Source organism: Balaenoptera borealis, assembly GCF_965194805.1.
Source record: "Balaenoptera borealis genome assembly, chromosome: 19".
NCBI classification, from domain to species: domain Eukaryota; kingdom Metazoa; phylum Chordata; class Mammalia; order Artiodactyla; family Balaenopteridae; genus Balaenoptera; species Balaenoptera borealis.
The window spans coordinates 38,367,144-38,439,232 of NC_138878.1; positions in this window are offsets into that span (position 1 = coordinate 38,367,144).

Below are 72,089 nucleotides of genomic sequence, written 5' to 3' on the forward strand. Positions count from 1 at the left end.
GGTGGAACCGTGGCCTAGCAAAAGGACTGAGGTTTGATTGTGGAACCCTCTGGCCTTGGAATATGACTGAGGTTTAATTGTGGTACCCTGTGGCCTGAGAACATGACTGCGATTTTATTTTTGAAACCTGTGTCCAGGGAACATGACTGAGGTTTGATTCTGGAACCCTGGGTCCTGGGAACATGACTGAGGTTGGAATCTGGAACCATGTGGCCTGGGAATATGACTGAGGTTTGATTTTGGAAACCATTGGCCTGAGAACATGCCTGATGTGAGATTGTGGAATCCTGTGGCTTGGGAACATGACATCGGTTTGGATTCTGGTACCCTGTTGCCTGGGAACATGAAATCGGATTGATTCTGGAAACCTGTGGCCTGGGAATATGAGTGAGGTTTGATTCTGGAACCATGTGGCCTGGGAACATGACATCTGTTTAGTTTGTGGAATACTGTGCCCCGGTAACCTGACTGAGCCTTGGTTCTGGAACCCTGTGGACTGGCAACATGACTGAGGTTTGATTGTAGAACCCTCTGTCCTGGAAACATGACTGCGACCTGATACTTGAAACCCATGGCCTGGGAACTAGACATTGGTTTGATTCTGGAACCCTGTGGCCAGGGAACATGACAGAGGCGTGATTCTGGAATCCTGTGGCCTTGGAACATGACATCTGTTTAGATTGTGGAATACTGTGCCCTGGGAATCTGACTGAGGCTTGGATCTGGAACCCTGTGCACTGGGAACATGACTGAAGTTTTATTCTGGAATCCTGTGGCCTGGGAACATGACATCAGTGGATTCTGGAACCCTGTGGCCTGGGAACATGAGAACGGTTTGATTCTGGAACCCTGTGGCCTGGGAACATGTCTGAGGCGTGATTCTGGAATCCTGTGGCCTGGGAATATGACATCTGTTTAGATTGTGGAATACTGTGCCCTGGGAACCTAACTGAGGCTTGGTTCTGGAACCCTGTGGACTGGGAACATGACTGAGGATTTATTCTGGAACCCTGTAGACTGGGAATATAACTGAGGATTGATACTGGAACCCTGTTGCCTGGGAACATTACATCAGTGGATTCTGGAACCCTGTGGCCGGGGAACATGAGAACGGTTTGATTCTGGAACCCTGTGGCCTGGGAACATGTCTGAGGTTTGATGGTGGAAACCTGTGGCTTGGCAACATGACTGAGGTTTGTTCCTGGAACCCTGTTCCCTGGGAACATGACTGAGGTTTGATTCCGGAACCCTGTAGCCTGGGAACATAACTGAGGATTAATTCTGGAACCCTGTGGCCTGGGAACATGACATCGGTGGATTCTGGAACCCTGTGGCCTGGGAACATGACATCGGTGGATTCTGGAACCCTCTGGCCAGGGAACATGAGAACGGTTTGATTCTGGAACCCTGTGTCCTGGAAACTTGTCTGAGGTTTGATGGTGGAAACCTGTGACCAGGCAACATGACTGAGGGTTGATGGTGGAACCCTGTGGCCTGGAAAGATGACTTAGGTTTGATTGTGGAACACTCTGGCCTGGGAACATGACTGAGGCTTGCTGGTGGAACCGTGGCCTAGCAAAAGGACTGAGGTTTGATTGTGGAACCCTCTGGCCTGGGAATATGACTGAGGTTTAGTTGTGGTACCCTGTGGCCTGAGAACATGACTGGGATTTTATTTTTGAAACCTGTGTCCAGGGAACATGACTGAGGTTTGATTCTGGAACCCTGGGTCCTGGGAACATGACTGAGGTTTGAATCTGGAACCATGTGGCCTGGGAATATGACTGAGGTTTGATTCTGGAAACCATTGGCCTGGGAACATGCCTGATGTGAGATTGTGGAATCCTGTGGCTTGGGAACATGACATCGGTTTGGATTCTGGTACCCTGTTGCCTGGGAACATGAAATCGGATTGATTCTGGAAACCTGTGGCCTGGGAATATGAGTGAGGTTTGATTCTGGAACCATGTGGCCTGGGAACATGACATCTGTTTAGTTTGTGGAATACTGTGCCCCGGTAACCTGACTGAGCCTTGGTTCTGGAACCCTGTGGACTGGGAACATGACTGAGGTTTGAATCTGGAACCCTGTAGCCTGGGAACATAACTGAGGATTGATTCTGGAACCCTGTGGCCTGGGAACATGACATCGGTGGATTCTGGAACCCTGTGGCCAGGGAACATGAGAACGGTTTGATTCTGGAACCCTGTGTCCTGGAAACTTGTCTGAGGTTTGATGGTGGAAACCTCTGACCTGGCAACATGACTGAGGTTTAATTCTGGAAGACTGTGGCCAGGGAACATGATCTCGGGTTGACTCTGGAAACCTGTGTCCTGGGAACATGACTGAGGTTTGCTTATGGAAACCTGTGGCCTGGGAACATGGCTGAGGTTTGATTGTGGAACCCCCTGGCCTGGGAACATGACTGTGGTTTGAATCTGGAACCCTGTGGCCTGGGAACATGACATCGGTTGGATTCTGGAATCCTGTGGCCTGGGAACAAGACTGAGGTTTGATTGTGCAACCCTCTGGCCTGGGAACATGACTGTGGTTTGATTCTGAAACCCTGTGGCCTGGGAAAATGACTGAGGTTTGTTTCTGGAAGCCTGTTCCCTGGGAACATGACTGAGGTTGGATTCTGGACACCTGTGTTCTGGGAAATTGAATGAGGTTTGATTGTTGAAACCTGTGCCCTGCGAACATGACTGAGGTTTGATAATGGAAACATGTGTCCTGGGAATATGACTGAGGTTTGATTCTGGAAACCTGTGGCCTGGGATAATGACTGAGGTTTCATTGTGGAAACATGTGGCCTGGGATCATGACTGAGGTTTGATGGTGGACCACTCTTGACTGGCAAAATGACTGAGGCTGGATTTTGAAACCCTGTGGCCTGGCAACATGACTGAAGCCTGATTCTGAAACCCTGTGGCCTGGGAACATGAGAAAGGTTTGATTCTGGAACCCTGTGGCTTGGGAATATGTCTGAGGTTTGATGGTGGAAACCTGTGGCCTGGCAACATGACTGAGGTTTGTTACTGGAACCCTGTTCCCTGGGAACATGAGTGAGGTTTGCTTCTGGACACCTTTGTCCTGGGAACATGACCGTGCTTTGATTGTGGAAACCTGTGGCCTGCGTACATGACTGAGGTTTGATTCTGGAACCATGTGTCATGGGAATATGACTGAGGTTTGATTCTGGAAATCTGTGGCCTGGGAACTTGACTGAGGTTTGATGGCAGAAACCTGTGGACTGGCAACATGACTGAGGTTTGATTGTAGAACCCTCTGTCCTGGAAACATGACTGCGACCTGATACTTGAAACCCATGGCCTGGGAACTTGACATTGGTTTGATTCTGGAACCCTGTGGCCAGGGAACATGACAGAGGCGTGATTCTGGAATCCTGTGGCCTGGGAACATGACATGTGTTTAGATTGTGGAATACTGTGCCCTGGGAACCTGACTGAAGGCTTGGTTCTGGAACCCTGTGCACTGGGAACATGACTGAGGATTGATTCTGGGACCATGTGGCCTGGGTATATGACTGTGGTTTGATTCTGGAGGGCATTGTCCTGGGAACATGACTTATGTTAGATTGTGGAATCCTGTGGCCTGGGAACATGACATCGGTTTGGATTCTGGTACCCTGTTGCCTGGGAACATGAAATCGGTTTGATTGTGGAAACCTGTGGTCTGGCAATATGACTGAGGTTTGATGGTGGTACCCTATGGCCTGGCAACATGACTGAGGTTTAATTCTGGATGCTTGTGGCCTGGGAACATGACTGAGGCGTGATTCTGGAATCCTGTGGCCTGGGAATATGACATCTGTTTAGATTGTGGAATACTGTGCCCTGGGAACCTAACTGAGGCTTGGTTCTGGAACCCTGTGGACTGGGAACATGACTGAGGTTTTATTCTGGAACCCTGTAGACTGGGAATATAACTGAGGATTGATACTGGAACCCTGTTGCCTGGGAACATTACATCAGTGGATTCTGGAACCCTGTGGCCGGGGAACATGAGAACGGTTTGATTCTGGAACCCTGTGGCCTGGGAACATGTCTGAGGTTTGATGGTGGAAACCTGTGGCTTGGCAACATGACTGAGGTTTGTTCCTGGAACCCTGTTCCCTGGGAACATGACTGAGGTTTGATTCCGGAACCCTGTAGCCTGGGAACATAACTGAGGATTAATTCTGGAACCCTGTGGCCTGGGAACATGACATCGGTGGATTCTGGAACCCTGTGGCCTGGGAACATGACATCGGTGGATTCTGGAACCCTGTGGCCAGGGGACATGAGAACGGTTTGATTCTGGAACCCTGTGTCCTGGAAACTTGTCTGAGGTTTGATGGTGGAAACCTGTGACCAGGCAACATGACTGAGGGTTGATGGTGGAACCCTGTGGCCTGGAAAGATGACTTAGGTTTGATTGTGGAACACTCTGGCCTGGGAACATGACTGAGGCTTGCTGGTGGAACCGTGGCCTAGCAAAAGGACTGAGGTTTGATTGTGGGACCCTCTGGCCTGGGAATATGACTGAGGTTTAATTGTGGTACCCTGTGGCCTGAGAACATGACTGGGATTTTATTTTTGAAACCTGTGTCCAGGGAACATGACTGAGGTTTGATTCTGGAACCCTGGGTCCTGGGAACATGACTGAGGTTTGAATCTGGAACCATGTGGCCTGGGAATATGACTGAGGTTTGATTCTGGAAACCATTGGCCTGGGAACATGCCTGAAGTGAGATTGTGGAATCCTGTGGCTTGGGAACATGACATCGGTTTGGATTCTGGTACCCTGTTGCCTGGGAACATGAAATCGGATTGATTTTGGAAACCTGTGGCCTGGGAATATGAGTGAGGTTTGATTCTGGAACCATGTGGCCTGGGAACATGACATCTGTTTAGTTTGTGGAATACTGTGCCCTGGTAACCTGACTGAGCCTTGGTTCTGGAACCCTGTGGACTGGCAACATGACTGAGGTTTGATTGTAGAACCCTCTGTCCTGGAAACATGACTGCGACCTGATACTTGAAACCCATGGCCTGGGAAGTAGACATTGGTTTGATTCTGGAACCCTGTGGCCAGGGAACATGACAGAGGTGTGATTCTGAAATCCTGTGGCCTTGGAACATGCCATCTGTTTAGATTGTGTAATACTGTGCCTTGGGAACCTGACTGAGGCTTGGATCTGGAACCCTGTGCACTGGTAACATGACTGAAGTTTTATTCTGGAATCCTGTGGCCTGGGAACATGACATCAGTGGATTCTGGAACCCTGTGGCCTGGGAACATGAGAACGGTTTGATTCTGGAACCCTGTGGCCTGGGAACATGTCTGAGGCGTGATTCTGGAATCCTGTGGCCTGGGAATATGACATCTGTTTAGATTGTGGAATACTGTGCCCTGGGAACCTAACTGAGGCTTGGTTCTGGAACCCTGTGGACTGGGAACATGACTGAGGTTTTATTCTGGAACCCTGTAGACTGGGAATATAACTGAGGATTGATACTGGAACCCTGTTGCCTGGGAACATTACATCAGTGGATTCTGGAACCCTGTGGCCGGGGAACATGAGAACGGTTTGATTCTGGAACCCTGTGGCCTGGGAACATGTCTGAGGTTTGATGGTGGAAACCTGTGGCTTGGCAACATGACTGAGGTTTGTTCCTGGAACCCTGTTCCCTGGGAACATGACTGAGGTTTGATTCCGGAACCCTGTAGCCTGGGAACATAACTGAGGATTAATTCTGGAACCCTGTGGCCTGGGAACATGACATCGGTGGATTCTGGAACCCTGTGGCCTGGGAACATTACATCGGTGGATTCTGGAACCCTCTGGCCAGGGAACATGAGAACGGTTTGATTCTGGAACCCTGTGGCCTGGGAACATGTCTGAGGTTTCATGGTGGAAACCTGTGGCTTGGCAACATGACTGAGGTTTGTTACTGGAACCCTGTTCCCTGGGAACATGACTGAGGTTTGATTCTGGACACCTTTGTGCTGGGAACATGACTGTGGTTTGATTGTGGAACCATGGGTCCTGCAAACATGACTGAGGTTTGATTCTGGAACCATGTGACCTGGGAATATGACTGCGGTTTGATTCTGGAAATCTGTGTCCTGGGAACTTGACTGAGGTTTGATGGCAGAAACCTGTGGACTGGCAACATGACTGAGGTTTGACTGTAGAACCCTGTGCCCTGGAAACATGACTGCGGCCTGGTACTGGAAACCCATGGCCTAGGAACTTGACATTGGTTTGATTCTGGAACCCTGTGGCCTGGGAACATGACTGAGGCGTGATTCTGGAAACCTGTGGCCTGGGAACATGACATCTGTTTAGATTGTGGAATACTGTGCCCTGGGAACCTGACTGAAGGCTTGGTTCTGGAATCCTGTGGACTGGGAACATGACTGAGGATTGATTCTGGGACCATGTGGCCTGGGTATATGACTGTGGTTTGATTCTGGAGGGCATTGTCCTGGGAACATGACTTATGTTAGATTGTGGAATCCTTTGGCCTGGGAACATGACATCGATTTGGATTCTGGTACCCTGTTGCCTGGGAACATGAAATCGGTTTGATTGTGGAAACCTGTGGTCTGGCAATATGACTGAGGTTTGATGGTGGTACCCTATGGCCTGGCAACATGACTGAGGTTTAATTCTGGATGCTTGTGGCCTGGGAACATGACTGAGGCGTGATTCTGGACACCTGGGGCCTGGGAATATGACATCTGTTTAGATTGTGGAATACTGTGCCCTGGGAACCTGACTGAGGCTTGGATCTGGAACCCTGTGCACTGGGAACATGACTGAAGTTTTATTCTGGAATCCTGTGGCCTGGGAACATGACATCAGTGGATTCTGGAACCCTGTGGCCTAGGAACATGAGAACGGTTTGATTCTGGAACCCTATGGCCTGGGAACATGTCTGAGGTTTCATGGTGGAAACCTGTGGCTTGGCAACATGACTGAGGTTTGATTCCGGAACCCTGTAGCCTGGGAACATAACTGAGGATTAATTCTGGAACCCTTTGGCCTGGGAACATGACATCGGTGGATTCTGGAACCCTGTGGCCTGGGAACATTACATCGGTGGATTCTGGAACCCTCTGGCCAGGGAACATGAGAACGGTTTGATTCTGGAACGCTGTGTCCTGGAAATTTGTCTGAGGTTTGATGGTGGAAACCTGTGACCAGGCAACATGACTGAGGGTTGATGGTGGAACCCTGTGGCCTGGAAAGATGACTTAGGTTTGATTGTGGAACACTCTGGCCTGGGAACATGACTGAGGCTTGCTGGTGGAACCGTGGCCTAGCAAAAGGACTGAGGTTTGATTGTGGAACCCTCTGGCCTGGGAATATGACTGAGGTTTAGTTGTGGTACCCTGTGGCCTGAGAACATGACTGGGATTTTATTTTTGAAACCTGTGTCCAGGGAACATGACTGAGGTTTGATTCTGGAACCCTGGGTCCTGGGAACATGACTGAGGTTTGAATCTGGAACCATGTGGCCTGGGAATATGACTGAGGTTTGATTCTGGAAACCATTGGCCTGGGAACATGCCTGATGTGAGATTGTGGAATCCTGTGGCTTGGGAACATGACATCGGTTTGGATTCTGGTACCCTGTTGCCTGGGAACATGAAATCGGATTGATTCTGGAAACCTGTGGCCTGGGAATATGAGTGAGGTTTGATTCTGGAACCATGTGGCCTGGGAACATGACATCTGTTTAGTTTGTGGAATACTGTGCCCCGGTAACCTGACTAAGCCTTGGTTCTGGAACCCTGTGGACTGGCAACATGACTGAGGTTTGATTGTAGAACCCTCTGTCCTGGAAACATGACTGCGACCTGATACTTGAAACCCATGGCCTGGGAACTAGACATTGGTTTGATTCTGGAACCCTGTGGCCAGGGAACATGACAGAGGCGTGATTCTGGAATCCTGTGGCCTTGGAACATGACATCTGTTTAGATTGTGGAATACTGTGCCCTGGGAACCTGACTGAGGCTTGGATCTGGAACCCTGTGCACTGGGAACATGACTGAAGTTTTTTTCTGGAATCCTGTGGCCTGGGAACATGACATCAGTGGATTCTGGAACCCTGTGGCCTGGGAACATGAGAACGGTTTGATTCTGGAACCCTGTGGCCTGGGAACATGTCTGAGGCGTGATTCTGGAATCCTGTGGCCTGGGAATATGACATCTGTTTAGATTGTGGAATACTGTGCCCTGGGAACCTAACTGAGGCTTGGTTCTGGAACCCTGTGGACTGGGAACATGAGAAAGGTTTGATTCTGAAACCCTGTGGCTTGGGAATATGTCTGAGGTTTGATGGTGGAAACCTGTGGCCTGGCAACATGACTGAGGTTTGTTACTGGAACCCTGTTCCCTGGGAACATGAGTGAGGTTTGCTTCTGGACACCTTTGTCCTGGGAACATGACCGTGCTTTGATTGTGGAAACCTGTGGCCTGCGTACATGACTGAGGTTTGATTCTGGAACCATGTGTCATGGGAATATGACTGAGGTTTGATTCTGGAAATCTGTGGCCTGGGAACTTGACTGAGGTTTGATGGCAGAAACCTGTGGACTGGCAACATGACTGAGGTTTGATTGTAGAACCCTCTGTCCTGGAAACATGACTGCGACCTGATACTTGAAACCCATGGCCTGGGAACTAGACATTGGTTTGATTCTGGAACCCTGTGGCCAGGGAACATGTCAGAGGCGTGATTCTGGAATTCTGTGGCCTTGGAACATGACATCTGTTTAGATTGTGGAATACTGTGCCCTGGGAACCTGACTGAAGGCTTGGTTCTGGAACCCTGTGCACTGGGAACATGACTGAGGATTGATTCTGGGACCATGTGGCCTGGGTATATGACTGTGGTTTGATTCTGGAGGGCATTGTCCTGGGAACATGACTTATGTTAGATTGTGGAATCCTGTGGCCTGGGAACATGACATCGGTTTGGATTCTGGTACCCTGTTGCCTGGGAACATGAAATCGGTTTGATTGTGGAAACCTGTGGTCTGGCAATATGACTGAGGTTTGATGGTGGTACCCTATGGCCAGGCAACATGACTGAGGTTTTATTCTGGATGGTTGTGGCCTGGGAACATGACTGAGGCGTGATTCTGGAATCCTGTGGCCTGGGAATATGACATCTGTTTAGATTGTGGAATACTGTGCCCTGGGAACCTAACTGAGGCTTGGTTCTGGAACCCTGTGGACTGGGAACATGACTGAGGTTTTATTCTGGAACCCTGTAGACTGGGAATATAACTGAGGATTGATACTGGAACCCTGTTGCCTGGGAACATTACATCAGTGGATTCTGGAACCCTGTGGCCGGGGAACATGAGAACGGTTTGATTCTGGAACCCTGTGGCCTGGTAACATGTCTGAGGTTTGATGGTGGAATCCTGTGGCTTGGCAACATGACTGAGGTTTGTTTCTGGAACCCTGTTCCCTGGGAACATGACTGAGGTTTGATTCCAGAACCCTGTAGCCTGGGAACATAACTGAGGATTAATTCTGGAACCCTGTGGCCTGGGAACATGACATCGGTGGATTCTGGAACCCTGTGGCCTGGGAACATTACATCGGTGGATTCTGGAACCCTGTGGCCAGGGAACATGAGAACGGTTTGATTCTGGAACGCTGTGTCCTGGAAACTTGTCTGAGGTTTGATGGTGGAAACCTGTGACCAGGCAACATGACTGAGGGTTGATGGTGGAACCCTGTGGCCTGGAAAGATGACTTAGGTTTGATTGTGGAACACTCTGGCCTGGGAACATGACTGAGGCTTGCTGGTGGAACCGTGGCCTAGCAAAAGGACTGAGGTTTGATTGTGGAACCCTCTGGCCTGGGAATATGACTGAGGTTTAGTTGTGGTACCCTGTGGCCTGAGAACATGACTGGGATTTTAGTTTTGAAACCTGTGTCCAGGGAACATGACTGAGGTTTGATTCTGGAACCCTGGGTCCTGGGAACATGACTGAGGTTTGAATCTGGAACCATGTGGCCTGGGAATATGACTGAGGTTTGATTCTGGAAACCATTGGCCTGGGAACATGCCTGATGTGAGATTGTGGAATCCTGTGGCTTGGGAACATGACATCGGTTTGGATTCTGGTACCCTGTTGCCTGGGAACATGAAATCGGATTGATTCTGGAAACCTGTGGCCTGGGAATATGAGTGAGGTTTGATTCTGGAACCATGTGGCCTGGGAACATGACATCTGTTTAGTTTGTGGAATACTGTGCCCCGGTAACCTGACTGAGCCTTGGTTCTGGAACCCTGTGGACTGGGAACATGACTGAGGTTTGATTCTGGAACCCTGTAGCCAGGGAACATAACTGAGGATTGATTCTGGAACCCTGTGGCCTGGGAACATGACATCGGTGGATTCTGGAACCCTGTGGCCAGGGAACATGAGAACGGTTTGATTCTGGAACCCTGTGTCCTGGAAACTTGTCTGAGGTTTGATGGTGGAAACCTCTGACCTGGCAACATGACTGAGGTTTAATTCTGGAAGACTGTGGCCAGGGAACATGATCTCGGGTTGACTCTGGAAACCTGTGTCCTGGGAACATGACTGAGGTTTGCTTCTGGAAACCTGTGGCCTGGGAACATGGCTGAGGTTTGATTGTGGAACCCCCTGGCCTGGGAACATGACTGTGGTTTGAATCTGGAACCCTGTGGCCTGGGAACATGACATCGGTTGGATTCTGGAATCCTGTGGCCTGGGAACAAGACTGAGGTTTGATTGTGCAACCCTCTGGCCTGGGAACATGACTGTGGTTTGATTCTGAAACCCTGTGGCCTGGGAAAATGACTGAGGTTTGTTTCTGGAAGCCTGTTCCCTGGGAACATGACTGAGGTTGGATTCTGGACACCTGTGTTCTGGGAAATTGAATGAGGTTTGATTGTTGAAACCTGTGCCCTGCGAACATGACTGAGGTTTGATAATGGAAACATGTGTCCTGGGAATATGACTGAGGTTTGATTCTGGAAACCTGTGGCCTGGGATAATGACTGAGGTTTCATTGTGGAAACATGTGGCCTGGGATCATGACTGAGGTTTGATGGTGGACCACTCTTGACTGGCAAAATGACTGAGACTGGATTTTGAAACCCTGTGGCCTGGCAACATGACTGAAGCCTGATTCTGAAACCCTGTGGCCTGGGAACATGAGAAAGGTTTGATTCTGGAACCCTGTGGCTTGGGAATATGTCTGAGGTTTGATGGTGGAAACCTGTGGCCTGGCAACATGACTGAGGTTTGTTACTGGAACCCTGTTCCCTGGGAACATGAGTGAGGTTTGCTTCTGGACACCTTTGTCCTGGGAACATGACCGTGCTTTGATTGTGGAAACCTGTGGCCTGCGAACATGACTGAGGTTTGATTCTGGAACCATGTGTCATGGGAATATGACTGAGGTTTGATTCTGGAAATCTGTGGCCTGGGAACTTGACTGAGGTTTGATGGCAGAAACCTGTGGACTGGCGACATGACTGAGGTTTGATTGTAGAACCCTCTGTCCTGGAAACATGACTGCGACCTGATACTTGAAACCCATGGCCTGGGAACTTGACATTGGTTTGATTCTGGAACCCTGTGGCCAGGGAACATGACTGAGGCGTGATTCTGGACACCTGGGGCCTGGGAATATGACATCTGTTTAGATTGTGGAATACTGTGCCCTGGGAACCTGACTGAGGCTTGGATCTGGAACCCTGTGCACTGGGAACATGACTGAAGTTTTATTCTGGAATCCTGTGGCCTGGGAACATGACATCAGTGGATTCTGGAACCCTGTGGCCTAGGAACATGAGAACGGTTTGATTCTGGAACCCTATGGCCTGGGAACATGTCTGAGGTTTCATGGTGGAAACCTGTGGCTTGGCAACATGACTGAGGTTTGATTCCGGAACCCTGTAGCCTGGGAACATAACTGAGGATTAATTCTGGAACCCTGTGGCCTGGGAACATGACATCGGTGGATTCTGGAACCCTGTGGCCTGGGAACATTACATCGGTGGATTCTGGAACCCTCTGGCCAGGGAACATGAGAACGGTTTGATTCTGGAACGCTGTGTCCTGGAAACTTGTCTGAGGTTTGATGGTGGAAACCTGTGACCAGGCAACATGACTGAGGGTTGATGGTGGAACCCTGTGGCCTGGAAAGATGACTTAGGTTTGATTGTGGAACACTCTGGCCTGGGAACATGACTGAGGCTTGCTGGTGGAACCGTGGCCTAGCAAAAGGACTGAGGTTTGATTGTGGAACCCTCTGGCCTGGGAATATGACTGAGGTTTAGTTGTGGTACCCTGTGGCCTGAGAACATGACTGGGATTTTATTTTTGAAACCTGTGTCCAGGGAACATGACTGAGGTTTGATTCTGGAACCCTGGGTCCTGGGAACATGACTGAGGTTTGAATCTGGAACCATGTGGCCTGGGAATATGACTGAGGTTTGATTCTGGAAACCATTGGCCTGGGAACATGCCTGATGTGAGATTGTGGAATCCTGTGGCTTGGGAACATGACATCGGTTTGGATTCTGGTACCCTGTTGCCTGGGAACATGAAATCGGATTGATTCTGGAAACCTGTGGCCTGGGAATATGAGTGAGGTTTGATTCTGGAACCATGTGGCCTGGGAACATGACATCTGTTTAGTTTGTGGAATACTGTGCCCCGGTAACCTGACTAAGCCTTGGTTCTGGAACCCTGTGGACTGGCAACATGACTGAGGTTTGATTGTAGAACCCTCTGTCCTGGAAACATGACTGCGACCTGATACTTGAAACCCATGGCCTGGGAACTAGACATTGGTTTGATTCTGGAACCCTGTGGCCAGGGAACATGACAGAGGCGTGATTCTGGAATCCTGTGGCCTTGGAACATGACATCTGTTTAGATTGTGGAATACTGTGCCCTGGGAACCTGACTGAGGCTTGGATCTGGAACCCTGTGCACTGGGAACATGACTGAAGTTTTTTTCTGGAATCCTGTGGCCTGGGAACATGACATCAGTGGATTCTGGAACCCTGTGGCCTGGGAACATGAGAACGGTTTGATTCTGGAACCCTGTGGCCTGGGAACATGTCTGAGGCGTGATTCTGGAATCCTGTGGCCTGGGAATATGACATCTGTTTAGATTGTGGAATACTGTGCCCTGGGAACCTAACTGAGGCTTGGTTCTGGAACCCTGTGGACTGGGAACATGAGAAAGGTTTGATTCTGAAACCCTGTGGCTTGGGAATATGTCTGAGGTTTGATGGTGGAAACCTGTGGCCTGGCAACATGACTGAGGTTTGTTACTGGAACCCTGTTCCCTGGGAACATGAGTGAGGTTTGCTTCTGGACACCTTTGTCCTGGGAACATGACCGTGCTTTGATTGTGGAAACCTGTGGCCTGCGTACATGACTGAGGTTTGATTCTGGAACCATGTGTCATGGGAATATGACTGAGGTTTGATTCTGGAAATCTGTGGCCTGGGAACTTGACTGAGGTTTGATGGCAGAAACCTGTGGACTGGCAACATGACTGAGGTTTGATTGTAGAACCCTCTGTCCTGGAAACATGACTGCGACCTGATACTTGAAACCCATGGCCTGGGAACTAGACATTGGTTTGATTCTGGAACCCTGTGGCCAGGGAACATGACAGAGGCGTGATTCTGGAATTCTGTGGCCTTGGAACATGACATCTGTTTAGATTGTGGAATACTGTGCCCTGGGAACCTGACTGAAGGCTTGGTTCTGGAACCCTGTGCACTGGGAACATGACTGAGGATTGATTCTGGGACCATGTGGCCTGGGTATATGACTGTGGTTTGATTCTGGAGGGCATTGTCCTGGGAACATGACTTATGTTAGATTGTGGAATCCTGTGGCCTGGGAACATGACATCGGTTTGGATTCTGGTACCCTGTTGCCTGGGAACATGAAATCGGTTTGATTGTGGAAACCTGTGGTCTGGCAATATGACTGAGGTTTGATGGTGGTACCCTATGGCCAGGCAACATGACTGAGGTTTTATTCTGGATGGTTGTGGCCTGGGAACATGACTGAGGCGTGATTCTGGAATCCTGTGGCCTGGGAATATGACATCTGTTTAGATTGTGGAATACTGTGCCCTGGGAACCTAACTGAGGCTTGGTTCTGGAACCCTGTGGACTGGGAACATGACTGAGGTTTTATTCTGGAACCCTGTAGACTGGGAATATAACTGAGGATTGATAATGGAACCCTGTTGCCTGGGAACATTACATCAGTGGATTCTGGAACCCTGTGGCCGGGGAACATGAGAACGGTTTGATTCTGGAACCCTGTGGCCTGGTAACATGTCTGAGGTTTGATGGTGGAATCCTGTGGCTTGGCAACATGACTGAGGTTTGTTTCTGGAACCCTGTTCCCTGGGAACATGACTGAGGTTTGATTCCAGAACCCTGTAGCCTGGGAACATAACTGAGGATTAATTCTGGAACCCTGTGGCCTGGGAACATGACATCGGTGGATTCTGGAACCCTGTGGCCTGGGAACATTACATCGGTGGATTCTGGAACCCTGTGGCCAGGGAACATGAGAACGGTTTGATTCTGGAACGCTGTGTCCTGGAAACTTGTCTGAGGTTTGATGGTGGAAACCTGTGACCAGGCAACATGACTGAGGGTTGATGGTGGAACCCTGTGGCCTGGAAAGATGACTTAGGTTTGATTGTGGAACACTCTGGCCTGGGAACATGACTGAGGCTTGCTGGTGGAACCGTGGCCTAGCAAAAGGACTGAGGTTTGATTGTGGAACCCTCTGGCCTGGGAATATGACTGAGGTTTAGTTGTGGTACCCTGTGGCCTGAGAACATGACTGGGATTTTAGTTTTGAAACCTGTGTCCAGGGAACATGACTGAGGTTTGATTCTGGAACCCTGGGTCCTGGGAACATGACTGAGGTTTGAATCTGGAACCATGTGGCCTGGGAATATGACTGAGGTTTGATTCTGGAAACCATTGGCCTGGGAACATGCCTGATGTGAGATTGTGGAATCCTGTGGCTTGGGAACATGACATCGGTTTGGATTCTGGTACCCTGTTGCCTGGGAACATGAAATCGGATTGATTCTGGAAACCTGTGGCCTGGGAATATGAGTGAGGTTTGATTCTGGAACCATGTGGCCTGGGAACATGACATCTGTTTAGTTTGTGGAATACTGTGCCCCGGTAACCTGACTGAGCCTTGGTTCTGGAACCCTGTGGACTGGGAACATGACTGAGGTTTGATTCTGGCACCCTGTAGCCAGGGAACATAACTGAGGATTGATTCTGGAACCCTGTGGCCTGGGAACATGACATCGGTGGATTCTGGAAACCTGTGGCCAGGGAACATGAGAACGGTTTGATTCTGGGACCCTGTGTCCTGGAAACTTGTCTGAGGTTTGATGGTGGAAACCTCTGACCTGGCAACATGACTGAGGTTTAATTCTGGAAGACTGTGGCCAGGGAACATGATATCGGGTTGACTCTGGAAACCTGTGTCCTGGGAACATGACTGAGGTTTGCTTCTGGAAACCTGTGGCCTGGGAACATGGCTGAGGTTTGATTGTGGAACCCCCTGGCCTGGGAACATGACTGTGGTTTGAATCTGGAACCCTGTGGCCTGGGAACATGACATCGGTTGGATTCTGGAATCCTGTGGCCTGGGAACAAGACTGAGGTTTGATTGTGCAACCCTCTGGCCTGGGAACATGACTGTGGTTTGATTCTGAAACCCTGTGGCCTGGGAAAATGACTGAGGTTTGTTTCTGGAAGCCTGTTCCCTGGGAACATGACTGAGGTTGGATTCTGGACACCTGTGTTCTGGGAAATTGAATGAGGTTTGATTGTTGAAACCTGTGCCCTGCGAACATGACTGAGGTTTGATAATGGAAACATGTGTCCTGGGAATATGACTGAGGTTTGATTCTGGAAACCTGTGGCCTGGGATAATGACTGAGGTTTCATTGTGGAAACATGTGGCCTGGGATCATGACTGAGGTTTGATGGTGGACCACTCTTGACTGGCAAAATGACTGAGACTGGATTTTGAAACCCTGTGGCCTGGCAACATGACTGAAGCCTGATTCTGAAACCCTGTGGCCTGGGAACATGAGAAAGGTTTGATTCTGGAACCCTGTGGCTTGGGAATATGTCTGAGGTTTGATGGTGGAAACCTGTGGCCTGGCAACATGACTGAGGTTTGTTACTGGAACCCTGTTCCCTGGGAACATGAGTGAGGTTTGCTTCTGGACACCTTTGTCCTGGGAACATGACCGTGCTTTGATTGTGGAAACCTGTGGCCTGCGAACATGACTGAGGTTTGATTCTGGAACCATGTGTCATGGGAATATGACTGAGGTTTGATTCTGGAAATCTGTGGCCTGGGAACTTGACTGAGGTTTGATGGCAGAAACCTGTGGACTGGCGACATGACTGAGGTTTGATTGTAGAACCCTCTGTCCTGGAAACATGACTGCGACCTGATACTTGAAACCCATGGCCTGGGAACTTGACATTGGTTTGATTCTGGAACCCTGTGGCCAGGGAACATGACAGAGGCGTGATTCTGGAATCCTGTGGCCTGGGAACATGACATCTGTTTAGATTGTGGAATACTGTGCCCTGGGAACCTGACTGAGGCTTGGTTCTGGAACCCTGTGCACTGGGAACATGACTGAGGTTTTATTCTGGAATCCTGTGGCCTGGGAACATGACATCAGTGGATTCTGGAACCCTGTGGCCTGGGAACATGAGAACGGTTTGATTCTGGAACCCTATGGCCTGGGAACATGTCTGAGGTTTGATGGTGGAAACCTGTGGCTTGGCAACATGACTGAGGTTTGTTTCTGGAACCCTGTTCCCTGGGAACATGACTGAGGTTTGATTTGGACACCTTTGTGCTGGGAACATGACTGTGGTTTGATTGTGGAACCATGGGTCCTGCAAACATGACTGAGGTTTGATTCTGGAACCATGTGACCTGGGAATATGACTGCGGTTTGATTCTGGAAATCTGTGTCCTGGGAACTTGACTGAGGTTTGATGGCAGAAACCTGTGGACTGGCAACATGACTGAGGTTTGACTGTAGAACCCTGTGCCCTGGAAACATGACTGCGGCCTGGTACTGGAAACCCATGGCCTAGGAACTTGACATTGGTTTGATTCTGGAACCCTGTGGCCTGGGAACACGACTGAGGCGTGATTCTGGAAACCTGTGGCCTGGGAACATGACATCTGTTTAGATTGTGGAATACTGTGCCCTGGGAACCTGACTGAAGGCTTGGTTCTGGAATCCTGTGGACTGGGAACATGACTGAGGATTGATTCTGGGACCATGTGGCCTGGGTATATGACTGTGGTTTGATTCTGGAGTGCATTGTCCTGGGAACATGACTTATGTTAGATTGTGGAATCCTGTGGCCTGGGAACATGACATCGGTTTGGATTCTGGTACCCTGTTGCCTGGGAACATGAAATCGGTTTGATTGTGGAAACCTGTGGTCTGGCAATATGACTGAGGTTTGATGGTGGTACCCTATGGCCTGGCAACATGACTGAGGTTTAATTCTGGATGCTTGTGGCCTGGGAACATGACTGAGGCGTGATTCTGGAATCCTGTGGCCTGGGAATATGACATCTGTTTAGATTGTGGAATACTGTGCCCTGGGAACCTAACTGAGGCTTGGTTCTGGAACCCTGTGGACTGGGAACATGACTGAGGTTTTATTCTGGAACCCTGTAGACTGGGAATATAACTGAGGATTGATACTGGAACCCTGTTGCCTGGGAACATTACATCAGTGGATTCTGGAACCCTGTGGCCGGGGAACATGAGAACGGTTTGATTCTGGAACCCTGTGGCCTGGGAACATGTCTGAGGTTTGATGGTGGAAACCTGTGGCTTGGCAACATGACTGAGGTTTGTTCCTGGAACCCTGTTCCCTGGGAACATGACTGAGGTTTGATTCCGGAACCCTGTAGCCTGGGAACATAACTGAGGATTAATTCTGGAACCCTGTGGCCTGGGAACATGACATCGGTGGATTCTGGAACCCTGTGGCCTGGGAACATGACATCGGTGGATTCTGGAACCCTGTGGCCAGGGAACATGAGAACGGTTTGATTCTGGAACCCTGTGTCCTGGAAACTTGTCTGAGGTTTGATGGTGGAAACCTGTGACCAGGCAACATGACTGAGGGTTGATGGTGGAACCCTGTGGCCTGGAAAGATGACTTAGGTTTGATTGTGGAACACTCTGGCCTGGGAACATGACTGAGGCTTGCTGGTGGAACCGTGGCCTAGCAAAAGGACTGAGGTTTGATTGTGGAACCCTCTGGCCTGGGAATATGACTGAGGTTTAGTTGTGGTACCCTGTGGCCTGAGAACATGACTGGGATTTTATTTTTGAAACCTGTGTCCAGGGAACATGACTGAGGTTTGATTCTGGAACCCTGGGTCCTGGGAACATGACTGAGGTTTGAATCTGGAACCATGTGGCCTGGGAATATGACTGAGGTTTGATTCTGGAAACCATTGGCCTGGGAACATGCCTGATGTGAGATTGTGGAATCCTGTGGCTTGGGAACATGACATCGGTTTGGATTCTGGTACCCTGTTGCCTGGGAACATGAAATCGGATTGATTCTGGAAACCTGTGGCCTGGGAATATGAGTGAGGTTTGATTCTGGAACCATGTGGCCTGGGAACATGACATCTGTTTAGTTTGTGGAATACTGTGCCCCGGTAACCTGACTGAGCCTTGGTTCTGGAACCCTGTGGACTGGGAACATGACTGAGGTTTGATTCTGGAACCCTGTAGCCAGGGAACATAACTGAGGATTGATTCTGGAACCCTGTGGCCTGGGAACATGACATCGGTGGATTCTGGAACCCTGTGGCCAGGGAACATGAGAACGGTTTGATTCTGGGACCCTGTGTCCTGGAAACTTGTCTGAGGTTTGATGGTGGAAACCTCTGACCTGGCAACATGACTGAGGTTTAATTCTGGAAGACTGTGGCCAGGGAACATGATATCGGGTTGACTCTGGAAACCTGTGTCCTGGGAACATGACTGAGGTTTGCTTCTGGAAACCTGTGGCCTGGGAACATGGCTGAGGTTTGATTGTGGAACCCTCTGGCCTGGGAACATGACTGTGGTTTGAATCTGGAACCCTGTGGCCTGGGAACATGACATCGGTTGGATTCTGGAATCCTGTGGCCTGGGAACAAGACTGAGGTTTGATTGTGCAACCCTCTGGCCTGGGAACATGACTGTGGTTTGATTCTGAAACCCTGTGGCCTGGGAAAATGACTGAGGTTTGTTTCTGGAAGCCTGTTCCCTGGGAACATGACTGAGGTTGGATTCTGGACACCTGTGTTCTGGGAAATTGAATGAGGTTTGATTGTTGAAACCTGTGCCCTGCGAACATGACTGAGGTTTGATAATGGAAACATGTGTCCTGGGAATATGACTGAGGTTTGATTCTGGAAACCTGTGGCCTGGGATAATGACTGAGGTTTCATTGTGGAAACATGTGGCCTGGGATCATGACTGAGGTTTGATGGTGGACCACTCTTGACTGGCAAAATGACTGAGGCTGGATTTTGAAACCCTGTGGCCTGGCAACATGACTGAAGCCTGATTCTGAAACCCTGTGGCCTGGGAACATGAGAAAGGTTTGATTCTGGAACCCTGTGGCTTGGGAATATGTCTGAGGTTTGATGGTGGAAACCTGTGGCCTGGCAACATGACTGAGGTTTGTTACTGGAACCCTGTTCCCTGGGAACATGAGTGAGGTTTGCTTCTGGACACCTTTGTCCTGGGAACATGACCGTGCTTTGATTGTGGAAACCTGTGGCCTGCGAACATGACTGAGGTTTGATTCTGGAACCATGTGTCATGGGAATATGACTGAGGTTTGATTCTGGAAATCTGTGGCCTGGGAACTTGACTGAGGTTTGATGGCAGAAACCTGTGGACTGGCGACATGACTGAGGTTTGATTGTAGAACCCTCTGTCCTGGAAACATGACTGCGACCTGATACTTGAAACCCATGGCCTGGGAACTTGACATTGGTTTGATTCTGGAACCCTGTGGCCAGGGAACATGACAGAGGCGTGATTCTGGAATCCTGTGGCCTGGGAACATGACATCTGTTTAGATTGTGGAATACTGTGCCATGGGAACCTGACTGAGGCTTGGTTCTGGAACCCTGTGCACTGGGAACATGACTGAGGTTTTATTCTGGAATCCTGTGGCCTGGGAACATGACATCAGTGGATTCTGGAACCCTGTGGCCTGGGAACATGAGAACGGTTTGATTCTGGAACCCTGTGGCCTGGAAACTTGTTTGAGGTTTGATGGTGGAAACCTGTGACCAGGCAACATGACTGAGGGTTGATGGTGGAACCCTGTGGCCTGGAAAGATGACTTAGGTTTGATTGTGGAACACTCTGGCCTGGGAACATGACTGAGGCTTGCTGGTGGAACCGTGGCCTAGCAAAAGGACTGAGGTTTGATTGTGGAACCCTCTGGCCTGGGAATATGACTGAGGTTTAGTTGTGGTACCCTGTGGCCTGAGAACATGACTGGGATTTTATTTTTGAAACCTGTGTCCAGGGAACAAGACTGAGGTTTGATTCTGGAACCCTGGGTCCTGGGAACATGACTGAGGTTTGAATCTGGAACCATGTGGCCTGGGAATATGACTGAGGTTTGATTCTGGAAACCATTGGCCTGGGAACATGCCTGATGTGAGATTGTGGAATCCTGTGGCTTGGGAACATGACATCGGTTTGGATTCTGGTACCCTGTTGCCTGGGAACATGAAATCGGAATGATTCTGGAAACCTGTGGCCTGGGAATATGAGTGAGGTTTGATTCTGGAACCATGTGGCCTGGGAACATGACATCTGTTTAGTTTGTGGAATACTGTGCCCCGGTAACCTGACTGAGCCTTGGTTCTGGAACCCTGTGGACTGGCAACATGACTGAGGTTTGATTCTGGAACCCTGTAGCCAGGGAACATAACTGAGGATTGATTCTGGAACCCTGTGGCCTGGGAACATGACATCGGTGGATTCTGGAACCCTGTGGCCAGGGAACATGAGAACGGTTTGATTCTGGGACCCTGTGTCCTGGAAACTTGTCTGAGGTTTGATGGTGGAAACCTCTGACCTGGCAACATGACTGAGGTTTAATTCTGGAAGACTGTGGCCAGGGAACATGATATCGGGTTGACTCTGGAAACCTGTGTCCTGGGAACATGACTGAGGTTTGCTTCTGGAAACCTGTGGCCTGGGAACATGGCTGAGGTTTGATTGTGGAACCCTCTGGCCTGGGAACATGACTGTGGTTTGAATCTGGAACCCTGTGGCCTGGGAACATGACATCGGTTGGATTCTGGAATCCTGTGGCCTGGGAACAAGACTGAGGTTTGATTGTGCAACCCTCTGGCCTGGGAACATGACTGTGGTTTGATTCTGAAACCCTGTGGCCTGGGAAAATGACTGAGGTTTGTTTCTGGAAGCCTGTTCCCTGGGAACATGACTGAGGTTGGATTCTGGACACCTGTGTTCTGGGAAATTGAATGAGGTTTGATTGTTGAAACCTGTGCCCTGCGAACATGACTGAGGTTTGATAATGGAAACATGTGTCCTGGGAATATGACTGAGGTTTGATTCTGGAAACCTGTGGCCTGGGATAATGACTGAGGTTTCATTGTGGAAACATGTGGCCTGGGATCATGACTGAGGTTTGATGGTGGACCACTCTTGACTGGCAAAATGACTGAGGCTGGATTTTGAAACCCTGTGGCCTGGCAACATGACTGAAGCCTGATTCTGAAACCCTGTGGCCTGGGAACATGAGAAAGGTTTGATTCTGGAACCCTGTGGCTTGGGAATATGTCTGAGGTTTGATGGTGGAAACCTGTGGCCTGGCAACATGACTGAGGTTTGTTACTGGAACCCTGTTCCCTGGGAACATGAGTGAGGTTTGCTTCTGGACACCTTTGTCCTGGGAACATGACCGTGCTTTGATTGTGGAAACCTGTGGCCTGCGAACATGACTGAGGTTTGATTCTGGAACCATGTGTCATGGGAATATGACTGAGGTTTGATTCTGGAAATCTGTGGCCTGGGAACTTGACTGAGGTTTGATGGCAGAAACCTGTGGACTGGCGACATGACTGAGGTTTGATTGTAGAACCCTCTGTCCTGGAAACATGACTGCGACCTGATACTTGAAACCCATGGCCTGGGAACTTGACATTGGTTTGATTCTGGAACCCTGTGGCCAGGGAACATGACAGAGGCGTGATTCTGGAATCCTGTGGCCTGGGAACATGACATCTGTTTAGATTGTGGAATACTGTGCCATGGGAACCTGACTGAGGCTTGGTTCTGGAACCCTGTGCACTGGGAACATGACTGAGGTTTTATTCTGGAATCCTGTGGCCTGGGAACATGACATCAGTGGATTCTGGAACCCTGTGGCCTGGGAACATGAGAACGGTTTGATTCTGGAACCCTATGGCCTGGGAACATGCCTGAGGTTTGATGGTGGAAACCTGTGGCTTGGCAACATGACTGAGGTTTGTTTCTGGAACCCTGTTCCCTGGGAACATGACTGAGGTTTGATTCTGGACACCTTTGTGCTGGGAACATGACTGTGGTTTGATTGTGGAACCATGGGTCCTGCAAACATGACTGAGGTTTGATTCTGGAACCATGTGACCTGGGAATATGACTGCGGTTTGATTCTGGAAATCTGTGTCCTGGGAACTTGACTGAGGTTTGATGGCAGAAACCTGTGGACTGGCAACATGACTGAGGTTTGACTGTAGAACCCTGTGCCCTGGAAACATGACTGCGGCCTGGTACTGGAAACCCATGGCCTAGGAACTTGACATTGGTTTGATTCTGGAACCCTGTGGCCTGGGAACATGACTGAGGCGTGATTCTGGAAACCTGTGGCCTGGGAACATGACATCTGTTTAGATTGTGGAATACTGTGCCCTGGGAACCTAACTGAGGCTTGGTTCTGGAATCCTGTGGACTGGGAACATGACTGAGGATTGATTCTGGGACCATGTGGCCTGGGTATATGACTGTGGTTTGATTCTGGAGGGCATTGTCCTGGGAACATGACTTATGTTAGATTGTGGAATCCTGTGGCCTGGGAACATGACATCGGTTTGGATTCTGGTACCCTGTTGCCTGGGAACATGAAATCGGTTTGATTGTGGAAACCTGTGGTCTGGCAATATGACTGAGGTTTGATGGTGGTACCCTATGGCCTGGCAACATGACTGAGGTTTAATTCTGGATGCTTGTGGCCTGGGAACATGACTGAGGCGTGATTCTGGAATCCTGTGGCCTGGGAATATGACATCTGTTTAGATTGTGGAATACTGTGCCCTGGGAACCTAACTGAGGCTTGGTTCTGGAACCCTGTGGACTGGGAACATGACTGAGGTTTTATTCTGGAACCCTGTAGACTGGGAATATAACTGAGGATTGATACTGGAACCCTGTTGCCTGGGAACATTACATCAGTGGATTCTGGAACCCTGTGGCCGGGGAACATGAGAACGGTTTGATTCTGGAACCCTGTGGCCTGGGAACATGTCTGAGGTTTGATGGTCGAAACCTGTGGCTTGGCAACATGACTGAGGTTTGTTCCTGGAACCCTGTTCCCTGGGAACATGACTGAGGTTTGATTCCGGAACCCTGTAGCCTGGGAACATAACTGAGGATTAATTCTGGAACCCTGTGGCCTGGGAACATGACATCGGTGGATTCTGGAACCCTGTGGCCTGGGAACATTACATCGGTGGATTCTGGAACCCTCTGGCCAGGGAACATGAGAACGGTTTGATTCTGGAACGCTGTGTCCTGGAAACTTGTCTGAGGTTTGATGGTGGAAACCTGTGACCAGGCAACATGACTGAGGGTTGATGGTGGAACCCTGTGGCCTGGAAAGATGACTTAGGTTTGATTGTGGAACACTCTGGCCTGGGAACATGACTGAGGCTTGCTGGTGGAACCGTGGCCTAGCAAAAGGACTGAGGTTTGATTGTGGGACCCTCTGGCCTGGGAATATGACTGAGGTTTAATTGTGGTAACCTGTGGCCTGAGAACATGACTGGGATTTTATTTTTGAAACCTGTGTCCAGGGAACATGACTGAGGTTTGATTCTGGAACCCTGGGTCCTGGGAACATGACTGAGGTTTGAATCTGGAACCATGTGGCCTGGGAATATGACTGAGGTTTGATTCTGGAAACCATTGGCCTGGGAACATGCCTGATGTGAGATTGTGGAATCCTGTGGCTTGGGAACATGACATCGGTTTGGATTCTGGTACCCTGTTGCCTGGGAACATGAAATCGGATTGATTCTGGAAACCTGTGGCCTGGGAATATGAGTGAGGTTTGATTCTGGAACCATGTGGCCTGGGAACATGACATCTGTTTAGTTTGTGGAATACTGTGCCCCGGTAACCTGACTGAGCCTTGGTTCTGGAACCCTGTGGACTGGGAACATGACTGAGGTTTGATTCTGGAACCCTGTAGCCAGGGAACATAACTGAGGATTGATTCTGGAACCCTGTGGCCTGGGAACATGACATCGGTGGATTCTGGAACCCTGTGGCCAGGGAACATGAGAACGGTTTGATTCTGGAACCCTGTGTCCTGGAAACTTGTCTGAGGTTTGATGGTGGAAACCTCTGACCTGGCAACATGACTGAGGTTTAATTCTGGAAGACTGTGGCCAGGGAACATGATCTCGGGTTGACTCTGGAAACCTGTGTCCTGGGAACATGACTGAGGTTTGCTTCTGGAAACCTGTGGCCTGGGAACATGGCTGAGGTTTGATTGTGGAACCCCCTGGCCTGGGAACATGACTGTGGTTTGAATCTGGAAACCTGTGGCCTGGGAACATGACATCGGTTGGATTCTGGAATCCTGTGGCCTGGGAACAAGACTGAGGTTTGATTGTGCAACCCTCTGGCCTGGGAACATGACTGTGGTTTGATTCTGAAACCCTGTGGCCTGGGAAAATGACTGAGGTTTGTTTCTGGAAGCCTGTTCCCTGGGAACATGACTGAGGTTGGATTCTGGACACCTGTGTTCTGGGAAATTGAATGAGGTTTGATTGTTGAAACCTGTGCCCTGCGAACATGACTGAGGTTTGATAATGGAAACATGTGTCCTGGGAATATGACTGAGGTTTGATTCTGGAAACCTGTGGCCTGGGATAATGACTGAGGTTTCATTGTGGAAACATGTGGCCTGGGATCATGACTGAGGTTTGATGGTGGACCACTCTTGACTGGCAAAATGACTGAGGCTGGATTTTGGAACCCTGTGGCCTGGCAACATGACTGAAGCCTGATTCTGAAACCCTGTGGCCTGGGAACATGAGAAAGGTTTGATTCTGGAACCCTGTGGCTTGGGAATATGTCTGAGGTTTGATGGTGGAAACCTGTGGCCTGGCAACATGACTGAGGTTTGTTACTGGAACCCTGTTCCCTGGGAACATGAGTGAGGTTTGCTTCTGGACACCTTTGTCCTGGGAACATGACCGTGCTTTGATTGTGGAAACCTGTGGCCTGCGAACATGACTGAGGTTTGATTCTGGAACCATGTGTCATGGGAATATGACTGAGGTTTGATTCTGGAAATCTGTGGCCTGGGAACTTGACTGAGGTTTGATGGCAGAAACCTGTGGACTGGCGACATGACTGAGGTTTGATTGTAGAACCCTCTGTCCTGGAAACATGACTGCGACCTGATACTTGAAACCCATGGCCTGGGAACTTGACATTGGTTTGATTCTGGAACCCTGTGGCCAGGGAACATGACAGAGGCGTGATTCTGGAATCCTGTGGCCTGGGAACATGACATCTGTTTAGATTGTGGAATACTGTGCCATGGGAACCTGACTGAGGCTTGGTTCTGGAACCCTGTGCACTGGGAACATGACTGAGGTTTTATTCTGGAATCCTGTGGCCTGGGAACATGACATCAGTGGATTCTGGAACCCTGTGGCCTGGGAACATGAGAACGGTTTGATTCTGGAACCCTATGGCCTGGGAACATGTCTGAGGTTTCATGGTGGAAACCTGTGGCTTGGCAACATGACTGAGGTTTGTTAATGGAACCCTGTTCCCTGGGAACATGACTGAGGTTTGATTCTGGACACCTTTGTGCTGGGAACATGACTGTGGTTTGATTGTGGAACCATGGGTCCTGCAAACATGACTGAGGTTTGATTCTGGAACCATGTGACCTGGGAATATGACTGCGGTTTGATTCTGGAAATCTGTGTCCTGGGAACTTGACTGAGGTTTGATGGCAGAAACCTGTGGACTGGCGACATGACTGAGGTTTGACTGTAGAACCCTGTGCCCTGGAAACATGACTGCGGCCTGGTACTGGAAACCCATGGCCTAGGAACTTGACATTGGTTTGATTCTGGAACCCTGTGGCCTGGGAACACGACTGAGGCGTGATTCTGGAAACCTGTGGCCTGGGAACATGACATCTGTTTAGATTGTGGAATACTGTGCCCTGGGAACCTGACTGAAGGCTTGGTTCTGGAATCCTGTGGACTGGGAACATGACTGAGTATTGATTCTGGGACCATGTGGCCTGGGTATATGACTGTGGTTTGATTCTGGAGGGCATTGTCCTGGGAACATGACTTATGTTAGATTGTGGAATCCTGTGGCCTGGGAACATGACATCGGTTTGGATTCTGGTACCCTGTTGCCTGGGAACATGAAATCGGTTTGATTGTGGAAACCTGTGGTCTGGCAATATGACTGAGGTTTGATGGTGGTACCCTATGGCCTGGCAACATGACTGAGGTTTAATTCTGGATGCTTGTGGCCTGGGAACATGACTGAGGCGTGATTCTGGACTCCTGGGGCCTGGGAATATGACATCTGTTTAGATTGTGGAATACTGTGCCCTGGGAACCTGACTGAGGCTTGGATCTGGAACCCTGTGCACTGGGAACATGACTGAAGTTTTATTCTGGAATCCTGTGGCTTGGGAACATGACATCAGTGGATTCTGGAACCCTGTGGACTGGGAACATGAGAACGGTTTGATTCTGGAACCCTGTGGCCTGGGAACATGTCTGAGGCGTGATTCTGGAATCCTGTGGCCTGGGAATATGACATCTGTTTAGATTGTGGAATACTGTGCCCTGGGAACCTAACTGAGGCTTGGTTCTGGAACCCTGTGGACTGGGAACATGACTGAGGTTTTATTCTGGAACCCTGTAGACTGGGAATATAACTGAGGATTGATACTGGAACCCTGTTGCCTGGGAACATTACATCAGTGGATTCTGGAACCCTGTGGCCGGGGAACATGAGAACGGTTTGATTCTGGAACCCTGTGGCCTGGGAACATGTCTGAGGTTTGATGGTGGAAACCTGTGGCTTGGCAACATGACTGAGGTTTGTTCCTGGAACCCTGTTCCCTGGGAACATGACTGAGGTTTGATTCCGGAACCCTGTAGCCTGGGAACATAACTGAGGATTAATTCTGGAACCCTGTGGCCTGGGAACATGACATCGGTGGATTCTGGAACCCTGTGGCCTGGGAACATTACATCGGTGGATTCTGGAACCCTCTGGCCAGGGAACATGAGAACGGTTTGATTCTGGAACGCTGTGTCCTGGAAACTTGTCTGAGGTTTGATGGTGGAAACCTGTGACCAGGCAACATGACTGAGGGTTGATGGTGGAACCCTGTGGCCTGGAAAGATGACTTAGGTTTGATTGTGGAACACTCTGGCCTGGGAACATGACTGAGGCTTGCTGGTGGAACCGTGGCCTAGCAAAAGGACTGAGGTTTGATTGTGGAACCCTCTGGCCTGGGAATATGACTGAGGTTTAATTGTGGTACCCTGTGGCCTGAGAACATGACTGGGATTTTATTTTTGAAACCTGTGTCCAGGGAACATGACTGAGGTTTGATTCTGGAACCCTGGGTCCTGGGAACATGACTGAGGTTTGAATCTGGAACCATGTGGCCTGGGAATATGACTGAGGTTTGATTCTGGAAACCATTGGCCTGGGAACATGCCTGATGTGAGATTGTGGAATCCTGTGGCTTGGGAACATGACATCGGTTTGGATTCTGGTACCCTGTTGCCTGGGAACATGAAATCGGATTGATTCTGGAAACCTGTGGCCTGGGAATATGAGTGAGGTTTGATTCTGGAACCATGTGGCCTGGGAACATGACATCTGTTTAGTTTGTGGAATACTGTGCCCCGGTAACCTGACTAAGGCTTGGTTCTGGAACCCTGTGGACTGGCAACATGACTGAGGTTTGATTGTAGAACCCTCTGTCCTGGAAACATGACTGCGACCTGATACTTGAAACCCATGGCCTGGGAACTAGACATTGGTTTGATTCTGGAACCCTGTGGCCTGGGAACATGACATCAGTGGATTCTGGAACCCTGTGGCCTGGGAACATGAGAACGGTTTGATTCTGGAACCCTGTGGCCTGGGAACATGTCTGAGGCGTGATTCTGGAATCCTGTGGCCTGGGAATATGACATCTGTTTAGATTGTGGAATACTGTGCCCTGGGAACCTAACTGAGGCTTGGTTCTGGAACCCTGTGGACTGGGAACATGACTGAGGTTTTATTCTGGAACCCTGTAGACTGGGAATATAACTGAGGATTGATACTGGAACCCTGTTGCCTGGGAACATTACATCAGTGGATTCTGGAACCCTGTGGCCGGGGAACATGAGAACGGTTTGATTCTGGAACCCTGTGGCCTGGGAACATGTCTGAGGTTTGATGGTGGAAACCTGTGGCTTGGCAACATGACTGAGGTTTGTTCCTGGAACCCTGTTCCCTGGGAACATGACTGAGGTTTGATTCCGGAACCCTGTAGCCTGGGAACATAACTGAGGATTAATTCTGGAACCCTGTGGCCTGGGAACATGACATCGGTGGATTCTGGAACCCTGTGGCCTGGGAACATGACATCGGTGGATTCTGGAACCCTCTGGCCAGGGAACATGAGAACGGTTTGATTCTGGAACCCTGTGTCCTGGAAACTTGTCTGAGGTTTGATGGTGGAAACCTGTGACCAGGCAACATGACTGAGGGTTGATGGTGGAACCCTGTGGCCTGGAAAGATGACTTAGGTTTGATTGTGGAACACTCTGGCCTGGGAACATGACTGAGGCTTGCTGGTGGAACCGTGGCCTAGCAAAAGGACTGAGGTTTGATTGTGGAACCCTCTGGCCTGGGAATATGACTGAGGTTTAGTTGTGGTACCCTGTGGCCTGAGAACATGACTGGGATTTTATTTTTGAAACCTGTGTCCAGGGAACATGACTGAGGTTTGATTCTGGAACCCTGGGTCCTGGGAACATGACTGAGGTTTGAATCTGGAACCATGTGGCCTGGGAATATGACTGAGGTTTGATTCTGGAAACCATTGGCCTGGGAACATGCCTGATGTGAGATTGTGGAATCCTGTGGCTTGGGAACATGACATCGGTTTGGATTCTGGTACCCTGTTGCCTGGGAACATGAAATCGGATTGATTCTGGAAACCTGTGGCCTGGGAATATGAGTGAGGTTTGATTCTGGAACCATGTGGCCTGGGAACATGACATCTGTTTAGTTTGTGGAATACTGTGCCCCGGTAACCTGACTGAGCCTTGGTTCTGGAATCCTGTGGACTGGGAACATGACTGAGGTTTGATTCTGGAACCCTGTAGCCAGGGAACATAACTGAGGATTGATTCTGGAACCCTGTGGCCTGGGAACATGACATCGGTGGATTCTGGAACCCTGTGGCCAGGGAACATGAGAACGGTTTGATTCTGGAACCCTGTGTCCTGGAAACTTGTCTGAGGTTTGATGGTGGAAACCTCTGACCTGGCAACATGACTGAGGTTTAATTCTGGAAGACTGTGGCCAGGGAACATGATATCGGGTTGACTCTGGAAACCTGTGTCCTGGGAACATGACTGAGGTTTGCTTCTGGAAACCTGTGGCCTGGGAACATGGCTGAGGTTTGATTGTGGAACCCCCTGGTCTGGGAACATGACTGTGGTTTGAATCTGGAACCCTGTGGCCTGGGAACATGACATCGGTTGGATTCTGGAATCCTGTGGCCTGGGAACAAGACTGAGGTTTGATTGTGCAACCCTCTGGCCTGGGAACATGACTGTGGTTTGATTCTGAAACCCTGTGGCCTGGGAAAATGACTGAGGTTTGTTTCTGGAAGCCTGTTCCCTGGGAACATGACTGAGGTTGGATTCTGGACACCTGTGTTCTGGGAAATTGAATGAGGTTTGATTGTTGAAACCTGTGCCCTGCGAACATGACTGAGGTTTGATAATGGAAACATGTGTCCTGGGAATATGACTGAGGTTTGATTCTGGAAACCTGTGGCCTGGGATAATGACTGAGGTTTCATTGTGGAAACATGTGGCCTGGGATCATGACTGAGGTTTGATGGTGGACCACTCTTGACTGGCAAAATGACTGAGGCTGGATTTTGGAACCCTGTGGCCTGGCAACATGACTGAAGCCTGATTCTGAAACCCTGTGGCCTGGGAACATGAGAAAGGTTTGATTCTGGAACCCTGTGGCTTGGGAATATGTCTGAGGTTTGATGGTGGAAACCTGTGGCCTGGCAACATGACTGAGGTTTAATTCTGGATGCTTGTGGCCTGGGAACATGACTGAGGCGTGATTCTGGACACCTGGGGCCTGGGAATATGACATCTGTTTAGATTGTGGAATACTGTGCCCTGGGAACCTGACTGAGGCTTGGATCTGGAACCCTGTGCACTGGGAACATGACTGAAGTTTTATTCTGGAATCCTGTGGCCTGGGAACATGACATCAGTGGATTCTGGAACCCTGTGGCCTGGGAACATGAGAACGGTTTGATTCTGGAACCCTGTGGCTTGGGAATATGCCTGAGGTTTGATGGTGGAAACCTGTGGCCTGGCAACATGACTGAGGTTTGTTACTGGAACCCTGTTCCCTGGGAACATGAGTGAGGTTTGCTTCTGGACACCTTTGTCCTGGGAACATGACCGTGCTTTGATTGTGGAAACCTGTGGCCTGCGAACATGACTGAGGTTTGATTCTGGAACCATGTGTCATGGGAATATGACTGAGGTTTGATTCTGGAAATCTGTGGCCTGGGAACTTGACTGAGGTTTGATGGCAGAAACCTGTGGACTGGCGACATGACTGAGGTTTGATTGTAGAACCCTCTGTCCTGGAAACATGACTGCGACCTGATACTTGAAACCCATGGCCTGGGAACTTGACATTGGTTTGATTCTGGAACCCTGTGGCCAGGGAACATGACAGAGGCGTGATTCTGGAATCCTGTGGCCTGGGAACATGACATCTGTTTAGATTGTGGAATACTGTGCCCTGGGAACCTGACTGAGGCTTGGTTCTGGAACCCTGTGCACTGGGAACATGACTGAGGTTTTATTCTGGAATCCTGTGGCCTGGGAACATGACATCAGTGGATTCTGGAACCCTGTGGCCTGGGAACATGAGAACGGTTTGATTCTGGAACCCTATGGCCTGGGAACATGTCTGAGGTTTGATGGTGGAAACCTGTGGCTTGGCAACATGACTGAGGTTTGTTTCTGGAACCCTGTTCCCTGGGAACATGACTGAGGTTTGATTTGGACACCTTTGTGCTGGGAACATGACTGTGGTTTGATTGTGGAACCATGGGTCCTGCAAACATGACTGAGGTTTGATTCTGGAACCATGTGACCTGGGAATATGACTGCGGTTTGATTCTGGAAATCTGTGTCCTGGGAACTTGACTGAGGTTTGATGGCAGAAACCTGTGGACTGGCAACATGACTGAGGTTTGACTGTAGAACCCTGTGCCCTGGAAACATGACTGCGGCCTGGTACTGGAAACCCATGGCCTAGGAACTTGACATTGGTTTGATTCTGGAACCCTGTGGCCTGGGAACACGACTGAGGCGTGATTCTGGAAACCTGTGGCCTGGGAACATGACATCTGTTTAGATTGTGGAATACTGTGCCCTGGGAACCTGACTGAAGGCTTGGTTCTGGAATCCTGTGGACTGGGAACATGACTGAGGATTGATTCTGGGACCATGTGGCCTGGGTATATGACTGTGGTTTGATTCTGGAGTGCATTGTCCTGGGAACATGACTTATGTTAGATTGTGGAATCCTGTGGCCTGGGAACATGACATCGGTTTGGATTCTGGTACCCTGTTGCCTGGGAACATGAAATCGGTTTGATTGTGGAAACCTGTGGTCTGGCAATATGACTGAGGTTTGATGGTGGTACCCTATGGCCTGGCAACATGACTGAGGTTTAATTCTGGATGCTTGTGGCCTGGGAACATGACTGAGGCGTGATTCTGGAATCCTGTGGCCTGGGAATATGACATCTGTTTAGATTGTGGAATACTGTGCCCTGGGAACCTAACTGAGGCTTGGTTCTGGAACCCTGTGGACTGGGAACATGACTGAGGTTTTATTCTGGAACCCTGTAGACTGGGAATATAACTGAGGATTGATACTGGAACCCTGTTGCCTGGGAACATTACATCAGTGGATTCTGGAACCCTGTGGCCGGGGAACATGAGAACGGTTTGATTCTGGAACCCTGTGGCCTGGGAACATGTCTGAGGTTTGATGGTGGAAACCTGTGGCTTGGCAACATGACTGAGGTTTGTTCCTGGAACCCTGTTCCCTGGGAACATGACTGAGGTTTGATTCCGGAACCCTGTAGCCTGGGAACATAACTGAGGATTAATTCTGGAACCCTGTGGCCTGGGAACATGACATCGGTGGATTCTGGAACCCTGTGGCCTGGGAACATGACATCGGTGGATTCTGGAACCCTGTGGCCAGGGAACATGAGAACGGTTTGATTCTGGAACCCTGTGTCCTGGAAACTTGTCTGAGGTTTGATGGTGGAAACCTGTGACCAGGCAACATGACTGAGGGTTGATGGTGGAACCCTGTGGCCTGGAAAGATGACTTAGGTTTGATTGTGGAACACTCTGGCCTGGGAACATGACTGAGGCTTGCTGGTGGAACCGTGGCCTAGCAAAAGGACTGAGGTTTGATTGTGGAACCCTCTGGCCTGGGAATATGACTGAGGTTTAGTTGTGGTACCCTGTGGCCTGAGAACATGACTGGGATTTTATTTTTGAAACCTGTGTCCAGGGAACATGACTGAGGTTTGATTCTGGAACCCTGGGTCCTGGGAACATGACTGAGGTTTGAATCTGGAACCATGTGGCCTGGGAATATGACTGAGGTTTGATTCTGGAAACCATTGGCCTGGGAACATGCCTGATGTGAGATTGTGGAATCCTGTGGCTTGGGAACATGACATCGGTTTGGATTCTGGTACCCTGTTGCCTGGGAACATGAAATCGGATTGATTCTGGAAACCTGTGGCCTGGGAATATGAGTGAGGTTTGATTCTGGAACCATGTGGCCTGGGAACATGACATCTGTTTAGTTTGTGGAATACTGTGCCCCGGTAACCTGACTGAGCCTTGGTTCTGGAACCCTGTGGACTGGGAACATGACTGAGGTTTGATTCTGGAACCCTGTAGCCAGGGAACATAACTGAGGATTGATTCTGGAACCCTGTGGCCTGGGAACATGACATCGGTGGATTCTGGAACCCTGTGGCCAGGGAACATGAGAACGGTTTGATTCTGGGACCCTGTGTCCTGGAAACTTGTCTGAGGTTTGATGGTGGAAACCTCTGACCTGGCAACATGACTGAGGTTTAATTCTGGAAGACTGTGGCCAGGGAACATGATATCGGGTTGACTCTGGAAACCTGTGTCCTGGGAACATGACTGAGGTTTGCTTCTGGAAACCTGTGGCCTGGGAACATGGCTGAGGTTTGATTGTGGAACCCTCTGGCCTGGGAACATGACTGTGGTTTGAATCTGGAACCCTGTGGCCTGGGAACATGACATCGGTTGGATTCTGGAATCCTGTGGCCTGGGAACAAGACTGAGGTTTGATTGTGCAACCCTCTGGCCTGGGAACATGACTGTGGTTTGATTCTGAAACCCTGTGGCCTGGGAAAATGACTGAGGTTTGTTTCTGGAAGCCTGTTCCCTGGGAACATGACTGAGGTTGGATTCTGGACACCTGTGTTCTGGGAAATTGAATGAGGTTTGATTGTTGAAACCTGTGCCCTGCGAACATGACTGAGGTTTGATAATGGAAACATGTGTCCTGGGAATATGACTGAGGTTTGATTCTGGAAACCTGTGGCCTGGGATAATGACTGAGGTTTCATTGTGGAAACATGTGGCCTGGGATCATGACTGAGGTTTGATGGTGGACCACTCTTGACTGGCAAAATGACTGAGGCTGGATTTTGAAACCCTGTGGCCTGGCAACATGACTGAAGCCTGATTCTGAAACCCTGTGGCCTGGGAACATGAGAAAGGTTTGATTCTGGAACCCTGTGGCTTGGGAATATGTCTGAGGTTTGATGGTGGAAACCTGTGGCCTGGCAACATGACTGAGGTTTGTTACTGGAACCCTGTTCCCTGGGAACATGAGTGAGGTTTGCTTCTGGACACCTTTGTCCTGGGAACATGACCGTGCTTTGATTGTGGAAACCTGTGGCCTGCGAACATGACTGAGGTTTGATTCTGGAACCATGTGTCATGGGAATATGACTGAGGTTTGATTCTGGAAATCTGTGGCCTGGGAACTTGACTGAGGTTTGATGGCAGAAACCTGTGGACTGGCGACATGACTGAGGTTTGATTGTAGAACCCTCTGTCCTGGAAACATGACTGCGACCTGATACTTGAAACCCATGGCCTGGGAACTTGACATTGGTTTGATTCTGGAACCCTGTGGCCAGGGAACATGACAGAGGCGTGATTCTGGAATCCTGTGGCCTGGGAACATGACATCTGTTTAGATTGTGGAATACTGTGCCATGGGAACCTGACTGAGGCTTGGTTCTGGAACCCTGTGCACTGGGAACATGACTGAGGTTTTATTCTGGAATCCTGTGGCCTGGGAACATGACATCAGTGGATTCTGGAACCCTGTGGCCTGGGAACATGAGAACGGTTTGATTCTGGAACCCTGTGGCCTGGAAACTTGTTTGAGGTTTGATGGTGGAAACCTGTGACCAGGCAACATGACTGAGGGTTGATGGTGGAACCCTGTGGCCTGGAAAGATGACTTAGGTTTGATTGTGGAACACTCTGGCCTGGGAACATGACTGAGGCTTGCTGGTGGAACCGTGGCCTAGCAAAAGGACTGAGGTTTGATTGTGGAACCCTCTGGCCTGGGAATATGACTGAGGTTTAGTTGTGGTACCCTGTGGCCTGAGAACATGACTGGGATTTTATTTTTGAAACCTGTGTCCAGGGAACAAGACTGAGGTTTGATTCTGGAACCCTGGGTCCTGGGAACATGACTGAGGTTTGAATCTGGAACCATGTGGCCTGGGAATATGACTGAGGTTTGATTCTGGAAACCATTGGCCTGGGAACATGCCTGATGTGAGATTGTGGAATCCTGTGGCTTGGGAACATGACATCGGTTTGGATTCTGGTACCCTGTTGCCTGGGAACATGAAATCGGAATGATTCTGGAAACCTGTGGCCTGGGAATATGAGTGAGGTTTGATTCTGGAACCATGTGGCCTGGGAACATGACATCTGTTTAGTTTGTGGAATACTGTGCCCCGGTAACCTGACTGAGCCTTGGTTCTGGAACCCTGTGGACTGGCAACATGACTGAGGTTTGATTCTGGAACCCTGTAGCCAGGGAACATAACTGAGGATTGATTCTGGAACCCTGTGGCCTGGGAACATGACATCGGTGGATTCTGGAACCCTGTGGCCAGGGAACATGAGAACGGTTTGATTCTGGGACCCTGTGTCCTGGAAACTTGTCTGAGGTTTGATGGTGGAAACCTCTGACCTGGCAACATGACTGAGGTTTAATTCTGGAAGACTGTGGCCAGGGAACATGATATCGGGTTGACTCTGGAAACCTGTGTCCTGGGAACATGACTGAGGTTTGCTTCTGGAAACCTGTGGCCTGGGAACATGGCTGAGGTTTGATTGTGGAACCCTCTGGCCTGGGAACATGACTGTGGTTTGAATCTGGAACCCTGTGGCCTGGGAACATGACATCGGTTGGATTCTGGAATCCTGTGGCCTGGGAACAAGACTGAGGTTTGATTGTGCAACCCTCTGGCCTGGGAACATGACTGTGGTTTGATTCTGAAACCCTGTGGCCTGGGAAAATGACTGAGGTTTGTTTCTGGAAGCCTGTTCCCTGGGAACATGACTGAGGTTGGATTCTGGACACCTGTGTTCTGGGAAATTGAATGAGGTTTGATTGTTGAAACCTGTGCCCTGCGAACATGACTGAGGTTTGATAATGGAAACATGTGTCCTGGGAATATGACTGAGGTTTGATTCTGGAAACCTGTGGCCTGGGATAATGACTGAGGTTTCATTGTGGAAACATGTGGCCTGGGATCATGACTGAGGTTTGATGGTGGACCACTCTTGACTGGCAAAATGACTGAGGCTGGATTTTGAAACCCTGTGGCCTGGCAACATGACTGAAGCCTGATTCTGAAACCCTGTGGCCTGGGAACATGAGAAAGGTTTGATTCTGGAACCCTGTGGCTTGGGAATATGTCTGAGGTTTGATGGTGGAAACCTGTGGCCTGGCAACATGACTGAGGTTTGTTACTGGAACCCTGTTCCCTGGGAACATGAGTGAGGTTTGCTTCTGGACACCTTTGTCCTGGGAACATGACCGTGCTTTGATTGTGGAAACCTGTGGCCTGCGAACATGACTGAGGTTTGATTCTGGAACCATGTGTCATGGGAATATGACTGAGGTTTGATTCTGGAAATCTGTGGCCTGGGAACTTGACTGAGGTTTGATGGCAGAAACCTGTGGACTGGCGACATGACTGAGGTTTGATTGTAGAACCCTCTGTCCTGGAAACATGACTGCGACCTGATACTTGAAACCCATGGCCTGGGAACTTGACATTGGTTTGATTCTGGAACCCTGTGGCCAGGGAACATGACAGAGGCGTGATTCTGGAATCCTGTGGCCTGGGAACATGACATCTGTTTAGATTGTGGAATACTGTGCCATGGGAACCTGACTGAGGCTTGGTTCTGGAACCCTGTGCACTGGGAACATGACTGAGGTTTTATTCTGGAATCCTGTGGCCTGGGAACATGACATCAGTGGATTCTGGAACCCTGTGGCCTGGGAACATGAGAACGGTTTGATTCTGGAACCCTATGGCCTGGGAACATGCCTGAGGTTTGATGGTGGAAACCTGTGGCTTGGCAACATGACTGAGGTTTGTTTCTGGAACCCTGTTCCCTGGGAACATGACTGAGGTTTGATTCTGGACACCTTTGTGCTGGGAACATGACTGTGGTTTGATTGTGGAACCATGGGTCCTGCAAACATGACTGAGGTTTGATTCTGGAACCATGTGACCTGGGAATATGACTGCGGTTTGATTCTGGAAATCTGTGTCCTGGGAACTTGACTGAGGTTTGATGGCAGAAACCTGTGGACTGGCAACATGACTGAGGTTTGACTGTAGAACCCTGTGCCCTGGAAACATGACTGCGGCCTGGTACTGGAAACCCATGGCCTAGGAACTTGACATTGGTTTGATTCTGGAACCCTGTGGCCTGGGAACATGACTGAGGCGTGATTCTGGAAACCTGTGGCCTGGGAACATGACATCTGTTTAGATTGTGGAATACTGTGCCCTGGGAACCTAACTGAGGCTTGGTTCTGGAATCCTGTGGACTGGGAACATGACTGAGGATTGATTCTGGGACCATGTGGCCTGGGTATATGACTGTGGTTTGATTCTGGAGGGCATTGTCCTGGGAACATGACTTATGTTAGATTGTGGAATCCTGTGGCCTGGGAACATGACATCGGTTTGGATTCTGGTACCCTGTTGCCTGGGAACATGAAATCGGTTTGATTGTGGAAACCTGTGGTCTGGCAATATGACTGAGGTTTGATGGTGGTACCCTATGGCCTGGCAACATGACTGAGGTTTAATTCTGGATGCTTGTGGCCTGGGAACATGACTGAGGCGTGATTCTGGAATCCTGTGGCCTGGGAATATGACATCTGTTTAGATTGTGGAATACTGTGCCCTGGGAACCTAACTGAGGCTTGGTTCTGGAACCCTGTGGACTGGGAACATGACTGAGGTTTTATTCTGGAACCCTGTAGACTGGGAATATAACTGAGGATTGATACTGGAACCCTGTTGCCTGGGAACATTACATCAGTGGATTCTGGAACCCTGTGGCCGGGGAACATGAGAACGGTTTGATTCTGGAACCCTGTGGCCTGGGAACATGTCTGAGGTTTGATGGTCGAAACCTGTGGCTTGGCAACATGACTGAGGTTTGTTCCTGGAACCCTGTTCCCTGGGAACATGACTGAGGTTTGATTCCGGAACCCTGTAGCCTGGGAACATAACTGAGGATTAATTCTGGAACCCTGTGGCCTTGGAACATGACATCGGTGGATTCTGGAACCCTGTGGCCTGGGAACATTACATCGGTGGATTCTGGAACCCTCTGGCCAGGGAACATGAGAACGGTTTGATTCTGGAACGCTGTGTCCTGGAAACTTGTCTGAGGTTTGATGGTGGAAACCTGTGACCAGGCAACATGACTGAGGGTTGATGGTGGAACCCTGTGGCCTGGAAAGATGACTTAGGTTTGATTGTGGAACACTCTGGCCTGGGAACATGACTGAGGCTTGCTGGTGGAACCGTGGCCTAGCAAAAGGACTGAGGTTTGATTGTGGGACCCTCTGGCCTGGGAATATGACTGAGGTTTAGTTGTGGTAACCTGTGGCCTGAGAACATGACTGGGATTTTATTTTTGAAACCTGTGTCCAGGGAACATGACTGAGGTTTGATTCTGGAACCCTGGGTCCTGGGAACATGACTGAGGTTTGAATCTGGAACCATGTGGCCTGGGAATATGACTGAGGTTTGATTCTGGAAACCATTGGCCTGGGAACATGCCTGATGTGAGATTGTGGAATCCTGTGGCTTGGGAACATGACATCGGTTTGGATTCTGGTACCCTGTTGCCTGGGAACATGAAATCGGATTGATTCTGGAAACCTGTGGCCTGGGAATATGAGTGAGGTTTGATTCTGGAACCATGTGGCCTGGGAACATGACATCTGTTTAGTTTGTGGAATACTGTGCCCCGGTAACCTGACTGAGCCTTGGTTCTGGAACCCTGTGGACTGGGAACATGACTGAGGTTTGATTCTGGAACCCTGTAGCCAGGGAACATAACTGAGGATTGATTCTGGAACCCTGTGGCCTGGGAACATGACATCGGTGGATTCTGGAACCCTGTGGCCAGGGAACATGAGAACGGTTTGATTCTGGAACCCTGTGTCCTGGAAACTTGTCTGAGGTTTGATGGTGGAAACCTCTGACCTGGCAACATGACTGAGGTTTAATTCTGGAAGACTGTGGCCAGGGAACATGATCTCGGGTTGACTCTGGAAACCTGTGTCCTGGGAACATGACTGAGGTTTGCTTCTGGAAACCTGTGGCCTGGGAACATGGCTGAGGTTTGATTGTGGAACCCCCTGGCCTGGGAACATGACTGTGGTTTGAATCTGGAAACCTGTGGCCTGGGAACATGACATCGGTTGGATTCTGGAATCCTGTGGCCTGGGAACAAGACTGAGGTTTGATTGTGCAACCCTCTGGCCTGGGAACATGACTGTGGTTTGATTCTGAAACCCTGTGGCCTGGGAAAATGACTGAGGTTTGTTTCTGGAAGCCTGTTCCCTGGGAACATGACTGAGGTTGGATTCTGGACACCTGTGTTCTGGGAAATTGAATGAGGTTTGATTGTTGAAACCTGTGCCCTGCGAACATGACTGAGGTTTGATAATGGAAACATGTGTCCTGGGAATATGACTGAGGTTTGATTCTGGAAACCTGTGGCCTGGGATAATGACTGAGGTTTCATTGTGGAAACATGTGGCCTGGGATCATGACTGAGGTTTGATGGTGGACCACTCTTGACTGGCAAAATGACTGAGGCTGGATTTTGGAACCCTGTGGCCTGGCAACATGACTGAAGCCTGATTCTGAAACCCTGTGGCCTGGGAACATGAGAAAGGTTTGATTCTGGAACCCTGTGGCTTGGGAATATGTCTGAGGTTTGATGGTGGAAACCTGTGGCCTGGCAACATGACTGAGGTTTGTTACTGGAACCCTGTTCCCTGGGAACATGAGTGAGGTTTGCTTCTGGACACCTTTGTCCTGGGAACATGACCGTGCTTTGATTGTGGAAACCTGTGGCCTGCGAACATGACTGAGGTTTGATTCTGGAACCATGTGTCATGGGAATATGACTGAGGTTTGATTCTGGAAATCTGTGGCCTGGGAACTTGACTGAGGTTTGATGGCAGAAACCTGTGGACTGGCGACATGACTGAGGTTTGATTGTAGAACCCTCTGTCCTGGAAACATGACTGCGACCTGATACTTGAAACCCATGGCCTGGGAACTTGACATTGGTTTGATTCTGGAACCCTGTGGCCAGGGAACATGACAGAGGCGTGATTCTGGAATCCTGTGGCCTGGGAACATGACATCTGTTTAGATTGTGGAATACTGTGCCATGGGAACCTGACTGAGGCTTGGTTCTGGAACCCTGTGCACTGGGAACATGACTGAGGTTTTATTCTGGAATCCTGTGGCCTGGGAACATGACATCAGTGGATTCTGGAACCCTGTGGCCTGGGAACATGAGAACGGTTTGATTCTGGAACCCTATGGCCTGGGAACATGTCTGAGGTTTCATGGTGGAAACCTGTGGCTTGGCAACATGACTGAGGTTTGTTAATGGAACCCTGTTCCCTGGGAACATGACTGAGGTTTGATTCTGGACACCTTTGTGCTGGGAACATGACTGTGGTTTGATTGTGGAACCATGGGTCCTGCAAACATGACTGAGGTTTGATTCTGGAACCATGTGACCTGGGAATATGACTGCGGTTTGATTCTGGAAATCTGTGTCCTGGGAACTTGACTGAGGTTTGATGGCAGAAACCTGTGGACTGGCGACATGACTGAGGTTTGACTGTAGAACCCTGTGCCCTGGAAACATGACTGCGGCCTGGTACTGGAAACCCATGGCCTAGGAACTTGACATTGGTTTGATTCTGGAACCCTGTGGCCTGGGAACACGACTGAGGCGTGATTCTGGAAACCTGTGGCCTGGGAACATGACATCTGTTTAGATTGTGGAATACTGTGCCCTGGGAACCTGACTGAAGGCTTGGTTCTGGAATCCTGTGGACTGGGAACATGACTGAGTATTGATTCTGGGACCATGTGGCCTGGGTATATGACTGTGGTTTGATTCTGGAGGGCATTGTCCTGGGAACATGACTTATGTTAGATTGTGGAATCCTGTGGCCTGGGAACATGACATCGGTTTGGATTCTGGTACCCTGTTGCCTGGGAACATGAAATCGGTTTGATTGTGGAAACCTGTGGTCTGGCAATATGACTGAGGTTTGATGGTGGTACCCTATGGCCTGGCAACATGACTGAGGTTTAATTCTGGATGCTTGTGGCCTGGGAACATGACTGAGGCGTGATTCTGGACTCCTGGGGCCTGGGAATATGACATCTGTTTAGATTGTGGAATACTGTGCCCTGGGAACCTGACTGAGGCTTGGATCTGGAACCCTGTGCACTGGGAACATGACTGAAGTTTTATTCTGGAATCCTGTGGCTTGGGAACATGACATCAGTGGATTCTGGAACCCTGTGGACTGGGAACATGAGAACGGTTTGATTCTGGAACCCTGTGGCCTGGGAACATGTCTGAGGCGTGATTCTGGAATCCTGTGGCCTGGGAATATGACATCTGTTTAGATTGTGGAATACTGTGCCCTGGGAACCTAACTGAGGCTTGGTTCTGGAACCCTGTGGACTGGGAACATGACTGAGGTTTTATTCTGGAACCCTGTAGACTGGGAATATAACTGAGGATTGATACTGGAACCCTGTTGCCTGGGAACATTACATCAGTGGATTCTGGAACCCTGTGGCCGGGGAACATGAGAACGGTTTGATTCTGGAACCCTGTGGCCTGGGAACATGTCTGAGGTTTGATGGTGGAAACCTGTGGCTTGGCAACATGACTGAGGTTTGTTCCTGGAACCCTGTTCCCTGGGAACATGACTGAGGTTTGATTCCGGAACCCTGTAGCCTGGGAACATAACTGAGGATTAATTCTGGAACCCTGTGGCCTGGGAACATGACATCGGTGGATTCTGGAACCCTGTGGCCTGGGAACATTACATCGGTGGATTCTGGAACCCTCTGGCCAGGGAACATGAGAACGGTTTGATTCTGGAACGCTGTGTCCTGGAAACTTGTCTGAGGTTTGATGGTGGAAACCTGTGACCAGGCAACATGACTGAGGGTTGATGGTGGAACCCTGTGGCCTGGAAAGATGACTTAGGTTTGATTGTGGAACACTCTGGCCTGGGAACATGACTGAGGCTTGCTGGTGGAACCGTGGCCTAGCAAAAGGACTGAGGTTTGATTGTGGAACCCTCTGGCCTGGGAATATGACTGAGGTTTAATTGTGGTACCCTGTGGCCTGAGAACATGACTGGGATTTTATTTTTGAAACCTGTGTCCAGGGAACATGACTGAGGTTTGATTCTGGAACCCTGGGTCCTGGGAACATGACTGAGGTTTGAATCTGGAACCATGTGGCCTGGGAATATGACTGAGGTTTGATTCTGGAAACCATTGGCCTGGGAACATGCCTGATGTGAGATTGTGGAATCCTGTGGCTTGGGAACATGACATCGGTTTGGATTCTGGTACCCTGTTGCCTGGGAACATGAAATCGGATTGATTCTGGAAACCTGTGGCCTGGGAATATGAGTGAGGTTTGATTCTGGAACCATGTGGCCTGGGAACATGACATCTGTTTAGTTTGTGGAATACTGTGCCCCGGTAACCTGACTAAGGCTTGGTTCTGGAACCCTGTGGACTGGCAACATGACTGAGGTTTGATTGTAGAACCCTCTGTCCTGGAAACATGACTGCGACCTGATACTTGAAACCCATGGCCTGGGAACTAGACATTGGTTTGATTCTGGAACCCTGTGGCCTGGGAACATGACATCAGTGGATTCTGGAACCCTGTGGCCTGGGAACATGAGAACGGTTTGATTCTGGAACCCTGTGGCCTGGGAACATGTCTGAGGCGTGATTCTGGAATCCTGTGGCCTGGGAATATGACATCTGTTTAGATTGTGGAATACTGTGCCCTGGGAACCTAACTGAGGCTTGGTTCTGGAACCCTGTGGACTGGGAACATGACTGAGGTTTTATTCTGGAACCCTGTAGACTGGGAATATAACTGAGGATTGATACTGGAACCCTGTTGCCTGGGAACATTACATCAGTGGATTCTGGAACCCTGTGGCCGGGGAACATGAGAACGGTTTGATTCTGGAACCCTGTGGCCTGGGAACATGTCTGAGGTTTGATGGTGGAAACCTGTGGCTTGGCAACATGACTGAGGTTTGTTCCTGGAACCCTGTTCCCTGGGAACATGACTGAGGTTTGATTCCGGAACCCTGTAGCCTGGGAACATAACTGAGGATTAATTCTGGAACCCTGTGGCCTGGGAACATGACATCGGTGGATTCTGGAACCCTGTGGCCTGGGAACATGACATCGGTGGATTCTGGAACCCTCTGGCCAGGGAACATGAGAACGGTTTGATTCTGGAACCCTGTGTCCTGGAAACTTGTCTGAGGTTTGATGGTGGAAACCTGTGACCAGGCAACATGACTGAGGGTTGATGGTGGAACCCTGTGGCCTGGAAAGATGACTTAGGTTTGATTGTGGAACACTCTGGCCTGGGAACATGACTGAGGCTTGCTGGTGGAACCGTGGCCTAGCAAAAGGACTGAGGTTTGATTGTGGAACCCTCTGGCCTGGGAATATGACTGAGGTTTAGTTGTGGTACCCTGTGGCCTGAGAACATGACTGGGATTTTATTTTTGAAACCTGTGTCCAGGGAACATGACTGAGGTTTGATTCTGGAACCCTGGGTCCTGGGAACATGACTGAGGTTTGAATCTGGAACCATGTGGCCTGGGAATATGACTGAGGTTTGATTCTGGAAACCATTGGCCTGGGAACATGCCTGATGTGAGATTGTGGAATCCTGTGGCTTGGGAACATGACATCGGTTTGGATTCTGGTACCCTGTTGCCTGGGAACATGAAATCGGATTGATTCTGGAAACCTGTGGCCTGGGAATATGAGTGAGGTTTGATTCTGGAACCATGTGGCCTGGGAACATGACATCTGTTTAGTTTGTGGAATACTGTGCCCCGGTAACCTGACTGAGCCTTGGTTCTGGAATCCTGTGGACTGGGAACATGACTGAGGTTTGATTCTGGAACCCTGTAGCCAGGGAACATAACTGAGGATTGATTCTGGAACCCTGTGGCCTGGGAACATGACATCGGTGGATTCTGGAACCCTGTGGCCAGGGAACATGAGAACGGTTTGATTCTGGAACCCTGTGTCCTGGAAACTTGTCTGAGGTTTGATGGTGGAAACCTCTGACCTGGCAACATGACTGAGGTTTAATTCTGGAAGACTGTGGCCAGGGAACATGATATCGGGTTGACTCTGGAAACCTGTGTCCTGGGAACATGACTGAGGTTTGCTTCTGGAAACCTGTGGCCTGGGAACATGGCTGAGGTTTGATTGTGGAACCCCCTGGTCTGGGAACATGACTGTGGTTTGAATCTGGAACCCTGTGGCCTGGGAACATGACATCGGTTGGATTCTGGAATCCTGTGGCCTGGGAACAAGACTGAGGTTTGATTGTGCAACCCTCTGGCCTGGGAACATGACTGTGGTTTGATTCTGAAACCCTGTGGCCTGGGAAAATGACTGAGGTTTGTTTCTGGAAGCCTGTTCCCTGGGAACATGACTGAGGTTGGATTCTGGACACCTGTGTTCTGGGAAATTGAATGAGGTTTGATTGTTGAAACCTGTGCCCTGCGAACATGACTGAGGTTTGATAATGGAAACATGTGTCCTGGGAATATGACTGAGGTTTGATTCTGGAAACCTGTGGCCTGGGATAATGACTGAGGTTTCATTGTGGAAACATGTGGCCTGGGATCATGACTGAGGTTTGATGGTGGACCACTCTTGACTGGCAAAATGACTGAGGCTGGATTTTGGAACCCTGTGGCCTGGCAACATGACTGAAGCCTGATTCTGAAACCCTGTGGCCTGGGAACATGAGAAAGGTTTGATTCTGGAACCCTGTGGCTTGGGAATATGTCTGAGGTTTGATGGTGGAAACCTGTGGCCTGGCAACATGACTGAGGTTTAATTCTGGATGCTTGTGGCCTGGGAACATGACTGAGGCGTGATTCTGGACACCTGGGGCCTGGGAATATGACATCTGTTTAGATTGTGGAATACTGTGCCCTGGGAACCTGACTGAGGCTTGGATCTGGAACCCTGTGCACTGGGAACATGACTGAAGTTTTATTCTGGAATCCTGTGGCCTGGGAACATGACATCAGTGGATTCTGGAACCCTGTGGCCTGGGAACATGAGAACGGTTTGATTCTGGAACCCTGTGGCTTGGGAATATGCCTGAGGTTTGATGGTGGAAACCTGTGGCCTGGCAACATGACTGAGGTTTGTTACTGGAACCCTGTTCCCTGGGAACATGAGTGAGGTTTGCTTCTGGACACCTTTGTCCTGGGAACATGACCGTGCTTTGATTGTGGAAACCTGTGGCCTGCGTACATGACTGAGGTTTGATTCTGGAACCATGTGTCATGGGAATATGACTGAGGTTTGATTCTGGAAATCTGTGGCCTGGGAACTTGACTGAGGTTTGATGGCAGAAACCTGTGGACTGGCAACATGACTGAGGTTTGATTGTAGAACCCTCTGTCCTGGAAACATGACTGCGACCTGATACTTGAAACCCATGGCCTGGGAACTTGACATTGGTTTGATTCTGGAACCCTGTGGCCAGGGAACATGACAGAGGCGTGATTCTGGAATCCTGTGGCCTTGGAACATGACATCTGTTTAGATTGTGGAATACTGTGCCCTGGGAACCTGACTGAAGGCTTGGTTCTGGAACCCTGTGCACTGGGAACATGACTGAGGATTGATTCTGGGACCATGTGGCCTGGGTATATGACTGTGGTTTGATTCTGGAGGGCATTGTCCTGGGAACATGACTTATGTTAGATTGTGGAATCCTGTGGCCTGGGAACATGACATCGGTTTGGATTCTGGTACCCTGTTGCCTGGGAACATGAAATCGGTTTGATTGTGGAAACCTGTGGTCTGGCAATATGACTGAGGTTTGATGGTGGTACCCTATGGCCTGGCAACATGACTGAGGTTTAATTCTGGATGCTTGTGGCCTGGGAACATGACTGAGGCGTGATTCTGGAATCCTGGGGCCTGGGAATATGACATCTGTTTAGATTGTGGAATACTGTGCCCTGGGAACCTAACTGAGGCTTGGTTCTGGAACCCTGTGGACTGGGAACATGACTGAGGTTTTATTCTGGAACCCTGTAGACTGGGAATATAACTGAGGATTGATACTGGAACCCTGTTGCCTGGGAACATTACATCAGTGGATTCTGGAACCCTGTGGCCGGGGAACATGAGAACGGTTTGATTCTGGAACCCTGTGGCCTGGTAACATGTCTGAGGTTTGATGGTGGAATCCTGTGGCTTGGCAACATGACTGAGGTTTGTTTCTGGAACCCTGTTCCCTGGGAACATGACTGAGGTTTGATTCCAGAACCCTGTAGCCTGGGAACATAACTGAGGATTAATTCTGGAACCCTGTGGCCTGGGAACATGACATCGGTGGATTCTGGAACCCTGTGGCCTGGGAACATGACATCGGTGGATTCTGGAACCCTGTGGCCAGGGAACATGAGAACGGTTTGATTCTGGAACGCTGTGTCCTGGAAACTTGTCTGAGGTTTGATGGTGGAAACCTGTGACCAGGCAACATGACTGAGGGTTGATGGTGGAACCCTGTGGCCTGGAAAGATGACTTAGGTTTGATTGTGGAACACTCTGGCCTGGGAACATGACTGAGGCTTGCTGGTGGAACCGTGGCCTAGCAAAAGGACTGAGGTTTGATTGTGGAACCCTCTGGCCTGGGAATATGACTGAGGTTTGATTCTGGAAACCATTGGCCTGGGAACATGCCTGATGTGAGATTGTGGAATCCTGTGGCTTGGGAACATGACATCGGTTTGGATTCTGGTACCCTGTTGCCTGGGAACATGAAATCGGATTGATTCTGGAAACCTGTGGCCTGGGAATATGAGTGAGGTTTGATTCTGGAACCATGTGGCCTGGGAACATGACATCTGTTTAGTTTGTGGAATACTGTGCCCCGGTAACCTGACTGAGCCTTGGTTCTGGAACCCTGTGGACTGGGAACATGACTGAGGTTTGATTCTGGAACCCTGTAGCCAGGGAACATAACTGAGGATTGATTCTGGAACCCTGTGGCCTGGGAACATGACATCGGTGGATTCTGGAACCCTGTGGCCAGGGAACATGAGAACGGTTTGATTCTGGAACCCTGTGTCCTGGAAACTTGTCTGAGGTTTGATGGTGGAAACCTCTGACCTGGCAACATGACTGAGGTTTAATTCTGGAAGACTGTGGCCAGGGAACATGATCTCGGGTTGACTCTGGAAACCTGTGTCCTGGGAACATGACTGAGGTTTGCTTCTGGAAACCTGTGGCCTGGGAACATGGCTGAGGTTTGATTGTGGAACCCCCTGGCCTGGGAACATGACTGTGGTTTGAATCTGGAAACCTGTGGCCTGGGAACATGACATCGGTTGGATTCTGGAATCCTGTGGCCTGGGAACAAGACTGAGGTTTGATTGTGCAACCCTCTGGCCTGGGAACATGACTGTGGTTTGATTCTGAAACCCTGTGGCCTGGGAAAATGACTGAGGTTTGTTTCTGGAAGCCTGTTCCCTGGGAACATGACTGAGGTTGGATTCTGGACACCTGTGTTCTGGGAAATTGAATGAGGTTTGATTGTTGAAACCTGTGCCCTGCGAACATGACTGAGGTTTGATAATGGAAACATGTGTCCTGGGAATATGACTGAGGTTTGATTCTGGAAACCTGTGGCCTGGGATAATGACTGAGGTTTCATTGTGGAAACATGTGGCCTGGGATCATGACTGAGGTTTGATGGTGGACCACTCTTGACTGGCAAAATGACTGAGGCTGGATTTTGAAACCCTGTGGCCTGGCAACATGACTGAAGCCTGATTCTGAAACCCTGTGGCCTGGGAACATGAGAAAGGTTTGATTCTGGAACCCTGTGTCTTGGGAATATGTCTGAGGTTTGATGGTGGAAACCTGTGGCCTGGCAACATGACTGAGGTTTGTTACTGGAACCCTGTTCCCTGGGAACATGAGTGAGGTTTGCTTCTGGACACCTTTGTCCTGGGAACATGACTGTGCTTTGATTGTGGAAACCTGTGTCCTGCGAACATGACTGAGGTTTGTTCCTGGAACCCTGTTCCCTGGGAACATGACTGACGTTTGATTCCGGAACCCTGTAGCCTGGGAACATAACTGAGGATTAATTCTGGAACCCTGTGGCCTGGGAACATGACATCGGTGGATTCTGGAACCCTGTGGCCTGGGAACATTACATCGGTGGATTCTGGAACCCTCTGGCCAGGGAACATGAGAACGGTTTGATTCTGGAACCCTGTGTCCTGGAAACTTGTCTGAGGTTTGATGGTGGAAACCTGTGACCAGGCAACATGACTGAGGGTTGATGGTGGAACCCTGTGGCCTGGAAAGATGACTTAGGTTTGATTGTGGAACACTCTGGCCTGGGAACATGACTGAGGCTTGCTGGTGGAACCGTGGCCTAGCAAAAGGACTGAGGTTTGATTGTGGGACCCTCTGGCCTGGGAATATGACTGAGGTTTAATTGTGGTACCCTGTGGCCTGAGAACATGACTGGGATTTTATTTTTGAAACCTGTGTCCAGGGAACATGACTGAGGTTTGATTCTGGAACCCTGGGTCCTGGGAACATGACTGAGGTTTGAATCTGGAACCATGTGGCCTGGGAATATGACTGAGGTTTGATTCTGGAAACCATTGGCCTGGGAACATGCCTGAAGTGAGATTGTGGAATCCTGTGGCTTGGGAACATGACATCGGTTTGGATTCTGGTACCCTGTTGCCTGGGAACATGAAATCGGATTGATTTTGGAAACCTGTGGCCTGGGAATATGAGTGAGGTTTGATTCTGGAACCATGTGGCCTGGGAACATGACATCTGTTTAGTTTGTGGAATACTGTGCCCTGGTAACCTGACTGAGCCTTGGTTCTGGAACCCTGTGGACTGGCAACATGACTGAGGTTTGATTGTAGAACCCTCTGTCCTGGAAACATGACTGCGACCTGATACTTGAAACCCATGGCCTGGGAAGTAGACATTGGTTTGATTCTGGAACCCTGTGGCCAGGGAACATGACAGAGGCGTGATTCTGAAATCCTGTTGCCTTGGAACATGCCATCTGTTTAGATTGTGTAATACTGTGCCTTGGGAACCTGACTGAGGCTTGGATCTGGAACCCTGTGCACTGGTAACATGACTGAAGTTTTATTCTGGAATCCTGTGGCCTGGGAACATGACATGAGTGGATTCTGGAACCCTGTGGCCTGGGAACATGAGAACGGTTTGATTCTGGAACCCTGTGGCCTGGGAACATGTCTGAGGCGTGATTCTGGAATCCTGTGGCCTGGGAATATGACATCTGTTTAGATTGTGGAATACTGTGCCCTGGGAACCTAACTGAGGCTTGGTTCTGGAACCCTGTGGACTGGGAACATGACTGAGGTTTTATTCTGGAACCCTGTAGACTGGGAATATAACTGAGGATTGATACTGGAACCCTGTTGCCTGGGAACATTACATCAGTGGATTCTGGAACCCTGTGGCCGGGGAACATGAGAACGGTTTGATTCTGGAACCCTGTGGCCTGGGAACATGTCTGAGGTTTGATGGTGGAAACCTGTGGCTTGGCAACATGACTGAGGTTTGTTTCTGGAACCCTGTTCCCTGGGAACATGACTGAGGTTTGATTCCGGAACCCTGTAGCCTGGGAACATAACTGAGGATTAATTCTTGAACCCTGTGGCCTGGGAACATGACATCGGTGGATTCTGGAACCCTGTGGCCTGGGAACATTACATCGGTGGATTCTGGAACCCTCTGGCCAGGGAACATGAGAACGGTTTGATTCTGGAACCCTGTGTCCTGGAAACTTGTCTGAGGTTTGATGGTGGAAACCTGTGACCAGGCAACATGACTGAGGGTTGATGGTGGAACCCTGTGGCCTGGAAAGATGACTTAGGTTTGATTGTGGAACACTCTGGCCTGGGAACATGACTGAGGCTTGCTGGTGGAACCGTGGCCTAGCAAAAGGACTGAGGTTTGATTGTGGGACCCTCTGGCCTGGGAATATGACTGAGGTTTAATTGTGGTACCCTGTGGCCTGAGAACATGACTGGGATTTTATTTTTGAAACCTGTGTCCAGGGAACATGACTGAGGTTTGATTCTGGAACCCTGGGTCCTGGGAACATGACTGAGGCTTGAATCTGGAACCATGTGGCCTGGGAATATGACTGAGGTTTGATTTTGGAAACCATTGGCCTGAGAACATGCCTGATGTGAGATTGTGGAATCCTGTGGCTTGGGAACATGACATCGGTTTGGATTCTGGTACCCTGTTGCCTGGGAACATGAAATCGGATTGATTCTGGAAACCTGTGGCCTGGGAATATGAGTGAGGTTTGATTCTGGAACCATGTGGCCTGGGAACATGACATCTGTTTAGTTTGTGGAATACTGTGCCCCGGTAACCTGACTGAGCCTTGGTTCTGGAACCCTGTGGACTGGCAACATGACTGAGGCTTGATTGTAGAACCCTCTGTCCTGGAAACATGACTGCGACCTGATACTTGAAACCCATGGCCTGGGAACTAGACATTGGTTTGATTCTGGAACCCTGTGGCCAGGGAACATGACAGAGGCGTGATTCTGGAATCCTGTGACCTTGGAACATGACATCTGTTTAGATTGTGGAATACTCTGCCCTGGGAATCTGACTGAGGCTTGGATCTGGAACCCTGTGCACTGGGAACATGACTGAAGTTTTATTCTGGAATCCTGTGGCCTGGGAACATGACATCAGTGGATTCTGGAACCCTGTGGCCTGGGAACATGAGAACGGTTTGATTCTGGAACCCTGTGGCCTGGGAACATGTCTGAGGAGTGATTCTGGAATCCTGTGGCCTGGGAATATGACATCTGTTTAGATTGTGGAATACTGTGCCCTGGGAACCTAACTGAGGCTTGGTTCTGGAACCCTGTGGACTGGGAACATGACTGAGGTTTTATTCTGGAACCCTGTAGACTGGGAATATAACTGAGGATTGATACTGGAACCCTGTTGCCTGGGAACATTACATCAGTGGATTCTGGAACCCTGTGGCCGGGGAACATGAGAACGGTTTGATTCTGGAACCCTGTGGCCTGGGAACATGTCTGAGGTTTGATGGTGGAAACCTGTGGCTTGGCAACATGACTGAGGTTTGTTCCTGGAACCCTGTTCCCTGGGAACATGACTGAGGTTTGATTCCGGAACCCTGTAGCCTGGGAACATAACTGAGGATTAATTCTGGAACCCTGTGGCCTGGGAACATGACATCGGTGGATTCTGGAACCCTCTGGCCATGGAACATGAGAACGGTTTGATTCTGGAACCCTGTGTCCTGGAAACTTGTCTGAGGTTTGATGGTGGAAACCTGTGACCAGGCAACATGACTGAGGGTTGATGGTGGAACCCTGTGGCCTGGAAAGATGACTTAGGTTTGATTGTGGAACACTCTGGCCTGGGAACATGACTGAGGCTTGCTGGTGGAACCGTGGCCTAGCAAAAGGACTGAGGTTTGATTGTGGAACCCTCTGGCCTGGGAATATGACTGAGGTTTAGTTGTGGTACCCTGTGGCCTGAGAACATGACTGGGATTTTATTTTTGAAACCTGTGTCCAGGGAACATGACTGAGGTTTGATTCTGGAACCCTGGGTCCTGGGAACATGACTGAGGTTTGAATCTGGAACCATGTGGCCTGGGAATATGACTGAGGTTTGATTCTGGAAACCATTGGCCTGGGAACATGCCTGATGTGAGATTGTGGAATCCTGTGGCTTGGGAACATGACATCGGTTTGGATTCTGGTACCCTGTTGCCTGGGAACATGAAATCGGATTGATTCTGGAAACCTGTGGCCTGGGAATATGAGTGAGGTTTGATTCTGGAACCATGTGGCCTGGGAACATGACATCTGTTTAGTTTGTGGAATACTGTGCCCCGGTAACCTGACTGAGCCTTGGTTCTGGAACCCTGTGGACTGGGAACATGACTGAGGTTTGATTCTGGAACCCTGTAGCCAGGGAACATATCTGAGGATTGATTCTGGAACCCTGTGGCCTGGGAACATGACATCGGTGGATTCTGGAACCCTGTGGCCAGGGAACATGAGAACGGTTTGATTCTGGAACCCTGTGTCCTGGAAACTTGTCTGAGGTTTGATGGTGGAAACCTCTGACCTGGCAACATGACTGAGGTTTAATTCTGGAAGACTGTGGCCAGGGAACATGATCTCGGGTTGACTCTGGAAACCTGTGTCCTGGGAACATGACTGAGGTTTGCTTCTGGAAACCTGTGGCCTGGGAACATGGCTGAGGTTTGATTGTGGAACCCCCTGGCCTGGGAACATGACTGTGGTTTGAATCTGGAACCCTGTGGCCTGGGAACATGACATCGGTTGGATTCTGGAATCCTGTGGCCTGGGAACAAGACTGAGGTTTGATTGTGCAACCCTCTGGCCTGGGAACATGACTGTGGTTTGATTCTGAAACCCTGTGGCCTGGGAAAATGACTGAGGTTTGTTTCTGGAAGCCTGTTCCCTGGGAACATGACTGAGGTTGGATTCTGGACACCTGTGTTCTGGGAAATTGAATGAGGTTTGATTGTTGAAACCTGTGCCCTGCGAACATGACTGAGGTTTGATAATGGAAACATGTGGCCTGGGATCATGACTGAGGTTTGATGGTGGACCACTCTTGACTGGCAAAATGACTGAGGCTGGATTTTGAAACCCTGTGGCCTGGCAACATGACTGAAGCCTGATTCTGAAACCCTGTGGCCTGGGAACATGAGAAAGGTTTGATTCTGGAACCCTGTGGCTTGGGAATATGTCTGAGGTTTGATGGTGGAAACCTGTGGCCTGGCAACATGACTGAGGTTTGTTACTGGAACCCTGTTCCCTGGGAACATGAGTGAGGTTTGCTTCTGGACACCTTTGTCCTGGGAACATGACTGTGCTTTGATTGTGGAAACCTGTGGCCTGCGAACATGACTGAGGTTTGATTCTGGAACCATGTGTCATGGGAATATGACTGAGGTTTGATTCTGGAAATCTGTGGCCTGGGAACTTGACTGAGGTTTGATGGCAGAAACCTGTGGACTGGCGACATGACTGAGGTTTGATTGTAGAACCCTCTGTCCTGGAAACATGACTGCGACCTGATACTTGAAACCAATGGCCTGGGAACTTGACATTGGTTTGATTCTGGAACCCTGTGGCCAGGGAACATGACAGAGGCGTGATTCTGGAATCCTGTGGCCTGGGAACATGACATCAGTGGATTCTGGAACCCTGTGGCCTGGGAACATGAGAACGGTTTGATTCTGGAACCCTATGGCCTGGGAACATGTCTGAGGTTTCATGGTGGAAACCTGTGGCTTGGCAACATGACTGAGGTTTGTTACTGGAACCCTGTTCCCTGGGAACATGACTGAGGTTTGATTCTGGACACCTTTGTGCTGGGAACATGACTGTGGTTTGATTGTGGAACCATGGGTCCTGCAAACATGACTGAGGTTTGATTCTGGAACCATGTGACCTGGGAATATGACTGCGGTTTGATTCTGGAAATCTGTGTCCTGGGAACTTGACTGAGGTTTGATGGCAGAAACCTGTGGACTGGCAACATGACTGAGGTTTGACTGTAGAACCCTGTGCCCTGGAAACATGACTGTGGCCTGGTACTGGAAACCCATGGCCTAGGAACTTGACATTGGTTTGATTCTGGAGCCCTGTGGCCTGGGAACATGACTGAGGCGTGATTCTGGAAACCTGTGGCCTGGGAACATGACATCTGTTTAGATTGTGGAATACTGTGCCCTGGGAACCTGACTGAAGGCTTGGTTCTGGAACCCTGTGCACTGGGAACATGACTGAGGATTGATTCTGGGACCATGTGGCCTGGGTATATGACTGTGGTTTGATTCTGGAGGGCATTGTCCTGGGAACATGACTTATGTTAGATTGTGGAATCCTGTGGCCTGGGAACATGACATCGGTTTGGATTCTGGTACCCTGTTGCCTGGGAACATGAAATCGGTTTGATTGTGGAAACCTGTGGTCTGGCAATATGACTGAGGTTTGATGGTGGTACCCTATGGCCTGGCAACATGACTGAGGTTTAATTCTGGATGCTTGTGGCCTGGGAACATGACTGAGGCGTGATTCTGGAATCCTGTGGCCTGGGAATATGACATCTGTTTAGATTGTGGAATACTGTGCCATGGGAACCTGACTGAGGCTTGGTTCTGGAACCCTGTGGACTGGGAACATGACTGAGGTTTTATTCTGGAACCCTGTAGACTGGGAATATAACTGAGGATTGATACTGGAACCCTGTTGCCTGGGAACATTACATCAGTGGATTCTGGAACCCTGTGGCCTGGGAACATGAGAACGGTTTGATTCTGGAACCCTGTGGCCTGGGAACATGTCTCAGGTTTGATGGTGGAAACCTGTGGCTTGGCAACATGACTGAGGTTTGTTTCTGGAACCCTGTTCCCTGGGAACATGACTGAGGTTTGATTCCGGAACCCTGTAGCCTGGGAACATAACTGAGGATTAATTCTGGAACCCTGTGGCCTGGGAACATGACATCGGTGGATTCTGGAACCCTGTGGCCAGGGAACATTACATCGGTGGATTCTGGAACCCTGTGGCCAGGGAACATGAGAACGGTTTGATTCTGGAACGCTGTGTCCTGGAAACTTGTCTGAGGTTTGATGGTGGAAACCTGTGACCAGGCAACATGACTGAGGGTTGATGGTGGAACCCTGTGGCCTGGAAAGATGACTTAGGTTTGATTGTGGAACACTCTGGCCTGGGAACATGACTGAGGCTTGCTGGTGGAACCGTGGCCTAGCAAAAGGACTGAGGTTTGATTGTGGGACCCTCTGGCCTGGGAATATGACTGAGGTTTAGTTGTGGTACCCTGTGGCCTGAGAACATGACTGGGATTTTATTTTTGAAACCTGTGTCCAGGGAACATGACTGAGGTTTGATTCTGGAACCCTGGGTCCTGGGAACATGACTGAGGTTTGAATCTGGAACCATGTGGCCTGGGAATATGACTGAGGTTTGATTCTGGAAACCATTGGCCTGGGAACATGCCTGATGTGAGATTGTGGAATCCTGTGGCTTGGGAACATGACATCGGTTTGGATTCTGGTACCCTGTTGCCTGGGAACATGAAATCGGATTGATTCTGGAAACCTGTGGCCTGGGAATATGAGTGAGGTTTGATTCTGGAACCATGTGGCCTGGGAACATGACATCTGTTTAGTTTGTGGAATACTGTGCCCCGGTAACCTGACTGAGCCTTGGTTCTGGAACCCTGTGGACTGGGAACATGACTGAGGTTTGATTCTGGAACCCTGTAGCCAGGGAACATAACTGAGGATTGATTCTGGAACCCTGTGGCCTGGGAACATGACATCGGTGGATTCTGGAACCCTGTGGCCAGGGAACATGAGAACGGTTTGATTCTGGAACCCTGTGTCCTGGAAACTTGTCTGAGGTTTGATGGTGGAAACCTCTGACCTGGCAACATGACTGAGGTTTAATTCTGGAAGACTGTGGCCAGGGAACATGATCTCGGGTTGACTCTGGAAACCTGTGTCCTGGGAACATGACTGAGGTTTGCTTCTGGAAACCTGTGGCCTGGGAACATGGCTGAGGTTTGATTGTGGAACCCCCTGGCCTGGGAACATGACTGTGGTTTGAATCTGGAACCCTGTGGCCTGGGAACATGACATTGGTTGGATTCTGGAATCCTGTGGCCTGGGAACAAGACTGAGGTTTGATTGTGCAACCCTCTGGCCTGGGAACATGACTGTGGTTTGATTCTGAAACCCTGTGGCCTGGGAAAATGACTGAGGTTTGTTTCTGGAAGCCTGTTCCCTGGGAACATGACTGAGGTTGGATTCTGGACACCTGTGTTCTGGGAAATTGAATGAGGTTTGATTGTTGAAACCTGTGCCCTGCGAACATGACTGAGGTTTGATAATGGAAACATGTGTCCTGGGAATATGACTGAGGTTTGATTCTGGAAACCTGTGGCCTGGGATAATGACTGAGGTTTCATTGTGGAAACATGTGGCCTGGGATCATGACTGAGGTTTGATGGTGGACCACTCTTGACTGGCAAAATGACTGAGGCTGGATTTTGGAACCCTGTGGCCTGGCAACATGACTGAAGCCTGATTCTGAAACCCTGTGGCCTGGGAACATGAGAAAGGTTTGATTCTGGAACCCTGTGGCTTGGGAATATGTCTGAGGTTTGATGGTGGAAACCTGTGGCCTGGCAACATGACTGAGGTTTGTTACTGGAACCCTGTTCCCTGGGAACATGAGTGAGGTTTGCTTCTGGACACCTTTGTCCTGGGAACATGACCGTGCTTTGATTGTGGAAACCTGTGGCCTGCGAACATGACTGAGGTTTGATTCTGGAACCATGTGTCATGGGAATATGACTGAGGTTTGATTCTGGAAATCTGTGGCCTGGGAACTTGACTGAGGTTTGATGGCAGAAACCTGTGGACTGGCGACATGACTGAGGTTTGATTGTAGAACCCTCTGTCCTGGAAACATGACTGCGACCTGATACTTGAAACCCATGGCCTGGGAACTTGACATTGGTTTGATTCTGGAACCCTGTGGCCAGGGAACATGACAGAGGCGTGATTCTGGAATCCTGTGGCCTGGAAACATGACATCTGTTTAGATTGTGGAATACTGTGCCATGGGAACCTGACTGAGGCTTGGTTCTGGAACCCTGTGGACTGGGAACATGACTGAGGTTTTATTCTGGAATCCTGTGGCCTGGGAACATGACATCAGTGGATTCTGGAACCCTGTGGCCTGGGAACATGAGAACGGTTTGATTCTGGAACCCTATGGCCTGGGAACATGTCTGAGGTTTCATGGTGGAAACCTGTGGCTTGGCAACATGACTGAGGTTTGTTACTGGAACCCTGTTCCCTGGGAACATGACTGAGGTTTGATTCTGGACACCTTTGTGCTGGGAACATGACTGTGGTTTGATTGTGGAACCATGGGTCCTGCAAACATGACTGAGGTTTGATTCTGGAACCATGTGACCTGGGAATATGACTGCGGTTTGATTCTGGAAATCTGTGTCCTGGGAACTTGACTGAGGTTTGATGGCAGAAACCTGTGGACTGGCAACATGACTGAGGTTTGACTGTAGAACCCTGTGCCCTGGAAACATGACTGCGGCCTGGTACTGGAAACCCATGGCCTAGGAACTTGACATTGGTTTGATTCTGGAACCCTGTGGCCTGGGAACATGACTGAGGCGTGATTCTGGAAACCTGTGGCCTGGGAACATGACATCTGTTTAGATTGTGGAATACTGTGCCCTGGGAACCTGACTGAATGCTTGGTTCTGGAATCCTGTGGACTGGGAACATGACTGAGGATTGATTCTGGGACCATGTGGCCTGGGTATATGACTGTGGTTTGATTCTGGAGGGCATTGTCCTGGGAACATGACTTATGTTAGATTGTGGAATCCTGTGGCCTGGGAACATGACATCGATTTGGATTCTGGTACCCTGTTGCCTGGGAACATGAAATCGGTTTGATTGTGGAAACCTGTGGTCTGGCAATATGACTGAGGTTTGATGGTGGTACCCTATGGCCTGGCAACATGACTGAGGTTTAATTCTGGATGCTTGTGGCCTGGGAACATGACTGAGGCGTGATTCTGGACACCTGGGGCCTGGGAATATGACATCTGTTTAGATTGTGGAATACTGTGCCCTGGGAACCTGACTGAGGCTTGGATCTGGAACCCTGTGCACTGGGAACATGACTGAAGTTTTATTCTGGAATCCTGTGGCCTGGGAACATGACATCAGTGGATTCTGGAACCCTGTGGCCTAGGAACATGAGAACGGTTTGATTCTGGAACCCTATGGCCTGGGAACATGTCTGAGGTTTCATGGTGGAAACCTGTGGCTTGGCAACATGACTGAGGTTTGATTCCGGAACCCTGTAGCCTGGGAACATAACTGAGGATTAATTCTGGAACCCTGTGGCCTGGGAACATGACATCGGTGGATTCTGGAACCCTGTGGCCTGGGAACATTACATCGGTGGATTCTGGAACCCTCTGGCCAGGGAACATGAGAACGGTTTGATTCTGGAACGCTGTGTCCTGGAAACTTGTCTGAGGTTTGATGGTGGAAACCTGTGACCAGGCAACATGACTGAGGGTTGATGGTGGAACCCTGTGGCCTGGAAAGATGACTTAGGTTTGATTGTGGAACACTCTGGCCTGGGAACATGACTGAGGCTTGCTGGTGGAACCGTGGCCTAGCAAAAGGACTGAGGTTTGATTGTGGAACCCTCTGGCCTGGGAATATGACTGAGGTTTAGTTGTGGTACCCTGTGGCCTGAGAACATGACTGGGATTTTATTTTTGAAACCTGTGTCCAGGGAACATGACTGAGGTTTGATTCTGGAACCCTGGGTCCTGGGAACATGACTGAGGTTTGAATCTGGAACCATGTGGCCTGGGAATATGACTGAGGTTTGATTCTGGAAACCATTGGCCTGGGAACATGCCTGATGTGAGATTGTGGAATCCTGTGGCTTGGGAACATGACATCGGTTTGGATTCTGGTACCCTGTTGCCTGGGAACATGAAATCGGATTGATTCTGGAAACCTGTGGCCTGGGAATATGAGTGAGGTTTGATTCTGGAACCATGTGGCCTGGGAACATGACATCTGTTTAGTTTGTGGAATACTGTGCCCCGGTAACCTGACTAAGCCTTGGTTCTGGAACCCTGTGGACTGGCAACATGACTGAGGTTTGATTGTAGAACCCTCTGTCCTGGAAACATGACTGCGACCTGATACTTGAAACCCATGGCCTGGGAACTAGACATTGGTTTGATTCTGGAACCCTGTGGCCAGGGAACATGACAGAGGCGTGATTCTGGAATCCTGTGGCCTTGGAACATGACATCTGTTTAGATTGTGGAATACTGTGCCCTGGGAACCTGACTGAGGCTTGGATCTGGAACCCTGTGCACTGGGAACATGACTGAAGTTTTTTTCTGGAATCCTGTGGCCTGGGAACATGACATCAGTGGATTCTGGAACCCTGTGGCCTGGGAACATGAGAACGGTTTGATTCTGGAACCCTGTGGCCTGGGAACATGTCTGAGGCGTGATTCTGGAATCCTGTGGCCTGGGAATATGACATCTGTTTAGATTGTGGAATACTGTGCCCTGGGAACCTAACTGAGGCTTGGTTCTGGAACCCTGTGGACTGGGAACATGACTGAGGTTTTATTCTGGAACCCTGTAGACTGGGAATATAACTGAGGATTGATACTGGAACCCTGTTGCCTGGGAACATTACATCAGTGGATTCTGGAACCCTGTGGCCGGGGAACATGAGAACGGTTTGATTCTGGAACCCTGTGGCCTGGGAACATGTCTGAGGTTTGATGGTGGAAACCTGTGGCTTGGCAACATGACTGAGGTTTGTTCCTGGAACCCTGTTCCCTGGGAACATGACTGAGGTTTGATTCCGGAACCCTGTAGCCTGGGAACATAACTGAGGATTAATTCTGGAACCCTGTGGCCTGGGAACATGACATCGGTGGATTCTGGAACCCTGTGGCCTGGGAACATTACATCGGTGGATTCTGGAACCCTCTGGCCAGGGAACATGAGAACGGTTTGATTCTGGAACCCTGTGTCCTGGAAACTTGTCTGAGGTTTGATGGTGGAAACCTGTGGCTTGGCAACATGACTGAGGTTTGTTCCTGGAACCCTGTTCCCTGTGAACATGACTGAGGTTTGATTCCGGAACCCTGTAGCCTGGGAACATAACTGAGGATTAATTCTGGAACCCTGTGGCCTGGGAACATGACATCGGTGGATTCTGGAACCCTGTGGCCTGGGAACATTACATCGGTGGATTCTGGAACCCTGTGGCCAGGGAACATGAGAACGGTTTGATTCTGGAACCCTGTGTCCTGGAAACTTGTCTGAGGTTTGATGGTGGAAACCTGTGACCAGGCAACATGACTGAGGGTTGATGGTGGAACCCTGTGGCCTGGAAAGATGACTTAGGTTTGATTGTGGAACACTCTGGCCTGGGAACATGACTGAGGCTTGCTGGTGGAACCGTGGCCTAGCAAAAGGACTGAGGTTTGATTGTGGAACCCTCTGGCCTGGGAATATGACTGAGGTTTAGTTGTGGTACCCTGTGGCCTGAGAACATGACTGGGATTTTATTTTTGAAACCTGTGTCCAGGGAACATGACTGAGGTTTGATTCTGGAACCCTGGGTCCTGGGAACATGACTGAGGTTTGAATCTGGAACCATGTGGCCTGGGAATATGACTGAGGTTTGATTCTGGAAACCATTGGCCTGGGAACATGCCTGATGTGAGATTGTGGAATCCTGTGGCTTGGGAACATGACATCGGTTTGGATTCTGGTACCCTGTTGCCTGGGAACATGAAATCGGATTGATTCTGGAAACCTGTGGCCTGGGAATATGAGTGAGGTTTGATTCTGGAACCATGTGGCCTGGGAACATGACATCTGTTTAGTTTGTGGAATACTGTGCCCCGGTAACCTGACTGAGCCTTGGTTCTGGAACCCTGTGGCCTGGGAACATGACATCGGTGGATTCTGGAACCCTGTGGCCAGGGAACATGAGAACGGTTTGATTCTGGAACCCTGTGTCCTGGAAACTTGTCTGAGGTTTGATGGTGGAAACCTCTGACCTGGCAACATGACTGAGGTTTAATTCTGGAAGACTGTGGCCAGGGAACATGATCTCGGGTTGACTCTGGAAACCTGTGTCCTGGGAACATGACTGAGGTTTGCTTCTGGAAACCTGTGGCCTGGGAACATGGCTGAGGTTTGATTGTGGAACCCCCTGGTCTGGGAACATGACTGTGGTTTGAATCTGGAACCCTGTGGCCTGGGAACATGACATCGGTTGGATTCTGGAATCCTGTGGCCTGGGAACAAGCCTGAGGTTTGATTGTGCAACCCTCTGGCCTGGGAACATGACTGTGGTTTGATTCTGAAACCCTGTGGCCTGGGAAAATGACTGAGGTTTGTTTCTGGAAGCCTGTTCCCTGGGAACATGACTGAGGTTGGATTCTGGACACCTGTGTTCTGGGAAATTGAATGAGGTTTGATTGTTGAAACCTGTGCCCTGCGAACATGACTGAGGTTTGATAATGGAAACATGTGTCCTGGGAATATGACTGAGGTTTGATTCTGGAAACCTGTGGCCTGGGATAATGACTGAGGTTTCATTGTGGAAACATGTGGCCTGGGATCATGACTGAGGTTTGATGGTGGACCACTCTTGACTGGCAAAATGACTGAGGCTGGATTTTGGAACCCTGTGGCCTGGCAACATGACTGAAGCCTGATTCTGAAACCCTGTGGCCTGGGAACATGAGAAAGGTTTGATTCTGAAACCCTGTGGCTTGGGAATATGTCTGAGGTTTGATGGTGGAAACCTGTGGCCTGGCAACATGACTGAGGTTTGTTACTGGAACCCTGTTCCCTGGGAACATGAGTGAGGTTTGCTTCTGGACACCTTTGTCCTGGGAACATGACCGTGCTTTGATTGTGGAAACCTGTGGCCTGCGTACATGACTGAGGTTTGATTCTGGAACCATGTGTCATGGGAATATGACTGAGGTTTGATTCTGGAAATCTGTGGCCTGGGAACTTGACTGAGGTTTGATGGCAGAAACCTGTGGACTGGCAACATGACTGAGGTTTGATTGTAGAACCCTCTGTCCTGGAAACATGACTGCGACCTGATACTTGAAACCCATGGCCTGGGAACTTGACATTGGTTTGATTCTGGAACCCTGTGGCCAGGGAACATGACAGAGGCGTGATTCTGGAATCCTGTGGCCTTGGAACATGACATCTGTTTAGATTGTGGAATACTGTGCCCTGGGAACCTGACTGAAGGCTTGGTTCTGGAACCCTGTGCACTGGGACATGACTGAGGATTGATTCTGGGACCATGTGGCCTGGGTATATGACTGTGGTTTGATTCTGGAGGGCATTGTCCTGGGAACATGACTTATGTTAGATTGTGGAATCCTGTGGCCTGGGAACATGACATCGGTTTGGATTCTGGTACCCTGTTGCCTGGGAACATGAAATCGGTTTGATTGTGGAAACCTGTGGTCTGGCAATATGACTGAGGTTTGATGGTGGTACCCTATGGCCTGGCAACATGACTGAGGTTTTATTCTGGATGCTTGTGGCCTGGGAACATGACTGAGGCGTGATTCTGGAATCCTGTGGCCTGGGAATATGACATCTGTTTAGATTGTGGAATACTGTGCCCTGGGAACCTAACTGAGGCTTGGTTCTGGAACCCTGTGGACTGGGAACATGACTGAGGTTTTATTCTGGAACCCTGTAGACTGGGAATATAACTGAGGATTGATACTGGAACCCTGTTGCCTGGGAACATTACATCAGTGGATTCTGGAACCCTGTGGCCGGGGAACATGAGAACGGTTTGATTCTGGAACCCTGTGGCCTGGTAACATGTCTGAGGTTTGATGGTGGAATCCTGTGGCTTGGCAACATGACTGAGGTTTGTTTCTGGAACCCTGTTCCCTGGGAACATGACTGAGGTTTGATTCCAGAACCCTGTAGCCTGGGAACATAACTGAGGATTAATTCTGGAACCCTGTGGCCTGGGAACATGACATCGGTGGATTCTGGAACCCTGTGGCCTGGGAACATTACATCGGTGGATTCTGGAACCCTGTGGCCAGGGAACATGAGAACGGTTTGATTCTGGAACGCTGTGTCCTGGAAACTTGTCTGAGGTTTGATGGTGGAAACCTGTGACCAGGCAACATGACTGAGGGTTGATGGTGGAACCCTGTGGCCTGGAAAGATGACTTAGGTTTGATTGTGGAACACTCTGGCCTGGGAACATGACTGAGGCTTGCTGGTGGAACCGTGGCCTAGCAAAAGGACTGAGGTTTGATTGTGGAACCCTCTGGCCTGGGAATATGACTGAGGTTTAGTTGTGGTACCCTGTGGCCTGAGAACATGACTGGGATTTTATTTTTGAAACCTGTGTCCAGGGAACATGACTGAGGTTTGATTCTGGAACCCTGGGTCCTGGGAACATGACTGAGGTTTGAATCTGGAACCATGTGGCCTGGGAATATGACTGAGGTTTGATTCTGGAAACCATTGGCCTGGGAACATGCCTGATGTGAGATTGTGGAATCCTGTGGCTTGGGAACATGACATCGGTTTGGATTCTGGTACCCTGTTGCCTGGGAACATGAAATCGGATTGATTCTGGAAACCTGTGGCCTGGGAATATGAGTGAGGTTTGATTCTGGAACCATGTGGCCTGGGAACATGACATCTGTTTAGTTTGTGGAATACTGTGCCCCGGTAACCTGACTGAGCCTTGGTTCTGGAACCCTGTGGACTGGGAACATGACTGAGGTTTGAATCTGGAACCCTGTAGCCTGGGAACATAACTGAGGATTGATTCTGGAACCCTGTGGCCTGGGAACATGACATCGGTGGATTCTGGAACCCTGTGGCCAGGGAACATGAGAACGGTTTGATTCTGGAACCCTGTGTCCTGGAAACTTGTCTGAGGTTTGATGGTGGAACCCTGTGGCCTGGAAAGATGACTTAGGTTTGATTGTGGAACACTCTGGCCTGGGAACATGACTGAGGCTTGTTGGTGGAACCGTGGCCTAGCAAAAGGACTGAGGTTTGATTGTGGAACCCCCTGGCCTGGGAATATGACTGAGGTTTGATTCTGGAAACCATTGGCCTGGGAACATGCCTGATGTGAGATTGTGGAATCCTGTGGCTTGGGAACATGACATCGGTTTGGATTCTGGTACCCTGTTGCCTGGGAACATGAAATCGGATTGATTCTGGAAACCTGTGGCCTGGGAATATGAGTGAGGTTTGATTCTGGAACCATGTGGCCTGGGAACATGACATCTGTTTAGTTTGTGGAATACTGTGCCCCGGTAACCTGACTGAGCCTTGGTTCTGGAACCCTGTGTCCTGGAAACTTGTCTGAGGTTTGATGGTGGAAACCTCTGACCTGGCAACATGACTGAGGTTTAATTCTGGAAGACTGTGGCCAGGGAACATGATCTCGGGTTGACTCTGGAAACCTGTGTCCTGGGAACATGACTGAGGTTTGCTTCTGGAAACCTGTGGCCTGGGAACATGGCTGAGGTTTGATTGTGGAACCCCCTGGCCTGGGAACATGACTGTGGTTTGAATCTGGAACCCTGTGGCCTGGGAACATGACATCGGTTGGATTCTGGAATCCTGTGGCCTGGGAACAAGACTGAGGTTTGATTGTGCAACCCTCTGGCCTGGGAACATGACTGTGGTTTGATTCTGAAACCCTGTGGCCTGGGAAAATGACTGAGGTTTGTTTCTGGAAGCCTGTTCCCTGGGAACATGACTGAGGTTGGATTCTGGACACCTGTGTTCTGGGAAATTGAATGAGGTTTGATTGTTGAAACCTGTGCCCTGCGAACATGACTGAGGTTTGATAATGGAAACATGTGTCCTGGGAATATGACTGAGGTTTGATTCTGGAAACCTGTGGCCTGGGATAATGACTGAGGTTTCATTGTGGAAACATGTGGCCTGGGATCATGACTGAGGTTTGATGGTGGACCACTCTTGACTGGCAAAATGACTGAGGCTGGATTTTGAAACCCTGTGGCCTGGCAACATGACTGAAGCCTGATTCTGAAACCCTGTGGCCTGGGAACATGAGAAAGGTTTGATTCTGGAACCCTGTGGCTTGGGAATATGTCTGAGGTTTGATGGTGGAAACCTGTGGCCTGGCAACATGACTGAGGTTTGTTACTGGAACCCTGTTCCCTGGGAACATGAGTGAGGTTTGCTTCTGGACACCTTTGTCCTGGGAACATGACTGTGCTTTGATTGTGGAAACCTGTGTCCTGCGAACATGACTGAGGTTTGTTCCTGGAACCCTGTTCCCTGGGAACATGACTGAGGTTGGATTCTGGACACCTGTGTTCTGGGAAATTGAATGAGGTTTGATTGTTGAAACCTGTGCCCTGCGAACATGACTGAGGTTTGATAATGGAAACATGTGTCCTGGGAATATGACTGAGGTTTGATTCTGGAAACCTGTGGCCTGGGATAATGACTGAGGTTTCATTGTGGAAACATGTGGCCTGGGATCATGACTGAGGTTTGATGGTGGACCACTCTTGACTGGCAAAATGACTGAGGCTGGATTTTGGAACCCTGTGGCCTGGCAACATGACTGAAGCCTGATTCTGAAACCCTGTGGCCTGGGAACATGAGAAAGGTTTGATTCTGAAACCCTGTGGCTTGGGAATATGTCTGAGGTTTGATGGTGGAAACCTGTGGCCTGGCAACATGACTGAGGTTTGTTACTGGAACCCTGTTCCCTGGGAACATGAGTGAGGTTTGCTTCTGGACACCTTTGTCCTGGGAACATGACCGTGCTTTGATTGTGGAAACCTGTGGCCTGCGTACATGACTGAGGTTTGATTCTGGAACCATGTGTCATGGGAATATGACTGAGGTTTGATTCTGGAAATCTGTGGCCTGGGAACTTGACTGAGGTTTGATGGCAGAAACCTGTGGACTGGCAACATGACTGAGGTTTGATTGTAGAACCCTCTGTCCTGGAAACATGACTGCGACCTGATACTTGAAACCCATGGCCTGGGAACTTGACATTGGTTTGATTCTGGAACCCTGTGGCCAGGGAACATGACAGAGGCGTGATTCTGGAATCCTGTGGCCTTGGAACATGACATCTGTTTAGATTGTGGAATACTGTGCCCTGGGAACCTGACTGAAGGCTTGGTTCTGGAACCCTGTGCACTGGGACATGACTGAGGATTGATTCTGGGACCATGTGGCCTGGGTATATGACTGTGGTTTGATTCTGGAGGGCATTGTCCTGGGAACATGACTTATGTTAGATTGTGGAATCCTGTGGCCTGGGAACATGACATCGGTTTGGATTCTGGTACCCTGTTGCCTGGGAACATGAAATCGGTTTGATTGTGGAAACCTGTGGTCTGGCAATATGACTGAGGTTTGATGGTGGTACCCTATGGCCTGGCAACATGACTGAGGTTTTATTCTGGATGCTTGTGGCCTGGGAACATGACTGAGGCGTGATTCTGGAATCCTGTGGCCTGGGAATATGACATCTGTTTAGATTGTGGAATACTGTGCCCTGGGAACCTAACTGAGGCTTGGTTCTGGAACCCTGTGGACTGGGAACATGACTGAGGTTTTATTCTGGAACCCTGTAGACTGGGAATATAACTGAGGATTGATACTGGAACCCTGTTGCCTGGGAACATTACATCAGTGGATTCTGGAACCCTGTGGCCGGGGAACATGAGAACGGTTTGATTCTGGAACCCTGTGGCCTGGTAACATGTCTGAGGTTTGATGGTGGAATCCTGTGGCTTGGCAACATGACTGAGGTTTGTTTCTGGAACCCTGTTCCCTGGGAACATGACTGAGGTTTGATTCCAGAACCCTGTAGCCTGGGAACATAACTGAGGATTAATTCTGGAACCCTGTGGCCTGGGAACATGACATCGGTGGATTCTGGAACCCTGTGGCCTGGGAACATTACATCGGTGGATTCTGGAACCCTGTGGCCAGGGAACATGAGAACGGTTTGATTCTGGAACGCTGTGTCCTGGAAACTTGTCTGAGGTTTGATGGTGGAAACCTGTGACCAGGCAACATGACTGAGGGTTGATGGTGGAACCCTGTGGCCTGGAAAGATGACTTAGGTTTGATTGTGGAACACTCTGGCCTGGGAACATGACTGAGGCTTGCTGGTGGAACCGTGGCCTAGCAAAAGGACTGAGGTTTGATTGTGGAACCCTCTGGCCTGGGAATATGACTGAGGTTTAGTTGTGGTACCCTGTGGCCTGAGAACATGACTGGGATTTTATTTTTGAAACCTGTGTCCAGGGAACATGACTGAGGTTTGATTCTGGAACCCTGGGTCCTGGGAACATGACTGAGGTTTGAATCTGGAACCATGTGGCCTGGGAATATGACTGAGGTTTGATTCTGGAAACCATTGGCCTGGGAACATGCCTGATGTGAGATTGTGGAATCCTGTGGCTTGGGAACATGACATCGGTTTGGATTCTGGTACCCTGTTGCCTGGGAACATGAAATCGGATTGATTCTGGAAACCTGTGGCCTGGGAATATGAGTGAGGTTTGATTCTGGAACCATGTGGCCTGGGAACATGACATCTGTTTAGTTTGTGGAATACTGTGCCCCGGTAACCTGACTGAGCCTTGGTTCTGGAACCCTGTGGACTGGGAACATGACTGAGGTTTGAATCTGGAACCCTGTAGCCTGGGAACATAACTGAGGATTGATTCTGGAACCCTGTGGCCTGGGAACATGACATCGGTGGATTCTGGAACCCTGTGGCCAGGGAACATGAGAACGGTTTGATTCTGGAACCCTGTGTCCTGGAAACTTGTCTGAGGTTTGATGGTGGAACCCTGTGGCCTGGAAAGATGACTTAGGTTTGATTGTGGAACACTCTGGCCTGGGAACATGACTGAGGCTTGTTGGTGGAACCGTGGCCTAGCAAAAGGACTGAGGTTTGATTGTGGAACCCCCTGGCCTGGGAATATGACTGAGGTTTGATTCTGGAAACCATTGGCCTGGGAACATGCCTGATGTGAGATTGTGGAATCCTGTGGCTTGGGAACATGACATCGGTTTGGATTCTGGTACCCTGTTGCCTGGGAACATGAAATCGGATTGATTCTGGAAACCTGTGGCCTGGGAATATGAGTGAGGTTTGATTCTGGAACCATGTGGCCTGGGAACATGACATCTGTTTAGTTTGTGGAATACTGTGCCCCGGTAACCTGACTGAGCCTTGGTTCTGGAACCCTGTGTCCTGGAATCTTGTCTGAGGTTTGATGGTGGAAACCTCTGACCTGGCAACATGACTGAGGTTTAATTCTGGAAGACTGTGGCCAGGGAACATGATCTCGGGTTGACTCTGGAAACCTGTGTCCTGGGAACATGACTGAGGTTTGCTTCTGGAAACCTGTGGCCTGGGAACATGGCTGAGGTTTGATTGTGGAACCCCCTGGCCTGGGAACATGACTGTGGTTTGAATCTGGAACCCTGTGGCCTGGGAACATGACATCGGTTGGATTCTGGAATCCTGTGGCCTGGGAACAAGACTGAGGTTTGATTGTGCAACCCTCTGGCCTGGGAACATGACTGTGGTTTGATTCTGAAACCCTGTGGCCTGGGAAAATGACTGAGGTTTGTTTCTGGAAGCCTGTTCCCTGGGAACATGACTGAGGTTGGATTCTGGACACCTGTGTTCTGGGAAATTGAATGAGGTTTGATTGTTGAAACCTGTGCCCTGCGAACATGACTGAGGTTTGATAATGGAAACATGTGTCCTGGGAATATGACTGAGGTTTGATTCTGGAAACCTGTGGCCTGGGATAATGACTGAGGTTTCATTGTGGAAACATGTGGCCTGGGATCATGACTGAGGTTTGATGGTGGACCACTCTTGACTGGCAAAATGACTGAGGCTGGATTTTGAAACCCTGTGGCCTGGCAACATGACTGAAGCCTGATTCTGAAACCCTGTGGCCTGGGAACATGAGAAAGGTTTGATTCTGGAACCCTGTGGCTTGGGAATATGTCTGAGGTTTGATGGTGGAAACCTGTGGCCTGGCAACATGACTGAGGTTTGTTACTGGAACCCTGTTCCCTGGGAACATGAGTGAGGTTTGCTTCTGGACACCTTTGTCCTGGGAACATGACTGTGCTTTGATTGTGGAAACCTGTGTCCTGCGAACATGACTGAGGTTTGTTCCTGGAACCCTGTTCCCTGGGAACATGACTGAGGTTTGATTCCGGAACCCTGTAGCCTGGGAACATAACTGAGGATTAATTCTGGAACCCTGTGGCCTGGGAACATGACATCGGTGGATTCTGGAACCCTGTGGCCTGGGAACATTACATCGGTGGATTCTGGAACCCTCTGGCCAGGGAACATGAGAACGGTTTGATTCTGGAACCCTGTGTCCTGGAAACTTGTCTGAGGTTTGATGGTGGAAACCTGTGACCAGGCAACATGACTGAGGGTTGATGGTGGAACCCTGTGGCCTGGAAAGATGACTTAGGTTTGATTGTGGAACACTCTGGCCTGGGAACATGACTGAGGCTTGCTGGTGGAACCGTGGCCTAGCAAAAGGACTGAGGTTTGATTGTGGGACCCTCTGGCCTGGGAATATGACTGAGGTTTAATTGTGGTACCCTGTGGCCTGAGAACATGACTGGGATTTTATTTTTGAAACCTGTGTCCAGGGAACATGACTGAGGTTTGATTCTGGAACCCTGGGTCCTGGGAACATGACTGAGGTTTGAATCTGGAACCATGTGGCCTGGGAATATGACTGAGGTTTGATTCTGGAAACCATTGGCCTGGGAACATGCCTGAAGTGAGATTGTGGAATCCTGTGGCTTGGGAACATGACATCGGTTTGGATTCTGGTACCCTGTTGCCTGGGAACATGAAATCGGATTGATTCTGGAAACCTGTGGCCTGGGAATATGAGTGAGGTTTGATTCTGGAACCATGTGGCCTGGGAACATGACATCTGTTTAGTTTGTGGAATACTGTGCCCTGGTAACCTGACTGAGCCTTGGTTCTGGAACCCTGTGGACTGGCAACATGACTGAGGTTTGATTGTAGAACCCTCTGTCCTGGAAACATGACTGCGACCTGATACTTGAAACCCATGGCCTGGGAAGTAGACATTGGTTTGATTCTGGAACCCTGTGGCCAGGGAACATGACAGAGGCGTGATTCTGAAATCCTGTGGCCTTGGAACATGACATCTGTTTAGATTGTGTAATACTGTGCCTTGGGAACCTGACTGAGGCTTGGATCTGGAACCCTGTGCACTGGTAACATGACTGAAGTTTTATTCTAGAATCCTGTGGCCTGGGAACATGACATGAGTGGATTCTGGAACCCTGTGGCCTGGGAACATGAGAACGGTTTGATTCTGGAACCCTGTGGCCTGGGAACATGTCTGAGGCGTGATTCTGTAATCCTGTGGCCTGGGAATATGACATCTGTTTAGATTGTGGAATACTGTGCCCTGGGAACCAAACTGAGGCTTGGTTCTGGAACCCTGTGGACTGGGAACATGACTGAGGTTTTATTCTGGAACCCTGTAGACTGGGAATATAACTGAGGATTGATACTGGAACCCTGTTGCCTGGGAACATTACATCAGTGGATTCTGGAACCCTGTGGCCGGGGAACATGAGAACGGTTTGATTCTGGAACCCTGTGGCCTGGGAACATGTCTGAGGTTTGATGGTGGAAACCTGTGGCTTGGCAACATGACTGAGGTTTGTTCCTGGAACCCTGTTCCCTGGGAACATGACTGAGGTTTGATTCCGGAACCCTGTAGCCTGGGAACATAACTGAGGATTAATTCTGGAACCCTGTGGCCTGGGAACATGACATCGGTGGATTCTGGAACCCTGTGGCCTGGGAACATTACATCGGTGGATTCTGGAACCCTCTGGCCAGGGAACATGAGAACGGTTTGATTCTGGAACCCTGTGTCCTGGAAACTTGTCTGAGGTTTGATGGTGGAAACCTGTGACCAGGCAACATGACTGAGGGTTGATGGTGGAACCCTGTGGCCTGGAAAGATGACTTAGGTTTGATTGTGGAACACTCTGGCCTGGGAACATGACTGAGGCTTGCTGGTGGAACCGTGGCCTAGCAAAAGGACTGAGGTTTGATTGTGGGACCCTCTGGCCTGGGAATATGACTGAGGTTTAGTTGTGGTACCCTGTGGCCTGAGAACATGACTGGGATTTTATTTTTGAAACCTGTGTCCAGGGAACATGACTGAGGTTTGATTCTGGAACCCTGGGTCCTGGGAACATGACTGAGGCTTGAATCTGGAACCATGTGGCCTGGGAATATGACTGAGGTTTGATTTTGGAAACCATTGGCCTGAGAACATGCCTGATGTGAGATTGTGGAATCCTGTGGCTTGGGAACATGACATCGGTTTGGATTCTGGTACCCTGTTGCCTGGGAACATGAAATCGGATTGATTCTGGAAACCTGTGGCCTGGGAATATGAGTGAGGTTTGATTCTGGAACCATGTGGCCTGGGAACATGACATCTGTTTAGTTT